The sequence below is a fragment of the Schistocerca nitens genome, chromosome 8 (genome assembly GCF_023898315.1).
Source record: "Schistocerca nitens isolate TAMUIC-IGC-003100 chromosome 8, iqSchNite1.1, whole genome shotgun sequence".
Taxonomy (NCBI): Eukaryota; Metazoa; Arthropoda; class Insecta; order Orthoptera; family Acrididae; genus Schistocerca; species Schistocerca nitens.
Window position 1 is genome coordinate 59499863 of NC_064621.1, and position 72089 is coordinate 59571951.

Here is a 72089-nt window from a genome sequence, read left to right on the forward strand (position 1 = left end):
GGCTGGCTTTCCCAAAGCTATCAGTAGCTCTAAAGGAATGTGGTGTACTCCTGGGGCCTTGTTTCGACTTTAGTCTTTCTGTGGTTTGTCTTGTTCTGTGGTTTCTCTTCGTCATCTGCAGAACTAGTTGGTATATAAACTTGTACTACTGTGGTAGGCGTGGGATTTTTGTCTATCTTGGCTACAACAATGCGTTCACTATGCTGTTCGTAGTAGCTTACCCATGCTCCTTTTTTTTTATTCATTATTAAACATACTCCTGCATTACCCCTATTTTATTTTGTATCTATTTATTTATTTATTTAGCATCCATGTCATTGTACAAACGATATTGAACTTGTCATACATAGAAATTAACAATATAGAATATACAAAATGAAATTGTCTACAATTGGATTTGTCATACACAGAAATTAAAATATAGAATGTACAAAAGTTGGAGCATGTATTATTTTTTGTTTTGTGAAGTTTAAGTTTAGTGAATGTAGTACATTTAAAAAATAGTTATTAATATAGTTTGCCATTTCCTTCTCTTCTATATTGCAGTTTTCACTGCTTTTGAGTATTATTTCTTCCTCTTCTCCCAAGGTAGTAGTTTCATTCCTCACAATGTCCCATATAGTTTGTGGTTTGTTGTCTGAGTTACTGATTAAATTGTCATTATATAGCAACTTTGCCTTTGCTATTGCCATTCGGTATATTTTTCTGTATGTTTTTACATATTCTACAAACTGTGGATCTGAGCAAGTTTTAATTTCTTGGTTCAGTATTTTCATAGTTACACTGGAAATCCTAATGCCTGTGGTTATCCAAGGTTTGTGTGCTTTTTGTTCTGAAGACTTGGACCTCACTAACTTTTTAGGGAAACACATTTCAAATTGTGACATGAATATAGAAGAAAACGTATTATATGCATCATTTGCACTTGATTCTGATCAGATAAACCAAGGTCAGTGTTATTTACCTCCACCTCATTGGAATCGGTTTGAGAATATATTATCTATGAGGGTCTGTGATGTGTGTGTTATTCAGGTAAGATCCATTACATGGGGTAACATGTTAAAACTCTGTAAAATATTCAGAAATTTATCTTTAACCGTATTATTGCACATAAGATTTATGTTAAAATCCCTACAAGGAAGCACAGTAGCTTTTTCATTGTACCCAATGTTTAACATAATTTCTAGTTTTGAAAAACCTTTATCTACATCCCCATATGGTGACCTGTACACAATCATTACCATCATTTTCCTTTGCTTACCATACAACTCAACAGCAGCTGCTTCAAACTGCTTTTCTACAGTTAACTTTTCAATATAACATATCCTTTTGAATTATATCCCTGTTTTTGTATAAATACAGACACCATCACTTCTGGCATTTTCCCTACAGTAAGAGCTAGCTAGTCTAAAAGGGTGTATAATGATGTTGTTTAATTCATATTCCCTATACCAATGGTCCGAAAGACACAAGCTCTCAATGTTAAACTCATCTAAAGCAACCTCTAGTTCAAGGTATTTATTTTTTAGAGACTGAATATTTAGATTCATAACTTGAAAAGAATTTGATGGGAGCCTAGATTTAGTTACACTTGTTGTTGTTGTGGTGGTCTTCAGTCCTGAGACTGGTTTGATGCAGCTCTCCATGCTACTCTATCCTGTGCAAGCTCCTTCATCTCCCAGTACCTACTGCAGCCTACATCCTTCTGAATCTGCTTAGTGTATTCATCTCTTGGTCTCCCTCTATGATTGTTGCCCTCCACGCTGCCCTCCAATACTAAATTGGTGATCCCTCGATGCCTCAGAACATGTCCTACCAACCGATCCCTTCTTCAGTCAAGTTGTGCCACAAGCTCCTCTTCTCCCCAATTCTACTCAATACCTCCTCAAGGGTAGATCACATAAGTAATGAGGAGGTTTGAAGAAGATTAGATGGGTAGATCACATAACTAATGAGGAGTTACAGTCTGTTTCATCGAACTGCTCATAGAGAAGTTGGTTGTCTGCACATTTGTTGAAAGTTCTATTCTGCAACTTTTCCTGTTCTGGGGTAGAAAAAATCCTGGTTCACTCTTGAAGGTCGTTTTGGTCTTAAGCTCATTTTTCCATTCTTCGGTGTGTCAGTTGTCACTATAGGCTGCACTGATCTTGTTTTTCCATTATTCTTGCAACCACTTGGACTAGTGGAGTGTTCCCCTGAATTATTGATCTTGCTTTCAGACTTCTGTGTGCTTGTTCCAGCAGGAGTGAGCTGTACTGCATTTGTTATTACATTGGTTCTTGATGCTGTTGGAGTTCATAATTTGTTTTGGACTAGTCCTTTAGGCACAGCTTTCATAGTTAGAGCAGGTGCCGTGGTTGTTACCTTCGTATCTATACACATATTAGAGTACTGCGTAGGGTCTTCTGCTTCCATTTATAATATAATAGGATCATCATCTTTCATAACCCCGTATTCACCTGCCACCGAACTCCACTAATTCCCACTATATCTAACATTAACCTATTCATTTCCCTTTTTAACTTTTCTAACCTACCTGCCCAATTAAGGGATCTGACATTCCACACTCCGATCTGTAGAATGCCAGTTTTGTGTCTCCTGATAAAAATTTCCTCCTGAATAGTCCCCGCCCGGAGATCCGAATGGGGGACTATTTTACCTCCAGAATACTTTAACCAAGATGATGTCCATCATTTAACCATACAGTAATGCTGGATGCCCTTGGGAAAAATTACGGCTCTAGTTTCACCTTGCTTTCAGCTGTTCACAGTTCCAGTACAGCAAGGTCGTTTTGGTTAATGTTACAAGGGCAGATCAGTCAATCATCCAGACTGTTGCCCCTGCAACTACAATAGGGCTGCTGCCCCTCTTTAGGAACCACACGTTTGACTGGCCTCTCAACAGATAACCCTCTGTTGTGGCTGCACCTACAGTACAGTTATCTGTGTCACTGAGGCGCACAAGCCTCGCCACCAACGGCAAGGTCCATGGTTCATGGAAGGGAGGCTTTCCACTCTATATTCATGAAGATGCACAGCTTATTCTTTTTTCTCATGGTACAACCATAGTAATCACACCCAACAAACAAGAATTAACTGAGGAAATTGTAAATAATGTCTTTCAGAAAATTATTAGGCCCTATGTAGTTGAATGTAGGTTGAAGCAGATTACTAGCTTAAAGAAAAAAGACAAGTTGGGATCAAACCAGAACAAGAAAAGAAGAATTCTGCTTATAGGTAGCAGTCATAGGAGGGGTGTGGCCAAAAGTTTCAGGAGAAATTAGGGACAGAGTACCAGGTCACAAGTTTTGTGAAACCAAGTGCTAGCCTTAGCTAGCCTTAGTGACAGAAAACTTAGGTCAGCTATGCAAGGACTTTGAGAAGGAAGATCAGGTAATTATAGTTGGGGGAATGGGAAACCGCCTGGCTATGAATCCAAAATATAGTATTAGGAGTGACCTGGATAAAATAGGAGCAGAAACTGGGCACACGAATGTGGGGTTTGTGGAGGTTTTTCAGTACCATGATCAGCCCTGGGTAAACACTTCAGTAAGGCATGTTAACACTGAGCTGAACGGGATGCTCCAGACACCGGCAAAGTCTCACATGAGTGTTGTTCCAGTTGATGCTATTGGTAGGTGGGGTTACACTACACATGGCCTGCACCTTAATAGGAAGGGGAAAGATAAGTTAGCTTCTCTATTAACAGATACTGTAAAGCGGGCCACAGTCACACAAGGGGTGATCCCTGTGGTTACTGGGACCAGGCAGACAGATTTTTTAGGTTAAAGCCAAATTCCAGACAGACAACAACCAAGGAAAATAGAAGAAAAGAAACTTCATGCACAGCAAATAGGGATAAAGCTAATGGTGGTATCAACTTACTTCACCAAAAATAAAGTAGATAAGCTGAAAATGTGTTTAGATGATCTCAAAAATAAGAATGAGATTGATATACTTTGTCTGTCGGAGTACCATGTAACCGTGGGGATGGAAAATGTCAGTATCAATGGGTTATAATTTAGCATCTTACACTTGTAGATCTAGTATGGATAAAGGAGGAGTTGCCATTTTCATAGAATAAGGGTATAAATACAGAACTGTTGAAGTAAGCGAATTTTATGTTGATCAGCACTTTGAAGTTTGTGTATATGAACTTCACTAGATAATGTTGATATTAACAACAGTGTACAGGTCTCCACTAGGAGATTGGGAGCTATTCATAAAAAAGGTTGACTCGCTATTATGCTGTCTGACAGACAATAAGAAGAAGTTATTAATCTGTGGTGATTTCAGTGTTAACTTTCTAAGCAATTCTGCTAGGAAAAGTGAACTAGAAGTGTTGTTAACAACATATAACTTAGAATCAGTGATCAATTTCCCTACACGTATAGGTCAGGACAGTAGTACTCTAATAGATAATGTGTTTGTACAGCAAGAGGATGTAGAACAAACACATTCTTTCCCTGTGGTAAATGGATTATCTGACTATGATGCACAACTGATTAACTTACAAAACCTAACAGGGTGTACACTTCAGAAACCATTAAGTAAAAGTGTGAGGGTGCTCAACCCGGTACCTATAGATCACTTCAGAGAAAGTTTAGGAAATGTAAACTGGGAAGATGTATATAATGAGCCAAGTTCTAATGATAAATGCAGCATATTTTGTGGAGGTTGGAAAATTACCCACTTACTATATCCAAAAACTCATCTAATGAGTAGAAGGAGTTGCCATTAAGAAATTCTGGCATTGTAATTGTGTCAGAGACAGCAAAGCACCTGGAAGAGCAGCTCAACAGAATGGACAGTGTCTTGAAAGGGAGATATAAGATAAACATAAACAAAAGCAAAACAAGGATAATGGAATGTAGTCGAATTAAGTCGGGTGATGCTGAGAGTATTAGATTAGGAAATGAGATGCTTAAAGTAGTAAATGAGTTTTGCTATTTGGGGAGCAAAGTAACTGAGGATGGTTAAAGTAGAGAGGATATAAACTGTAGACTGGCAATGGCATGGAAAGCGTTTCTGAAGAAGAGAAATTTGTTAACATCGAGTATGGATTTAAGTGTCAGGAGGTCTTTTCTGAATGTATTTGTATGAAGTGTAGCCATGTATGGAAGTGAAACATGGACGAGAAATAGTTTAGACAAAAAGAGAATAGAAGCTTTCGAAATGTGGTGCTACAGAAGGATGCTGAAGATTAGATGGGTAGAGCAGTTCAATAATGAGGAGGTACTGAATAGAATTGGGGAGAAGAGAAATTTGTGGCACAACCTGACTAGAAGAAGGGATCAGTTGGTAGGTCATATTCTGAGGCACCAAGGGATCACCAATTTAGTATTGGAGGGCAGCACAGAGGGTAAAAATCGTAGAGGGAGACCAAGAGATGATTACACTAAACAGATTCAGAAGGATGTAGGCTGCAGTAGGTACTGGGAGATGAAGAAGCTTACACAGGATAGAGTAGCATGGAGAGAGCTGCATCAAACCAGTCTCTGGACTGAAGACCACAACAACAACAACAACAACAAGCACAAAAATTTGAGCCAGTACAGAGCCTTACGCTACTGCACACTTAACTGTTCTCTAAAACATTACTCCACAACTAACTTTCCTAGTTGTTGAAAAGCACCCAGTTTTCACAATAAATTTGTATACAATTAGTATAAACAAAAAAATAAATAACATTATGTAACCACATATTTTATGTTTCTCTGTTTTGAGTTTTGTTATAGTCAAGTGGTACAGTCTGTCAGTGTGATTCTTTTTCCTTATGTTATGAAATGTCAGATTCCATTCTTGTATGGTGTATGCCATTAATGCCAAATCCTTGTTTTAGTACAATTTTACTTCAGCAAAACCCACAATATTTGCAAGGGTGCCCAAAACAATGGGGAAAATTTTTCTTGTTAAGCTCTGACAGCATTTCATCTCTAAAGCCATATATGGCTATGGTTGTTGAGAATCCTTGTTCAGAAATCAAAGTGAAAGGTAATTAATAATCGTACCTAGAAAAATGGTCAGGTTTCTTGTTTATATATTTTTTTAAAGTGAGGAGGGTGTGACGTAGGACTGTCATTAGAAGCTATTTGCTAGAACTTTTGGAGGCTGGAACCACTGATAGTGACAGCCAGTGGCATCAGTTTATCCGTACTTGCTTTGCTTCTTATATCTGGAAACTGGATGTAATTTCGTTTCCTGCTGCGCAATTGTATACCTATTTTATCAGCGTTATTTTACAGATGGTAAATCAGACAAATAGATGCTCACGAAGAGGAATTTACGCATTCATCTGGTGCTTGAATCGAATGGGTTCAAACTTTTGTACATTATCGAGCGAAGTGGCGCAATGGTTAGCACTGGGCTCGCATTCGGGAGGGCGAGGTTTAAACCCGCGTCCGGCTGTCCTGACTTAGGCTTTCTGTGATTTCCCTAAGTCGCTTCAGGCAAATGCCGGGATGGTTCATTTGAAAGAGCACAGCCGATTTCCCTGCCTGCCCTTCTCTAATCCGAGTTTGTGCTCCGTCTTTAATGACCTCGTTCCCGACAGGGCGTTAAACACTGATCTCCGCCCCTCCTCTGACTTGTGTATATCGTGCAATAAGTTTGTGCATTGTGCAATAAGAAACTAAGCAGTACCCACAGCCAAGCACTTTTCAATCATTTGCAGGCATAGGCATAGTCTTTTTTTTAATTTTTCTTGAAATTCTTATTATTGTTCGTACTGAATGTTTTGCTGTCTCCCCTTACTGATAACCGATACCGTAGTTTGATCATAACTACGCAAAGCAAGCGGTCGTAAAAATAAACAAGTATTTTTATTCTCTGCTACCGCGTTGTTTTTTGTGGCGTCAGAGAATATCTATAACGATGAGATAAATTTCCGGTATCATAAACATGTATCTGCTCATGGGCTCTTGTAAGTATTTTTGAAAAATTTAGCAGCATAATTAGTCCAACGGACCACCTACACTCACCAGTCTATCTACTACAGCTGTTTGTAAGTAGTTGATAAGCTGTTTAAAAATAATATTAATTATACAGGTAATCACGACGAGAATAATTTCCTTTTTAACAAAAAATTTGGTTACTAATTCGTTATTTCGCTTTAGCTTTGCCATCATTCGGTAAACTTCAATTAACCACAGCTTTTTGTTGATTTCGGTGTCAATCAATGACAAAACAAATACATTGTTCTATAAACTCACCAATTAGTATTTGTATTGTAAAACTGACATACATACGGCTTTAGAACTCCGATCAAGTATAAAAACTTCCAATATCCTTATCGTTTCCTCTTAAAAAAATAATAAACGTTGACTTGTTTCAAAAATAAAGGAAAACGGAATTAAGAGAATAAAAAAATAATGCTGGCGTTGCGTTTTGTGGATATTGTTCATTGACGAATGAGAAATGGGGGACATATCTGGAAATAAATTACTGACAACAGAAATGAACAGAAAAGCGAAAGGGTGGTACATTTCCCTTTCTGCTGAAAGACTCCAGCTTTCTCGCAGGAAGCAAACCGAGGACTTCGTCGGATTATTACGGTAGTTAATGAGACCGTCAGTCAGTAAACAAATCAACATGAAGAGATATCAGGGAAGCTGCTTTCTAATTTTGTTTTTAGTTACAGTGGATGAATTAGGAAACAGCAACAAGAACGAAATGGAAGTGATAAGTTATAATTCCTATCGGAATGAATGTTAAGATACGGTACTAGTTCTCAGATACGAGACGTTTTCGCCAACTGAAAAGAATGACACTACTAAAACCTTCCTCCCGACGTCCTAGTATGCCTCATGAGTAAACAATGAAGTTCGAAATTATTAACTTTACAATCTTCGCTTTTTAACTAGATTACGCATCGTCACTTGTAAGGGGAACTAATGCGAAAAGCTTTTTGTTAGTTCTTAATACATGAACCAACCTGCATTTTTTTTCCACAATGCGTTCGTATAATTGTTTACATTACTTTTCCTAGTAAATTTTTCCTAAATTTTAGTGATACTGTTGTTGGTCCTCCAGTGATGACAGATTGATTACAATTCAATCCTTTTGTTGCGAAACACTTCTTATACAAATTTTTAAATACTCCTGATATCACTGTGACTTAATAGAACGTGTATCAAACTTACATTTTTAAAACCAGTAGCTGGTAGCTGATTACTTTTTGTTGTCTAGCAGGTGCTTTTCTTCTGCTACTGTTTGTTTTCAAAGGTCGTCTGACTCGCTTCGATTTCTCATTTCCCCGGGTGGTAAATCAAAATCGCTTAAAATTTTTACTACTTTGTTTTTCTGAATGTTTCATACAGGTACCTTTTTACTGACAATGTGTGTAAGTCAACACACAGTTTTTCAATGCTGTTCAACGGCTCCGCATTATATATGTTTCTTCTTCTATTCAGCCATAAGATAAAATTCTGACTTTCGTAACACCATTTTGTACACATATCATTGAAACAATAACTTCAGTTCGTGCAGCCATTATATTTTGCAATATAAATTTTTCTTTGTGCAAAGATGCGCAGACAGCCGTATTCTACCGCATTTCATCTCAAATTGCTAGTTCTTTCGCGTATCGTGTAGTTACTGATTACCTACCATTTTAAGTGAATATCAAATGGTATTGTGTAATAACCATATGATTGCATCGTGTATCGACTACGAGCTCCACGGTAGTGTTACAGGATAAATAGAGACCCAGACTGAAAACTATTAATTGAAATCGAGTAACGAATATCTGCAGCACCGAAGGTCATATAGTTAAATAATAACTTTAGACCCCTCAAAACAGTATTCTATTGACGGAAATAGTTTGTTGTTCTGTCAATGCTTGGACCTTTCCTTACAAACGCCTATTTCTCTCTCTCTCTCTCTCTCTCATTTTCTGTCATATATAATTGTTGCTTTCATCCACGAGAAATTAATTCATAGCAAGACATTGTGATGATGAACTGCAAATAACTGTTATAGTGGCAGAAAATGTATACTCCATGGAAATAATCAGGGGCAATAATTTACAGTAGACTTTGAAAATATTATACACGCACAAAAGGAACAATTTCATAAATTGCAGCATAAAACATCCGCGCAAACAAGAGCAGAATTTGTGGCTAGATTGCAACGCCCCGCCTGCAATGACGTCATTGAGCTTACCGCGGCTTTCGATCAATAACATGATTGGCGTAGTTGCCTGGTATCATACGTATCCTGTATTGTCTTCCAACAGTTTCTCTGTCGCAAAAAACCAGACATTTAGTTCTGTAATAATATAGCAAATCAAGATGTTCGTGAGATACAAAATCTTTTACCATCATCTTAACTTTTTGTTCAGTTATTCACATCCAGAATTGTGGAATAATTAATATTAGAACTAACTGCGTTAAAATATTACATACGTAAATATGAATATGTCTAATTTAATGTCTTTTCGAGGGTATTAATCGGAAAATTGTTTTTTTTCTTTTTTTGTCTTTAAATATCTATTGTGTTTTTCATAGGCTAATACGGTCCACAGTCTGAGTTGCCGGACCTACAGATATTATGGATTGACGAAATACTACCACTAACATTAGTATCACGAAAGAAGGTGTTGTGTAAGACGCATTTGGAAATTACGTTACTAATCGTCTCCATTCAGAGCGCCTTTTAAAAATCGTTTCCACAACGTTAAAGAGTATCTCCCCAGAAAGACTATTCGTGTTAATATCCCTAAGAAAGGTACGACAACGAATGATGTAAAGCTTGCATGATACAATTCACGTACGAGTTCTTCGAACGGAAGGCCGGTGCAATCAGTGCGATGTTGCCAGAAACAGCCAGAAATCGTTCTGCGCCGTTGGAAACTGTTGGTAGGGGGAGTGACGTCACACTGCGCGACAACAAAGAAACCCGTTTGGGCAGGTCTCTGGCCTTGTAGCGAACAGCTTACACATTTCCTCTGAGCTTTGAAAACTTTACTTCACACGACTGCTAGGATTCGATTACTTCGTTTATGCAAACGAAAAAGGTTTAGGAGAATACGTGTGACAATAAATTGATTCGCTAGTCTATATTTTGCACTATTTTTTTTAAAGCAACAGTGATTAGTTGTAATGTGTACCGGCGTACTATGTACACTGTCCGGTAATATATTAAACATGAGATTTAACACATACTTACTGTATCGGCGTCATAACTGTCTCATTTGAGCATGGGAACAAGTTGGTCACTGTGGCATCGTGAAGTGTTGTTAATGCGCCTCTGAATTTTGCCCTTTGGGCTTCCCTTAAGACAACGCGCAAGTTTGTGGTGATTGTCCAGTACATTTATCGGTGATGAGAGGACGACCAATCACTGAGCTAGAGGATTCTCACTTATTTGAATAATCTCTCAGAACGTCTAATCAACACCTTTCTAGTAGACGTTATTCGCGTAACTCGTAGAAATCCTGGTTTTTCAGCCCTCCAAAAGTTTGAAACTCACATCAAATAAGATGTGGGTGTCGTAGCTGATGAAGTTTTCCCTGGTCAAGTAAGTGAATTGTATCGTTTAGCAACTTTACCTAAATTTCGTGATCGGACATTATTATTGGTAAGGGCACGCCGTTCGACTGCATACAACACATTTAGAATTCAGCGATGATAACGGATGAGAATTTGGTCACACTATCGAAACTCGTCGTCGTTTTGCTACGTTTGTGTTAGTAGCTTAGAGTCTTGCGCTAGAGAATTGTGTGTTCTTATTTCCTGAGATGGATAAATGAAACCATAAATTAAGGATAACGCAAATGATTTTTTTTCAGTACCGGTGTATTATGCTTTTGCATCTGTATGATTATATGTCCGTCTAAAATGTAAGCAAATTAAAGTTTAACAACAATATAAAGGATGTGCATTAAGAAAAAATTTTAATAAGCTGTTCTGTGAACTAATGAGTTTCTGTATGCAATAATGACCATCATATATTCTCCAGAACAAGTACCGTGTTGACAGTATTTTTACTTTTATTTTTACCAGTTTCGTGAAGTCGGTGATCAGTTTACCTTTGTCTTTGCTAGCTGTGAAATGTTCCGCTTCTGCTATTAGCCAATATTATGAGCAATTTTTGGTGCCAGGATAAAACTTTTCTACTAACACCAACTCCATTCGGAAATTGAATGGGTGATTTTTGCGTTACCTCAACTTGAGTAATATTGTACGACAGCGAAACTTGGTAGATATGCTAATGCGTTAATGCGGAACCGATTTACACTGCAAAAATTCGTTCCAATTTTGGCTACCAGGTGCAAATCTGGCACTGTACAGCATCTCGTCGGCGTCTCCAGTGCTCGTAATGAACAGACTGTATAAGCTGCAGTTGAAATCAACATTATGCCTTTCTCACTCGTTTAATATTTTCTGTCCACGCCCCTTTCCTAATACATTACACATGGAAACATTTCTACACAGTTTCCTTACATTCACACCACCTGATTTACACCTAGTGACCAAAATTGGAACTATTTTTTCCAGCTAAATCGGTTGCTCGTCAACGCATTAGAATATCTACAAAGTTTCGCTGTCATGTGATAATTACAGCATACACTGTACCTCTGTGAGTAGCTGCACTTTTTAAATTATAACCATCCATTATATTACTAACAAGGGAACCTCCCCATCGCACCCCCCTCAGATTTAGTTATAAGTTGGCACAGTGGATAGGCCTTGAAAAACTGAACACAGATCAATTGAGAAAACAAGAAGTTGTGTGGAACTGTGAAAAAAATAAGCAAAATATACAAACTGAGTAGTTCATAGGCGTGAGCAGCTGCGGAACGACAGGTCCTTAGTTCAAATCTTCCATCGAGTGAAAAGTTTACTTTTTTATTTTCAGTTTATGTGACAAACTCTTATGTTTTCATAACTTTTTTGGGAGTGATTATCACAACCACAAGAAAACCTAAATCGGGCAAGGTAGAAGAATCTTTTTACCCATTCGGCAAGTGTGCAAGTTAGGTGGGTCGACAACATATTCCTGTCATGTGACGCACATGCCGTCACCAGTGTCGTATAGAATATATCAGATGTGTTTTCATGTGGAGGAATCGGTTGACCTATGACCTAGCGATCAAATGTTTTCGGTTCCCATTGGAGAGGCACGTCCTTTCGTCTACTAATCGCACGGATTTGCGATGCGGTCGCAAAACACACACTAAACTTATTACAGTGAACAGAGACGTCAATGAACGAACGGACAGATAATAACTATGCAAAAATAAATAAAGTAAAATTTACACTCGAGGGAAGACTTCAACCAAGGACCTCTTGTTCTGCAGCTGCTCACGCTACCACGGAACCACGGCGCTCCTGAGCTCACATCGTCCATGATGTTGCCTATGTCGCCCATGGACTACTCAGTTTGTATATTTTGCTTATTTTTTCACAGTTCCACACAACTTCTTCCTTTTGTCTCAATTGATCTGTGTTCAGTTTATCAAGGCCTATCTACTGTGCCAACTTATAACTAAATCTGAGGGGGGTGCGATGGGGAGGTTCCCTTGTAAGTGGCTAACACGGTGCAAAGTGCACAAACCTAGTTGTATGTGGCCTGTTTAACGGCTTCCGGGGATAACAACTATTTGATTTCCATATTTCATGTAATTACTCACTGAATTAAAAATTAAAATGCTGTCACAATCTACTCATTAAGAGGTATAATCTTCCAGAATGATCGGGCACACAGTTTTAATCTGCCAGGAAGTTTCAGGTATAATCTTGTGTTGAAGGTAACACCCAAATACAGTATTACAGCCAGAACCTGTGCATATGTCTTGAGAATGCATAATTCGCGGCCTGCAACTTACCCTGACATATTCATCCAGTATTTTAGAATGACAGCAAAGAGTGACTTCCAACCAGCTTTATACATAGTTTCAAACCTTAAGGAACTTTATCTCGCTGGCGCCCGCCACAAAATGATGAAATGAAAAAAGGCAATCGCATGCTACATTTACGGTATTCATGCAGCAAAACTTCAGCATCAGACATAAAGTTTTAATTTATTACTTCTGTAATACTAAATCTATTCCCAACACATTTTGCAGTCAATATCCACATATGCTAAAGAATGTACCTTCAGAATGTTGTCATTGTAGGACACATATTGTAGTTGCAAGAGATACGATGATATGAATACTGAGATGCATGAAAAAGTAGCTTTCGCATAAAATGGAGTCCAAATTACCCAGCCTATACTCGTTCAGTGTACAATAATGAGAGAATTTGGCGACTTCCAACAAAAGGTTCAAGTCTTTTTTAAATTTTCTCTTGTTTAACTGCTTCTCATAAAAAATGTAACGTATTCACTCCTTTGTAAAGCATTCAGACGTTTGAAACTGCGTTATAAGTGGGAACTGTGAGGGGGTTTCTGACTTATATTACAAAGAAGTACTGGAAAGGAAGCTAGTCAGCAAGGGGTTTTACCCTACATACTGGTGCTTCGTCCCTACTCTTACATAAACTTTTAAACTACGGACTAGTCAGTGTCTAGACATACTGAAATTACTTTGAATAAGATATTCCATATGAAAACTGTAAGAATTGGCTTGTATGTAATGTAGTCTCCTTAGTCGTCATCATCATTGTCATCAAGGATTACTCATTTGGTCTGTTCCACCTCTAAACTGTTCACGCAATCTCTTCAGCGAATGTACGACGTTCCTCTTGCCAGTTGGCTTTAGTTAGTCTATCATTACGCATACGTTGGACATTGGCTTTCCAGTTCAGTCGGTATTTTTCGGTTATATTTGTTATAGGTCCAACACGTACTTATTGTCTAATATGATATATCTTTTATGATCGAGCATGTAATGTCCTGCTCCAAAGCAGAGGAACTTCGCATCTGATGATTCGATTCGCCGTAATTGATCAGATGTTAGGGTGCAGCAGTAGCAAAGGTAACACTATTACTTTGTAGAGTTTAATGTATGTTTCTTTCCCCACGTTATGTTTATGTGCGTTATATAGTTCGACAGAAGTGACTAAATCTCACCAATTTTAGTTCCACATCATTTTACTTGGGAAATTTAAAATTACACCCCAAATATTTAAACTCTTTTCCTTGCTCAATTATATGTCCACGTATAACAATTTTGGCCCTGATGAGTTCCAATCCTTGAAATGCCATTACTTTGGTATTATCTGTCGATATTCATTTCGTATTTAGTGGTAATTTGTTTCAACATGTGTACTGATATTTGAACCTTTTCTTCAGAGTCTCTATTATAATATGATCATCAGCAAACAGTATCGTCATAAAACTAAAATTATCATTTTGCAATATATAATTTTAATAAAATCAATCAATATTTACGAAAGATATCGTCAATGTAATCATTAAGAAGGGTGGGGGATTGTGGACAACCTTGTCAGACTGCTTGATGGACATCGGCAGATTCTGACCCATTTCTTACAGTACGGATCCTTATTTTATTATCTTTGTATAATGGCTGAATTTCTGTAATCGTATATGCTGGAACTACCAGTTCGGTGTCCGCCTGCTTAGCTGAGCAGTAATGTGCTTGCCTACCGTGCAGTCAAATAATCGTGTGACATTGTTGAGAAGTTCAGCCGCCAATTGCATGCCCCAGTTCAAAAGACGCCACATTGTGCGACTTGCGTGTTGATGATGAAGAGATCAAGATGAGAATGGGTGTTGCGTTGTCGTCATCCTGATCTCTTCATCATCAACACGCAAGTCGCACAATGTGGCGTCTTTTGAACTGGGACATGCAACTGGCGGCTGAAGTTCTCAACAATGCCATACGATTATTTGACTTAATTTCCCAATTCCACAAGTGATTCCCATGGCATTTCTTGTTTTACCTTGCCAAAAGCCTTTTCTTAGTCGATTAAACACAGTAACTTGGCAAAAGCATATTTTACCTCTAACATACTTACTTAGACTATTGGTACTAATCTCTTGTTTGTAATTTCAGCATATAATTTGTAGCAGGAATTTAGTATATTTATTTTTCGGTAATTTGCGCGTTGTGACTTATTGACTCTCGTGCAAATAGGATATACCAAAGCTTCATTACATTCGTCCGCTCAACCTGCAACCATCATAAAACTAAATCTATGCTTTAATTGATCAGATGCATATTTAATCAGGTCCATGTTTATATTATTAGTGCAAGACGATTTTTTTTATCACATTTGGTAGCTCTTTCATTGCTTCAGATCTACAGAGTCGTTGATATTTGTGTTTATTTCTGGTTCATCTTCATTATCAGTCCATAGATTTTTGAAGTATTTTAACCATTCCTTTTCGGTTATTACATTTAACTGTAAAGCATCTCGTTTTTGTTTATTAAAGTGCATCATAATTGGTGTGCTTTGTTCCGTCTTCCATGAATGTCATGTTCTATTTCACTCACATATCGGTCCCAACTTTCCCGTTTATTTTCCGTAGTATATTGGTTATACCCTTAGCTAAGCTTACTCTGTAATTTTACTTTAACTCAATGTTTTTCTGTTAACTTTATACTGTTGTAGCTATTGTTTCTTGTATTCTCAATGTTGCCTAAAGCCAAAACAAATAAATACTAAATGGCCCCTCTAAACGGCTTCCAGGGGTAACAAAGTTTTAATTTACAGTATTTCGTATAACTAAAAATTTAAAATGCTATCATAATCTAGTCATTAAGATGGATAATATTTTAATCTAGTCATTAAGATGGATAATATTTCGCCAGAGGTTTAACATAATACGTTAAGCATTAAAGATAGAAATAGTGTTCACGGCTTGAGACAGCGGCAAGTGGCTCTTACACATTAAATAATATTGTCAAACCGTCAATGAATTGACCGTCTGAGGATGCGTATTGACATATTGCCAATACTAGAATTATTAACGGCCCAAAAATGTTTTCACATCAATATTGTTAATACATACAGAGAGTATGAGGTCGAGAATTGACGGTCTGGCAATAGTTTCTATTCAGATGTTCAAAAAGAGCTCCATGAACCAACCACTCAGAGTGTTACTGTGCTCATTTTATGTTTTCAGATCGCCTTTGTGCATATCATTGCTCAGATTCAGTTTTTCAAATATTCTTTTAACACAAAACAATTTTAATAGTACGATACAGGGTAGTCGATGTATCTACCATTTCAGGTGGTCAGTGGAGGATTCTTTATGGTATTACTTTCTTTATTAATTTCAAAAAGTCTATTAGTTTACTGAATTACAGAGCAGAATAGAAAAAAGCTTGTAGACCTACTTGAAAAAGTACGTCATACATACAGGGTGCACAGGAACAGTCTGAGAAGTTTGTAAGGGTGTTGCAGGGGACGTTGTGCCGAGAAATAACTGTTAATAAAAAAAATCAGTGAGTTGCGCTGTTTCCGTGTAAATTAGGATTGAGGTTAGCCTATCAGCTCGCTGCGGCAATCCCATGTCCGATTTCTGTACCACTTTCTTGTTCCGTTTGAGGAAAAAAATGAAGAACACGTTTGGCGACACCTTCTGTGGCCGGTTGCTTGAATTTGCGCACGCAACGGCCCAATTGGCTAAATGTAGTGCTAATTAACTCGGGAACAACTCAACGTATCGAATTTTTTCTTAACAATTATTTCTCAACACAACCTGCCCCGCAACACTCTTACAAGCTTTCCAGATTGTTTCCGACCATACTGTATGCAGTGACAAGTTTCAGATTGTTTCCGACCACCCTATATGCAATGCTTGCAAGAAGTCTGCGAAATACATGTCACACTCGCAACATTAATACTAAACGTAAAAGAAATTGTTACGTTAGCGGAATCTATCATTTCAGGACAGGTATATCACGTCACAGGTTTCAATAACAATTCTGCTAACCGTGTTTGTTGATATTACAGCATTACATGTATACTTCAAGCATTCGAATTGCGTGCCTGTCGCCATAAATCTTCAAGTCACTCCTAATCTCTCGTCGACTGAGATTGCCTCCCCCTTTGACGTATTTTGTTTCTCTGCTTTATATATATAACTTGTAAGGTACAGGTTTCATCCAAAAGAATTTATGAAATCTTTCAGATCCATGTTTATGATTTCATGTTCAAATGTGTGTGAAATCTTATGGGACTTAACTGCTAAGGTCATCAGTCCCTAAGCTTACACACTACTTAACCTAAATTAACCTAAGGACAAACACACACACCCATGCCCGAGGGAGGACTCGAACCTCCGCCGGGACCAGCCGCACAGTCTATGACTGCAGCGCCCCAGACCGCTCGGCTAATCCCGCGCGGCTTATGATTTTAATCAGTAAGTTAACATACGACAAGTCACCCTTGTTTCAGTCGTTCTCAGACCAATTTCCTCTTTTAAGTTGTTTTCTGTCGGCTACTAACTATAGCTGATATAACTGCAACAAGCTTTTTTGGGTGTTCGTCATCTTAACTTGGTAAAATCGCGTTCCCAACTGACAATATAGTTGATGATATGAGTGTCGCTTCAATATACTGAAGATTTGACAAACTAGTGTTGTTAATATATTAAACGTCTGCAGACCCGTAAGCTCACGGCACACAAATTACCCGACTATGAGGGCTATTCGGAAAGTATGGTATGATCGGTCGCGAAACGGAAACAATAGTGAAAAATCAAGTTTTATTTGCAACAGTTAGCTACATCTTCCAGCTACTTCTCTACATATTGCCGCTCTGACTTACGTCGTAGCATTTTACCACCTTTTCAAAACCCTCTTCACAGATGGAAGCCTCCTGTGGTTTCCAACAATTTTCTACAGCGGACTGTTGCTCTTTGTGTCAGAATGTTGTCTTCATAACCAGCGGTTCATCTGAGCAGAGATGAAAATCAGAGGGAGCCAAGTCTGGGCTGTACGATGGGTGATCAAACACTTCCTATTGAAAAGCTGCAGGATCGTCCTCATTGCCCTTGCAGTGTGCGGCCGAGAACTGTCACGAAGAAGGAACTGCATGGCAGTTAAGTTACATGGGGTTGCATGAAATCAGGCGAAATTTCTCGGCAGCTACCCATACTCGGCGGGAGACACTATTTTCTAGACGTCTTTATGCTCTCACTGTGCGCTCAGAATTGAGAAGAGCGATGTAAGGTATCTGCGGACATACTTGAGACACAGCCCAACACATCTGTGTAAATGAAATGAAATGAAGTGTTGAGTGGCTAGGGCCTCCCGTCGGGTAGACCTGTTGCCTGGTGCAAGTCTTTTTAGTTGACGCCACTTTGACGACTGGCGCGTCGATGGGGATATCTATGACGATGATGATGAAGAAGACAACACAACATCCAGTCCCTGAGTGGAGAAAATCTCTGACCCAACCGGGCATTCCGTCGCGCTGACCACTCAGCTATCGAGGTGGACTCACACATCTGTGTGAAGCTCCATTGGATTTCCACTGCGGTTTCCATTTCACGACCGATCGTTCCTTACTTTCCGAATAGACCTCGTACATTCATCCAAATTTGAGAATGACAGCACTTAGCGAGTTCCAACAAACTTAACACACAATTTCAAACCTTTTCGAAACTTTTCTCGCTGACAACCCTTACAAAATAATGAAAGGTAAAAAGTCCATCATCTACAGCATTTTTGTTGTTCATACAGTAAGACTTCAGCATTGGGCTTGACGTTTTAATTGATCGCTTCTTTACTACTAACTATTCGTAACATACTTTACAGACAGTATCTACATACACCACTAAATGTCCCAGCAAAATTACATCATTCTACGACACAGAGTTCAGGAGATGCGGGTAAAACTGGCTTTCTAAAAACGGAGCGCAAATTACCTAGACTATACTCATTCAGTGAATAATCAGAAACTAATAAAACCAACATAATTAGCGTTTGCCCTCAGTCATAATAGTTTTGCATGCTTAACGTCAAACATTTTAACACACGAACTCATTTGTAAAATAATCATATAATTTCTGAATCAATCGCTTTACGCTGATGCTGATTTTCTTCGTATTCGTGAAATACATCCAATAGCCGTGAGAAGCGATGCCATGGTAGCAAAGAATTTTGTAGATACTATTTCTGCTGGGATGCCTCAAACGCTCTCACTCGAGGATCTTTCGTGGAAGTTATTCCTGGCCTGCGTTGGCACGCTGTCCTTCCGCGCTCGTAAGCTGTCTGAATAAATTAGGGCGGTTCCAAAACTGGCTCAATCCAAGGAAGCTTCACTGTTTCACGCGAATGTTGAAGCACATAACTGGCGGATACCTATAGGTTTATGTTATGCTACTCGTAGCCGCAAGTACGCGTAAATGCGTGGTTCCAATATCTAGAGACTCACTAGAATTCTAGCGACATTCGTATAGAGTAGGCCTGCAATCCCTTAAATTGCCGATCCTGGACAAAGACTTCGAAAGCCCCGGACATTCGGCTGATACCGGATTACACTTGGGTAATAAGTCATGAATAGCGGTATGCACATGTACAGATGGCGGTAATCTGGTAATAAAGGTATAAAAGGGCAGAGCATAGGGAGAGGGGAAGGGCCTGTCATCTGTATTCAGGTGATTTATCTGAGAAGTTTTCCCACGTGATTATCATCGCACGACGGGAATTCACGCGGAGTGGTTGTTGGAGCATGGGACATTCCATTTCGGTAATCGTTAGGGAATTCAATATTCCGAGATACACAGTCGTAAGAGTGTGCCGGGAACAAAAATGGTTCAAATGGCTCTGAGCACTATGCGACTTAACTTCTAAGGTCATCAGTCCCCTAGAACTTAGAACTACTTAAACCTAACTAACCTAAGGACATCACACACATCCATGACCGAGGCAGGATTCGAACCTGCGACCGTAGCGGTCACGCGGTTCCAAACTGTAGCGCCTAGAACCGCACGGCAACCCCGGCCGGCTGCCGGGAACACCAAATTTCATTCATTACCTCTGACCACGGGCAAAGGATTGGCCGATGGCCTCCACTTAACGACCGAGAGCAGCGGCGTTTGCGTGGAGTTGTCACTGGCTACAGACAAGCAACACTGCGTGAAATAACCGCAGAAATAAATGTGGGACGTAAGACGAACGTATTCGTTAGAACAGAGCGACGAAATCTGGCGTTAATGGGCTATGGCAGCAGACGTCCGGCGCGAGTGCCTTTGCTAACAGCACGACATTGCCTGTAGCGCCTCTCCTGGGCTCGTAACCATAGTGGTTGGACTCTAGACGACTGGAAATCCATGACCTGGTTAGATGAATCCCGATTTCAGTTGGTAAGAGCTGATGGTAAGGTTCGAGTGTGGTCCAGACTCCACGAAGACGTGGGCCCAAGTTGTCAACCAGGCAAGCGGGTGGTGGCTCCAGAATAGTGTTTACGTGGAATGGACTGGTTCCTGTGGTCCAGCTGAACCGATCGTTGGCTGGAAATGGTTATGTTTGGCTACTTGGAGACAATTTACAGCCATTCACGGTCTTTATTTTCCCAAACAACGATGCGCCGGGTCAGTGGGCCACAATTGTTTCCAATTGGTTTGAAGAACGCTCTAGACAGTTCGCCACCCGGATCGCCCGACGTGAAACTCATCGAACATTTGCGGAACATAATCGACAGTTCAGATCGCGCACAAACTCCTGCACAGGCAAAACTTTCGCAGTTATGGTTGGGTATAGCGGCAGCATGGTTCACTATTTCTACAGTGGCCTTCCAACGACTTGTTGAGCCCACGACACGTCGAGCTGCTGCACTACGCTGGGAAAAGGGAGGTCCGACAGTATTTTAGTAGGTATCCCATGACTTTTGTCACCTCAACGTATTTGTTTCGTTCAAAAAGTAATTTCAAACCCAATCGAAAATTCTTTTAACACCTTAACTTAAAAATAACTTAAACAGGACTTCTGAATTTAATTTGTTATGGAGTAAGTGGTGGAAGGAGTATATAGAGGGTCAATACAAGGGCGATGTTCTTGAGGACAATATTATATAAATGGAAGAGAATGTAGATGAAAATGAAATAGGAGATATGATACTGCGTGAAGAGTTTGACAGAGCAGTAAAAGACCTAAGGCCCCGGGAGTAGACAACATTTCATTAGAACTACTGACAGCCTTGGGAGAGCCAGGTCTAACAAAACTCTACCATCTGGTGAGCAACATGTATGAGACAGGCGAAACACCCTCAGACTTCAAGAAGAATATAATAATTCCAATCGCAAAGAAAGCAGGTGTTGACAGATTTGAAAATTATCGAACTACCAGTTTAATAAGCCACGGCTGCAAAATACTAACACGAATTCTTTACAGACGAATGGAAAAACTGGTAGAAGCTGACCTCGGGGAAGATTAGTTTGAATTCCGTAGAAATGTTGGAGCACATGATGCAGTACTGACCCTACGACTTATCTTAGAAAATAGATTAAGGAAAGGCAAACCTACGCTTCTGGCATTTTTAGACTTAGAGAAAGCTTTGACAATTTTGGCTGTAATTCTTTCAAATTCTGAAGGTGGCAGGGGTAAAATACAGGGAGCGAAAGGCTATTTACAAATTGTACAGAAAACAGATGGCAGTTATGAGAGTCCAGGGGCATGTAAGGGAAGCAGTGCTTGGAAAGGGAGTGAAAGAGGGTTGTAGCCTCTCCCCGATGTTATTCAATCTGTATATTGAGCAAGCAGTAAAGGAAACAAAAGAAAAATTCGGAGTTGGAATTAAAATCCATGGAGAAGAAATAAAAACTTTTTTGAGGTTCGCCGATGACATTGTAATTCTGTCAGAGACAGCAAAGGATCTGGAAGAGCAGCTGAACGGAAGGGACAGTGTCTTGAAAGGAAGATATAAGATGAACATCAACAAAAGCAAAACGAGGATAATGGAATGTAGTCGAATTAAATCGGGTGATGCTGCGGGAATTAGATTAGGAAATGAGACGTTTGGGGAGCAAAATAACTGAGGATGGTCGATGTAGAGAGGATATAAAATGTAGACTGGCAATGGCAAGGAAAGCATTTTTGAAGAAGAGAAGTTTGTTAACATTGAGTATAGCTTTAAGTATCAGGAAGTCGTTTCTGAAAGTATTTGTATGCAGTGTGGCCACGTATGGAAATGAAACGTGGGCGATAAATAGTGTAGACAAGAAGAGAATAGAAGCTTTCGAAATGTGGTGCTACACAAGAATGTTGAAGATTAGATCGGTAGATCACATAACTAATGAGGAGGTATTGAATAGAATTGGAGAGTAGAGAAATTTGTGGCACAACTTGACTAGAAGAAGGGATCGGTTGGTAGGGCATATTCTGAGGCATCAAGGGATCACCCATTTAGTTCAAAAATGGTTCAAATGGCTCTCAGCACTATGGGACTTAACATCTATGGTCATCAGTCCCCTAGAACTTAGAACTACTTAAACCTAACTAACCTAAGGACAGCACACAACACCCAGCCATCACGAGGCAGAGAAAATCCGTGACCCCGCCGGGAATCGAACCCGGGAACCCGGGCGTGGGAAGCGAGAACGCTACCGCACGACCACGAGATGCGGGCACCCATTTAGTATTGGAGGGTAAAAATCGTAGAGGGAGGCCAAGAGATGAATACACTAAACAGATTCAGAAAGATGTAGGTTGCAGTAGGTACTGGGAGATGAAGAACCTTGCACAGGATGGAGTAGCATGGAGAGCTGCATCTGACCAGTCTCTGGACTGAAGACCACAACAACAACAACATGGAGTAAGTGGTACTCATTGTTATTTTTCGCATATATACTTAGTACCTAATATTAGGCTTTGTGTAGGAAAGCTGAATTCTCATGATAGAGACATGTTTGTCGCGGTATTTATTTTGTGTCGTCGCGTAAGCTGAGAACCCGAGTCCGCACACATAATGTATTTGCAAATGGTAAAAGTACCAACACGGCCTTTTGCGGCAGTGGACGTTAATCATCTTTTAAACTGCACAAGAATTTCGTTAACGGCAAACGTAAACATAAACACCACTCACGGATTAGTCCCTTAGGCCTGTTCCGAGTACTGCCTACAAGACAGTACGTGGAGCGAGCTATGGTTGCGGGACATGTGATCAGCACGTCGCCAATCTCTCTGGCCGTTATTGCCAGTAAATAAATCCTGATCTCACTGCTTCTACTGTCCTCCCAAGTTCGGAAAACATTTGATGAGATACCAGCCGGAGATCGAATCAGGGTCCTTCTGCCTCGAAGACAGCGAAGCTTTATTTTTTTTTTTCGTCGCACATCTGTATGTTTTTATTACCATTAATGTTTATTGAAACAAAAGCTCTGTGTGCAAGTATATGAGAAACTCTAATATGACAAAACATCAACTGCAAACAACATGTGCTGAACCTTTTACGTATATCCCAAAATTAAACAAAATCCCATAGATTATTTCATAAACATTGCTGTATTCCAACTGTATTTGAATTATACAAGGCCACGCGGAGTGGCCGTGCGGTTTGAGGCGCCACTACACTGATTGCGCGGCCCCTCCCGTCGGAGGTTCGAATCCTCACTCGGGTATGGGTATGTGTGTGTTGTTCTTAGCATAAGTTAGTTTAAGTAGTGTGTAAGTCTAGGGATCGATGACTTCAGCAGTTAGGTCCCTTGGGAATTCACACACATCTGAACATTTGAATTACACAGGATGTTCGGGAGTCTCCGTTACAAACTTGTAGAGGGGAGTGAATACGTAATATTTTGAACACCATTTCCGTACTACGACGGTTTGTGTTCAGATGTGTAACGCGTCCACGTGTGGTTCCACTCAAGCTAACTGGTCCTGCATACTTGATCTTCCTGCAAAACGTATTGGACTCGTTCTTGGAAGCTGCGCCATTGAATGTCCGTCATGAAATGTGGTTCCAGCTTTATGTTGCACTACCTCACTTCTCACGTGCCATTCCGAGACATGACAACAGGCGATATGGTCAAAGATGGATGGGCCGAAGTGGTCCAACCGCGTAGCCGCCGCAATCGCCGGATTTTACTCATATGGATTACTTCTTGTGGTGTCGAAAACAAAGTTTAATTCACGAGACTCCAGTATAGGGAGAGGAAGATCTGCTGGCACGAGTTCTGGTGGCTGCACTAGACACTGGAGAGACACCAGGTAGTGTGGAGAGAGTGTGCTAGAACATGCTTCGTAGGTACAATGTCTGTAACAACGTTGGTGCTCACCACATCGAGCCGCTGTTGTAATACGTCAGTACTGTTCTGAACCTAAGGAATGCTTGGTTCTTCCGTGTTATGGAATAATGTAAACACGTATGTTTAAGTGTTAATGTAAACCAATGCGCTTAAATGATAAATGGATGTTTCGTTGTGTTTCCTTTCGGTTTGTTACCAAATAATTATACTACGTCACGCCTAATACATTTCCTCAAGCAGAAGTGGATGAGCTAAGCTTCAGAACTCAAACCGTCGTAGAACGGAAACGGTAGGTTTTCAGACATGGGTTCCTATTCAGAATATTATGTACTCATTACCCTGTACAAGTCCTTTCAATTTGTAACGGGAATTTCCGAACATCGAACATTCTGTGGAACTATCTAATCTTGCATTGAGAGTGAAAAGTATTTCAGGAATGTTTTATCAAAAATGGCTCTGAGCACTATGGGACTTAACATCTGTGGTCATCAGTCCCCTAGAACTTAGAACTACTTAAACCTAACTAACCTAAGGACATCACACAACACCCAGCCATCACGAGGCAGAGAAAATCCCTGACCCCGCCGGGAATCGAACCCGGGAACCCGGGCGTGGGAAGCGAGAACGCTACCGTACGACCACGAGATGCGGGCAATGTTTTATCAGAAAAAATCTGTGGCTCTAAACTTAATTATTTAGCTACAGAGGCGATCCCATTAACAACTTTAATTTGAAATTTTCTGCTCACGATGAAGCGGTTAGGGGGTGGCGCATTGAATTTTTGCATAGGAAAGGGGTGGGACGGGGGGGGGGGGGTGGAAGGCTGCGGGTACGGGCATGTACGTTAATTTAATTTCCTAAATATTGGTACGCTAATATGTGGTAGGGGAAATCAATATGTGTTTCTGTTATCAGTTACAGCAAGCTCCCGATTATCCAAGTGCGGATTATCCAGTTCCGGATTATCCAAGGATAATCTGATGATTTAAGAAATAATTGAAACGAATATTTTCATTTGGAATACATTGTCAAGCATGTGGGTCACGTTTTATCAATTTATCACACACACCAACGTACTGAAATGCGTTCACCTGTTTAATAGAGTGCTTAGGACAAAATTAATCTGCCTATACTTGTTTTGATCCCACAAGAATTCATTTTCATCCCGAATATGACAAACGTCGTTCAGGAAAAATGTGAATGGAAAACAGAAACAGAAAAATATAGACGATTCTTTCCCGAAGGTGAAACGAAAACAAATGACACGAAATACAGTTTGCTTTGAGTATAATTTTGCAAATAAGTTGTCAGTTTCCAGTGAGCAACGCGAGCAGTGGGCTTTCAAATGTGATGTAAAGCATGTTTCGTTAATACAATAAATCGCCATATTCGGCAAACAAACATTTGTATTTACTGATTATCCGTGGCTTTTGGTTGTCTGTGCAGTCTCGGGTCAGCATAATCGGTAACTTACTACAGTTTTAAAATGTAACGTAAATAACTTAAGAGAGGCATATAAATAGGAAAATGCTTTTAAATACATTTTTCTAACAAGTAATAGCTTAACTTCCACAAGTCGCTGAAATGTCAGCAGTCGTTCTATCTTGGAGTAACTATGCGCACACGAAATGGATGGTTGGAAATTCCGCGGACAGACTCTGCAGGAGGCGCGGCAGCGCCGAAACGTCAATACTGAAGCTGTAGAAGTTAACGTGTGAGTTGTGCTACATTGTGCTTGTATTCGGTGGAGCACGCTGAAAATGTGAGATGTCTAGTCAGTGACAAGTTCATTTTGCAAGCATTTTCTCAAAATGATATAGATGTAGAAAAAACATTTTCGAATAAAGTTATGAACCCTTCCAGTTTAAGTGTTCACTTTGAAGAATTACATTCTAACAAGTTGGATAAGCATATTCAGTTTTTCAAGCAGTAAAATCGTAATAGGAAACGCAACACTGGAAGCAAGTTAACCAAAAATCTTGTCTCAGTGCTGGCAAAGATCTTGCTTTCTATAAAAATCTTATTATCAATATCGAAATGTGGGAAATCACATTCTATAGGGGAAACATGTATTACATACAGTTAAAGATGTTAGGAGAGAAAGAGTTAGAAAATATCAAATTGTACAAAAATATTTTCATTGTTATAAAATATCAGAAAATCCCCCTACCCCGCCCCCACCTCCGATTCTTTAAAGAATCAAACCCTCATGAATACAGCCGCTCAAAAGTCTGAGAGCAAGTGTGAGGAGGTTCCGCGCACTGATGGTACCGTTCAGACTTAATTCTTGCATTCCGGTAGTCGAGGATCTCAACGATTTTTGTCTGTTATCAACATTGACACTGGTAAGATATACGGATTTCAAGACTTTCCAGAATGTTTTAATTTCTAGTTTAATGGAAGGTTAGAAACAACAAACAGCGATGGGACACAGCATCTCCGAGGTAGCAATGAAGTGGGAATTTTCCCGTACGACTATTCCACAAGTGTACTGTGAATATCAGGAATCCGGTAAAACATCAAATCTACGACATCCCTGCGGCCGAAAAAAGAACCTGCAAGAACGGTACCAACGACGACTGAAGAGAATCGTTCAACGTGACAGAGGTGCAACCCTTCCGCAAACTGCTGCTGATTTCAATGCTGGGCCGTCAACAAGACGTGATAGCGTGCGAGCCATTCAACGAAACATCATCGATGTGGGTTTTCGGAGCCTAAAGCCCAGTCATGTACCTTTGATGACTGTACCCTTGATGACTGCACGACACAAAACTGTACGTCTCGCCTGAGCCTGCCAACACCAACATTTGACTGTTAATGACTCGAAACATGTTGCCTGGTCGGACGAGTCTCGTTTCATATTGCATCGAGTGGATGGACTTGTACGGGTATGGAGACAACCTCGCCGGCCGCTGGTGGCCGAGCGGTTCTGGCGCTACAGTCTGGAACCGCGCGACCGCTACGGTCGCAGGTTCGAATCCTGCCTCGGGCATGGATGTGTGTGTTGTCCTTAGGTTAGTTAGGTTTAAGTAGTTCTAAGTTCTAGGGGACTTATGACCTCAGCAGTTGAGTCCCATAGTGCTCAGAGCCATTTGAACCATTTTTTTGAGACAACCTCGTGAATCCATGGACCCTGCACGTCAGCAGGGGACTGTTCAAGCTGGTGGAGGCTCTGTAATGGTGCGGGGCTTGTGCAGTTGGAGTGATATGTGACCCCTGATACGTGTAGATACGACTTTGATAGGTAACATGCACGTAAGCATCCTGTCTGATCACCTGCATCGTTTCACGTCCATTGTGCATTCCGATGGACTTGGGCAACTCCAGCAGGACAATGCGACACCCTACATGTCGAGAATTGCCACAGATCGGCTACAGGAACTCCAGGAACACACTTCTGAGTTAAAACACTTCCGCTGGCCACCAAATTCCCCAGACATGAACATTATTGAGCATATCTTGGATGCCTTGTAACGTGCTGCTCAGAAGAGATCTCCACCCCTTCGTACTCTTATGGATTCATTGTGTCATTTCCTTCCAGGACTACTTTAGACACTAGTCGAGTCCATGCCACGTCGTGTTGTGGCACTTCTGCGTGATTGCGAGGGCCCTACACGACATTGGGCAAGTATACCAGTTTCTTCGGCTCTTCAGTGTATGACATAAGTATCAACTTGATAGGTATATCCGTCCTAAGAAAAACATACGGACGGACGTACACACAGTCTGATAACAAATGACAATTTTTTGTGTGTGATATAATTACAAATTAACAATTTTCGGAGGTTTTTGCTTTGATTGTAGTGTGAAAACGTACTTCTTCCAAATTTCATGCTTCTTGGTCAACGGCAAGTACCATGTAGGTCGTGATGAATGTGTGTGTGTGCGGATATGAAAATATTTTACATAAGCAGTCGAATCTTTTGATTGCGTTGACTTAAAATATGCTTCACTTTTTTACATCACCATGGCACCAAGGGACTGTAGATCTTAATATGTGGCATGAATTTGGACAGACTGATGGAGAACAAATAATCCTATATGAGTTTCATTTTTACCGGTTGAGGTACGGAATCCTAAAAATGAGTTAGTGTGTTAACTATTTGACGTTAAGCATGTAAGCGCGAAGAAGCTCGGAAAAGCTTTGAAATTATGTGTAAAGTTTGTTGGAAGTCACTATGTGTTCTCACTATCAAACACTGGATGAAGATACTGTGGGTAATTTGCGTTCCATGCACTCAACATTTATACCTCCTGATCTATGTCATACAATGATTAATTTTGCACATACATACAGTGGTACATGTGGATACTGTCTGCAAAATACGTTACAATAGAGTTACTAGTAAAGATGTAACAAATTAAAACGTCATGACTGATGCTAAAGTTTTACTACACTGAAGAGCCAACGAAACTGTTACACTTGCCTAATATCGTGTAAATCCTTAATAGTACGAGGGGGTGGAGATCTCTTCTGAACAGGACGTTCCAAGAATCGCAGATACGCTCAGTAATGTTCATGTCTGGGGAGTTTAGTGGCCAGCGGAAATGTCCCTGGAGCCACCCTGTAGCAATTTTGGACGTGTGGAGTGTCGTATTGTCCTGCTGGGATTTCCAAAGTCAGTCGGAATGCACAATGGACATGAATGGATGCAGGTGATCAGACAAGGTGCTTACGTACGTGTCACCTGTCAGAGTCGTATCTAGACGTATCAGGATGTCTCATATCATCCCAACTGCACACTCCCCACACTACTGCAGAGCCTCCAGCAGCTTGAACAGTCCCCTGCTGACATGCAGGGTCCATGGATTCATGAGGTTGTCTCCGTAACCACAGACGTCCATCCGCTCGATACAATTTGAAACGAGACTCGTCCGACCAGGCAACATGTATCCACTCATCAACAGTCCAATGTCGGTGTTGACAGGTCGAGGCGAGCTGTAAAGGATTGTGTCGTGCAGTCAGCAAGGATGCACAAGTGGGCCTTCGGATCCGAAAGCTCATATCGATGATGTTTCGTCGAATGGTTCGCGCGCTGATACTTGATGGCGCAGCATTGAAATCAGTAGCAATTTGTGGAATGGTTGCACTTCTGTCACGTTGAAAGATTCTATACAGTCGTCGTTGGTCCCGTTCTTGCAGGATCTTTTTCTGGCCGCAGCAATGTCGGAGATTTGATGTTTTACCGGATTCTTGATATTCACGGTATGCTCGTCAAATGGTCGTTAGGGTAAATCCCCACTTCATTGCTGCCTCGGAGATGCTGCGTCCCATTGCTCGGGCGCCGACCATAACACCACGTTCAGACTCACTTAAATCTTGATAGCCTGCCATTGTAGCAGCAGTAACCGATCTAACAACTGCGCCAGACACTTATATAGGCATTGTTGACCGCAGCGCCATATTCTGCCTGTTTACATAGCTCTGGATTTGAGTTTGCATGACTATACCCAGTTTCGCTGGCGCTTCAGTGTACATCAACAGCAACAATGTAGTAAGCGGTAACGTTTTTCCTTTCATTATTTTATGTGTGGAATCAGTAACGAGAATCACTCGCAAAGGTTTGAAATTATGTGTAAAGTTTGTTAGAAGTCGCTAAGTGCTATCATTATCAAATACTGGATTAATAAATGCTGCGTAATTTTCGCGCCGTGATTCTGCTTGCTCAAGACATATACACTGGTCTTACTATGTGAAATCTTTTAACATATTATTATACCTTTAAATAAGTAGATCGTGACAGTATTATAAATTTTTGAATTCAGTGAATAATAGAAGCTTTCGAAATGTGGTGCTACAGAAGAATACTGAAGATTAGAAGGGTAGATCACATAACTAATGAGGAGGTACTGAATAGGATTGGGGAGAAGAGAAGTTTGTGGCACAAATTGACCAGAAGAAGGGATCGGTTGGTAGGACATGTTCTGAGGCATCAAGGGATCACCAATTTAGTATTGGAGGGCAGCGTGGAGTGTAAAAATCGTAGGGGGAGACCAAGAGATGCATATGCATATGCATACACTAAGCAGATTCAGAAGGATGTAGGTTGCAGTAGGTACTGGGAGATGAAGAAGCTTGCACAGGATAGAGTAGCATGGAGAGCTGCATCAAACCAGTCTCAGGACTGAAGACCACAACAACAACATTGAATATCAAATAGTCGTTGCCCCTGGAACCGTTACATAGGCAACCTGCAGCTAGAACTGTGCACTATAAGCCGTGTTAGCCGTTTAATTTATAATTAAATATAATTAATAATTTAACACTGAAAAAGCAAAATTAAAAAAAATTTCATTGAAATTAAAGAAATATTGTTTGGATATAATCAAATGTAAACTTACAGTTATGTATCAATTGTAATAGTAGTTTTCGTATATTTCGTAAATTTTATCGTAGTTTAAACTGTATACGAAGATGTGACGAAGCAATGACGGGTAGCTGGTCGAGATGTGGAAAGATTTTTTTGGCGGGGGGGGGGGGGGGGTGTATACTGCTGGCCGCCATTTTAAGGGAAGAAGGGGGCGTTGTGTTGAAAAAAGTTGAGACCCACTGCTCAACATGATAGCCCCAGTCACATAATTGTCATCTCGTTTTTTTTAATAGCAAAACCATCAAAACGAGTAATCATTTAATGTATTTTAATACCATTACTTTATTTCTTTCAGCTTGCAAAACTACCTATCTATTTTTTAATATCATCAGGCTGATAACAGCTTAAATACGGCTGCAAACAACACCCCGCCATCTCTCACCCCTCTTTCCATTTGAAGGAAATTAAAGATCAATCAAGAAAATAAATATGAACTGCTGCTGAATCACGTAATGTAACCGCATCATGGGATGGCCTCCATGTTGTTCGTATGTGAGTTACAGGTTGAACAGCTTTGCACGCTGCTTTGACTCTTTTAACCGTTGGGTGCTGCGTGGTCTGATAAAGCGCATGCCATAGCAGTGGCTTCCGTTTCTCAGAAATTACAAACTCTTCAGCCACAATAGTTATGCGGATACTGTCGCTGGCGTGCTGAAAGAAAACATATATGGCATTTCTGTATCTGCATATATACGCCGCAAGCCATTTGTACAGTGCGTGGTTAGCGGTTTCCTGCCCAGTCCCATTCAGGCTTTGAGCGAGGAAACCGTGACTGTCTCACAGCCTCTGAATCCACATTTTTCTCTCATATGTCTTGTTTGCTAAAAAGATATTCGATGGCGCAAGCAAAATAGCCGAGCAGTCTTCTTCGAATACAGGTTCCTTAAATTTATGCAGTAGGTGTTCGCCATAACTACGTCGCCTTTCTTCTAAGAATTTCTATTTAAGTTCGAGCATCTACACTATTCTTTCATATGGGCTATACCAGCGTATTACAATCCCATCGTGCCTGTGGATTTGTTTGATGTCTGACTCCAAACGCTGTAACAGTACTTTACAGTAGGCTTTGATGTAAAATGACCTTTTGGAAAGCGATCATATGATGCACATATTTTTTATTTAATTGTCTTGATCGCTAAGTTTTTTGATCAGAATTACCAGTTTCGGCTATGCCATATCCGTCTTCAGAAACAACAGCAGAAGTAAACGAAGAAAGCATTACATTCTACTACCTTAAGAGGTAAAAAAAAGACATTATGATATTAACATGATATACCTCTCATTCTGCTGCGCTGCAGAGAGTCATAACCCTGTAAAAATAAAACAAGCGAAAGTTGCCATGCATGCTTCAACCTATGTATATATACAGGGTGGCCCATTGATAGTGACCGGGCCAAATATCTCACGAAATTAGCATCAAACTAAAAAACTACAAAGAACAAAACTCGTTTAGCTTGAAGGGGGAAACCAGATGGCGCTATGGCTGGCTCTGAGCACTATGGGACTCAACTGCTGAGGTCATTAGTCCCCTAGAACTTAGAACTAGTTAAACCTAACTAACCTAAGGACATCACACACATCCATGCCCGAGGCAGTATTCGAACCTGCGACCGCAGCAGTCCCGCGGTTCCAGACTGCAGCGTCTAGAACCGCACGGCCACCGCGGCCGGCACTGTCATACGTCAAACGGATATCAACTGCGTTCGAACCCCATTTTTTATTACATATTCGTGTAGTACGTAAAGAAATAAGAATGTTTTAGTTGGACCACTTTTTTCGCTTTGTGATAGATTTCGCTTTAATAGTCACAAACGTATAAGTACGTGGTATCACGTAACATTCAGCCAGTGCGGACGGTATTTGCTTCGTGATACATCACCCGTGTTTAAATGGACCGTTTACCAATTGTGGAAAAGGTCGATATCGTGTTGATGTATGGCTATTGTGATCAAAATGCCCAACGGGCGTGTGCTATGTATGCTGCTCGATATCCTGGACGACATCATCCAAGTGTCCGGACCGTTCGCCGGATAGTTACGTTATTTAAGGAAACAGGAAGTGTTCAGCCACATGTGAAACGTCAACCACGACCTAAAAAAATGATGATGCCCAAGTACGTGTTTTTGCTGCTGTCGCGGCTAAACCGCACATCAGTAGCAGACAAATTGCGCCAGAATCGGGAATCTCAAAAACGTCGGTGTTGAGAATGCTACATCAACATTGATTGCACCCGTACCATATTTCTATGCACCAGGAATTGCATGGCGACGACTTTGAACGTCGTGTACAGTTCTGCCACTGGGCACAAGAGAAATTACGGGACGATGACAGATTTTTTTGAACGCGTTCTATTTAGCGTCGAAGCGTCATTCACCAACAGCGGTAACGTAAACCGGCATAATATGCACTATTGAGCAGCGGAAAATCCACGATGGCTGCGACAAGTGCGACATTAGCGACCTTGGCGGGTTAATGTATGGTGCAGCATTATGGGAGGAAGGATAATTGGCCCCCATTTTATCGATGGCAATCTAAATGGTGCAATGTATGCTGATTTCCTACGTAATGTTACTACAAGATGTTTCACTGCCTGACAGAATGGCGATGTAGTTCCAACATGATGGATGTCCGGCACATAGCTCACGTGCGGTTGGAGCGGTATTGAATAGCATATTTCATGAGAGATGGATTGGTCGTCGAAGCACCATACCATGGCCCGCACGTTCACCCGATCTGACGTTCCCGGATTTCTTTCTGTGGGGAAAGTTGAAGGATATTTGCTATCGTGATCCACCGACAACGCCTGACAACATGCGTCAGCGCATTGTCAATGCATGTGCGAACATTACGGAAGGCGAACTACTCGCTGTTGAGAGGAATGTCGTTACACGTATTGCCAAATGCATTGAGGTTGACGGACATAATTTTGAGCATTTATTGCACTGATGTGGTATTTACAGGTAATCACGCTGTAACCCGCACGGTTCTAGGCGCTTCAGTCTGGAACCGCGTGACCGCTGCGGTCGCAGGTTCGAATCTTGACTCGGGCATGGATGTGTGTGATGTCCTTAGGTTAGTTAGGTTTAAGTAGTTCTAAGTTCTAGGGGACTAATGACCACAGATGTTAAGTCCCATAGTGCTCAGAGCCATTTGAACCACGCTGTAACAGCATGCGTTCTCAGAAATGATAAGTTCACAAAGGTACATGTATCACATTGGAATAACCGAAATAAAATATTCAAACGTACCTACGTTCTGTATTTTAATTTAAAAAACCTACATGTGACCAACTGCTCGTCTAAAATTGTGAGCCATATGTTTGTGACTATTACAGCGCCATCTATCACAAAGCCAAAAAAGTGGTCTAACTAAAACATTCATATTTCTTTACGTACTACACGAATATCTCATAAAAAATGGGGGTTCCTATTTCAAAAAACGCAGTTGATATCCGTTTGACCTATGGCAGCGCCATCTAGCAAGCCAACCATACCGCCATCTGGTTTCCCCCTTCAAGCTAGACAAGTTTCGGGCTTTGTAGTTTTTTTGTTTGACGCTTATTTCGTGAGGTATTTGGTCCGGTCACGATCAATGGACCAACCTGTAGACACAAACGAACTAGGGACATTAGCTGCCAGTGGGCACTGGTTTAAAACAACGGGGAAAGTTAAAAATTTAGTCTCCTGCTTACCAGGCAGACGTGCTGACTACTACATGCTGGACTCCGACCACAGTCTTGTCGTGCCGGATCTGACCAGTGCCGAAGACGATGCTGAGACACACAAACTGGGACAAATATAACTATCTGGTGGGAGAGCACATGGAGGAAATTCCCCCACTACAGACGAAGGGACACGTGGACGAAGCTGTTGAACAATTCACTGGCGTCCTCCACGCCTCTGCTCGTGCAGTTAGCGCAGGATCATCACCAATCCTGACGCCAGAGATCTGCCCTCTGACATCAGGGACCTCACAGTCGCCAAACGCAGGAGGCGTAGGCTGTGACAACGCTGTCGCGACCCAGCCGACCACCGCCGGTTGCGGAGTCTAGAGGACCAAGTGAAATAACGATTACAATGGCACAGGAGCCGCTGCTGGGAGGAGAAACTCATCTTCGCCAAAACAGACTTATCCAGACGTACAACTGAAAAATAACCCGGCAGCCGAAAGCTCCCACCAGAGAAAACAAGCCACCCCACGGCGAAACAGTCTTGCGTACGATGAGCAAGAAAAGGCGAATGTAATGGCAAAATCATTGGAGTCACAATTCCGAACTCACGTCATCCATGATGGCGAGAGCGATAGGTAGGAGAGAATAGTTATCGGACGAGTGACTCAGATAAGAAACAAGCGTCTAAGGACAATATTCGTGCCCATTAACGAGTCGACAATATATGTACCCATCACGCGTAAGGATAACCACAAGGCTCCTGGTCCCGACCGAAACCACATCCTATTCCTAAAACACCTTCGCCCTCTCGCCGTCATATTTCCCCTCAACATGGAAGACTGCGAAGGTCATTAGCCTACCCAAACCTGACAAAAATCTGCTCCTCCCCGAAAGCTAAAGGCCCATTTCCCTCCTAACTGGGCTCACTAAAATCCTAGAATTAATAATACTTTCACCCCTCCGTCAATTCGTGATTGAAAACAGTTTGGGTTCCGGGTTGAGCATTCCTGTATCCAGCAATCCCCCCGCTTGGTTGAACACTTTTGTCTGGCCAGTGCAAGCAACAGGAACAGTTCCTGGACATACAGAAAGCATTTGACCTCGTTTGGCACGATGGCCTAATTTATAATCTAGATCCGATACAGTGCCCAGTACACATAATGTGGATCATTGACTCCTTCCTTACAGGGCGACACTTCATAAGGAACGGAGACAAGTCCAGCCAGACGGGGCAGATTGCGGCAAGAGTCCCACAAGGCTCGGTTTTAGGTCCCGTCGTTTATACCCTATACACGAATGACATTCCTAAGGAGATCGGCGGAAAGATTGCTCTGTAAGCAGATGATACTGCCAAATACAAAAGTAGTCACAGCCTCTCCATATACACCGCCACCTACAACAACACCTGGACAAGATTACACAGTGGTGTGATTGCTGGAAGATAAAGATCGACCTCACAAAGTGCCAGGCGATTAATTTCACCCCAAAAATCAAGCTCCCTGATCGTCAACTCACATTGACGGCAGAGAATTGACCTGGAGAAACTCAATAATTTACCTGTACCTTGAAACAAATAGACACCTAACATGGAACAAACAACTCATCACTGCAGCAAACAAAGGCTGTGCACTTTTATGTAGGTTGTGTCCACCCCTAGAAGATCACGGATTAACCGTTAAGTGTAAACTCCTCCTCTGACACCAGCTCATACCTCCGGTCATATTGTATGGCTCGGAAGTGTGGTCTATGGCGTCAGACACAGCTCTAACACGGCTGCAACGTTTCCGGGACAAAGTTTTCCGTGTCATCTCAGGCGCTCGCAGATACGTCCCCAACACACACATAAGAGATATTTTAGGCCAACCCACCATTTACACACTTACTCAGGACAAATCCACAAAATTTTGCGAAACAAGACAAACGTCGCCCCACATTCTCAATCAGAATTTAAGACACGAACCACCAGAAGCTCCTTACAAATGCCCAAAATTAATCCCTACACGCTATTTTAGGGACCAATAACGCACACAAAACACCAAACTCAATCTTACACACTGCAACCACACGCACAACCCCAGTCCCTCAAGTTCTGAAGTCAGACGGGCACAGCCCAGTGGTGTTTTATACACAACCATAGACTTCTTCGACCACTACGACATCCGGAGACAGTAGTCATCACAACTGCACGGACTATCGTAGCACGCAACCCATCAGACTCAAAGTGTCAACTTATCCACACACTACTGATGTTGTGTGTGTGAAATCTTATGGGACTTAACTGCTAAGGTCATCAGTCCCTAAGCTTACACACTACTTAACCTAAATTATCCTAAGGACAAACACACACATCCATGCCTGAGGGAGGACAGCCACACAGTCATGGCTGCAGCGCCTTAGACCGCTCGGCTAATCCCGCGCGGCCTACTGATGTAGTGCCTCGCGCCCATTATCCTCATTAATCGCGGCAATTCGCGACTCCCATAAGAGTTCGAGCTTGGTATGCATCTGCAGTGGAGGGATCCTTGGCCGTCCTCAAGTTAGTTATATGTAAAACTTCTGGCAGATTAAAACTGTGTGCCTGACCGAGACTAGAGTTCGAGTCTCGGTCTGGCACACAGTTTTAATCTGCCAGGAAGTTTCATATCAGCACACACTCCGCTGCAGAGGAAAATGTCATTCTGGAAAGATCCCCCAGGCTGTGGCTAAGCCATGTCTCCGCAATATCCTTTCTTTCAGGATTGCTAGTTCTGCAAGGTTCGCAGGAGAGCTTCTGTAAAGTTTGGAAGGTAGGAGACGAGGTACTGGCAGAAGTAAAGCTGTGAGGACGGGGCGTGAGTCGTGCTTGGGTAGCTCAGTTGGTAGAGCACTTGCCCGCGAAAGGCAAAGATCCCGAGTTCGGGTCTCGGTCCGGCACACAGTTTTAATCTGCCAGGAAGTTTCATATCAGCGCACACTCCGCTGCAGAGTGAAAATCTCATTCTAGTTATATGTATGTTGTGTCTGTTCTTTCGGACATTACATGTACCAATACACTGACGAAAAATAATCGCACGACCATCAAGGACCTGTGCGTCATAAACGTAAGTTGGTACGCATGTTTCTACTTCTGAAATAAGATGTCAGTTCAAATTTAGCTGCAGTCGCATAAGAGTGGGTAGCGCCAATATGAGGATGAAGTCGGGTTTGCTTCAAATACACGCTGTAACGGTCATAAGCGTTAGTTATCCTTTAGACTGGGCATCGTGAGCTGTTCAAGAATTCCTTGAAGGCGGCAAAGACTCCATTATCAACAAGTAACCGAGTTTGAACGACGTCGTGTAACAGGGCTACATGAAGTTGGTTGTTTCTTGTGCGACATTGCAGAAAGACTTGGCAGGAATGTAGCCACTGTACACGAATTGTGGCAGCTATGGTCACGAGAATGTACGGTCGCAAGAAAACCTGGCTCCGGACGGCCACGTGGCACTACCGAGACGGAAGACCTTGCAAGATCCACTCTCTTCTAAACTGATACTGTTATTACTCAGCTTAACCGCGAATCCGTAGAGGGTGGTATATGTGACGTACAGTATAACTGGTCAGCATTTACACCCGGAATTGGCGAGTCGGACCTTCCTTGATCCGCCTTGGTGGGTCATGTCGTCGGATTTCCTCGTACCTGTGCGCGGTGCAGCTCTCGTAAATGTCGACCCGTGCAGTTTCTTCATTGGCGCATTGGATGTCTCTGTCGGTGGAAGCTAATTATCTGAAACTGCTGTCGACCAATTTGGGGTATCTATTTACTCGAAATTAACATTCAGAATGCCGTAATATAACTTTTATTCCTATTAGATCAATAATGAACACTCATGTCACAAACTACTTGTAACCGAGAGCATGGGTACCATCGAACAAGACTGGAAGAGCTCTTAACGCCGACTGCCGACTTTGGCGCTCAGTCCGTATCTCTTACTAGTTTCGTCACAGTTCGTGGATTTCCGATCAAGTTCGTACTTACTAAGATATGCATTTGTTAATGAACGGGTGTGAATTTTAACGAGGCAAAATTATGACAAATAGTTTTAAACATCCAGAGGCTCCCCCTAGTATTCATGTTGTCACAAATGACTTGAATTATTAAATATAAATAAACAAAATCGGTGACTTTGGCGCCAAGATGGCGGTACTTCCCGTCATGTATATTTCCCAGGCTGACGCTTGTTGCTACGGTCCAGCGCACTACGCGCAACATATGGTCGCTTCGTCACCAAGCCAGTCAGCGTGGGAAATGCTCTCCGACTCATGGCGGACTACGGACTACAGCACTTCCTAACTATCGTGAACACATCAATAAGAGACAATAATTTATTAAAACTGGTAAAATGTCTTCCTCACGTAAGAGTCACCTTAGAACCTTAAGGCTCTTCCGCATCGTACTGCATCTGCAGCAGCAATATGAGCAGCAGCTGGCACAACAGTGACACAACAAACTGTCAGAAATACGTTACTTCAAGGACAACTCCGCGCCAGACGCCCTGTAGCGTGCATCCAACTGTCAAACTACCGCTATAAGGGACTTCAGTGGTGTCAAGCGAGAACTCATTGGAGGACTGGATGGAGGTCTACTACGTTTTCCGATGGAAGCTGGTTCTGCCTCATTGCCAGTGATGGGGCCGTGTGTTTGTTAGATGGAGGCCATTTGAGGGCCTGCAACCAACCTGTCGGAGTGCTGGACGCACTGGACCTGCACCTCGAGTTATTGTCTGAGGTGTGATTCCGCATGACAACTGGAGGACTCTCCCATGCAGCCTGACGGCAAATTTGTACGTCAATCTGGTGATTCGATCTGTTGCGCTGCCAGTCATGAAGAGCATAACATGGGTGTTTTCCAACAGGACAACACTCACCCACGTATCGCTTTTGGAAGCCGACATGCTCTACAGAGTGTCATGTTGCCTTTGCCTGCTCGATCACCAGATCTGTCTCCAATCGGGCACATGTGGGACATCATCGGACGACAACTCCAGCGTCATCCTCAAACAGCATTGACAGTAAGTGCAACAGGCATGGAGCTCCATCCCATAAAATTACATGTACAATTCAATGTATGCACGTTTGGGTGCTTGCATTCAACATTCTGGCGGCTACAGCGGACATTAATGTACCAGCGTTTCACATTTGTAATGAGCTATCTCGCGCTTACATTAACCTGTGGTCTTGTAATGTTAATCAGTTAAATACGTTACGTAGACAAATGTATTCCTGTAATTTCATTACACTACATTTATTATTTTTTGATGTTGCGGTTTTTTTCCACATCAGTGTAGGATGTAAATACTATCCTGGAGGTCCTTGATGCACACATAAAGTTCAAATAATTGTGCAATTCCTAAATGTCCTAACCAGAATGAAAATTGTAATATGAAAAACAGGTTAATATACAAGTCCTCGAAGTTTGTTCTATCTTCTTCCTTCATAAATACCAGTTTTAGAGTCATGACAACGTACTCGATTTTAGCATAATTTCTGTAGTCAAATTTTATTTTTCAATATTTTGCTGATCAGCTGAACACTGTCAGAATTCTATAGATTTTTTATATCGTCAAATATTTTTAAAAAATTGCTTATTTACATACAACTGAGAATATTTTTAAGAATTCAACATCTAAATTAACCTTCTTTTAATTGCTTTTACTATTGTCAGTACTTTTTGCGTGCATCATGTATCAAGGGTATTCAAACCTGGAGGCATCGTAGTTAAAAAAAATATTACTAGTATGTTTTGTTTTTTACAAACAGTACTGCTTTCTTCTTTTACTTCTACTGTAGGTTCTGTAGATGGCTATTGGATAGCCGAAACCGGTAATTCTGGTCAAAAAACTTTGCCATCAAGACACTTAAGTTTAAAAAAATCAGTACTCTAGAACTGGTCGCATTAGCGTCTTGTATGCGATATCCCAGAACTCTTCCAACAAGTCTTCCATTCGCCTCTCCTAACTATTATTTTACATGGTCATTCCATTTCACATCACTTCTTAGTATTACCCTCAAACACTTATACGATCTGACATGCTCACAATGGTCACCACAAATCTTGTTATCAGATGATTCCAGGTACTTTCCCCTCGTTATACGCCTTATCTTGAATTTACCCATGTTTAAAGAGAGCCGCCATTTATTGTAGTGGTAAAGCCGTCATCAATTCGAAGATTGGTATGGACGTTCTCGAGGATTCCGAAACACAGTGCAGGCTTTCAACATCAACAAACGTTGATAGAGGTGAAAGAAGTGATAAGTGATAGATACGAGGGTGGTTTGATAAGTCTGACAAATTTCCATGAAAGAATTTAACATTTTTGTTGCTTCTTCATGGCTAATAAGCTTGATTATTCCAAGGATCGTGTAAAGAATTTCAGTAATGTACAGCGTACAGTTAATTGTTGACTAAGATTGAAAATGGAGCAAACCGAGTTTCGTGCTACTGTTAATAAACATTTTCAATTGAGGGGTTGGACTGGTGCAGCAATCAAAGTAGAAATGAATTAAGTGTACGCGGACTCTCCACCGTCATTGAAGACCATTTACTTTTGGATTAATGTATTTAAACGTGATCGGAGAGCACCAAACACGAAGAGCGCTCCGGCCGGCCGACTGAGGTTACCACAAATGAAAACATTGACAAAATCCATAATATGGCAATGCAAGACCCCGAATAGACATTCGTCAGATTGCTGCGACTATAGGCATCCCAACTGATAGAGTACGTAATGTCCTGCACGGAGGATTGGCTATGAAGAAGCTGTGAGGGAGGTGGGTGCCAAAATTTCTCACAGTCGACCAAAAGCCCATCTGGCATAACACTTCATCACAATCCAGAATGAGATTTTCACTCTGCAGCGGAGTATGCGCTGATATGAAACTTCCTGGCAGATTAAAACTGTGTGCCCGACCGAGACTCGAACTCGGGACCATTGCCTTTTGCGGGCAAGTGCTCTACCAACTGAGCTACCGAAGCACGACTCACGCCCGGTACTCACAGCTTTACTTCTGCCAGTATCTCGTCTCCTACCTTCCAAACTTTACAGAAGCTCTCCTGCGAACCTTGCAGAACTAGCAATCCTGAAAGAAAGGATATTGCGGAGACACGGCTTAGCCACAGCCTGGGGGATGTTTCCAGAATGAGATTTTCACTCTGCAGCGGAGTGTGCGCTGATATGAAACTTCCTGGCAGATTAAAACTGTGTGCCCGACCGAGACTCGAACTCGGGACCTTTGCCTTTCGCAGGCAAGTCTCGGTGGCTTGCTGGAAAGTAGATTTTCATCAGATGAGGAAGTGATAGTCGCAGTCAACGAGTATTTCGCAGAGTTTGACGTAACCTAATTTTCTGGTGGGATGAAAAAAGCTGGAGGATGGCTTGACCAAGTGTACGTCTATCAAAGGAGACCTTTCGATTTTTAATCCGACACTTTACCACTGAGCCACCAAGTGGAAATTTTGTGCTGAGTCTTTATGTATTTCCTTACGACAGTCCAACGATGATATTTTCCTGTATACTACAACATCGTCAACGAATAACCAGACAGTACTGCTGATTCTATCTGAAGAATCATTTCTGTCTATTGACAACATCAGAGATCCTATTATTCTTCCTTGAAGCACATTCACTGTAGAACATTCGCTGTCTAGAGCAACGTGCATGATTATGTTAGCCAAATATTCATCGAACCATTGCTCTATTTGCAGAGATGCTCCGTAGGATCCGGTCTTGGTTAATAGACGATGATGTTATGTAGTGTCATCGCCCTTCGAGAAATCTAGGACCTGTTCCGGATGACTTGCTCTGCAACCTGTACTGCAGTAGTTGTACAAGCCACAGTATTGCTGGCAGCATTTTTGTTAGCGCCAGAACCAATAGTATGTTGTGTGATTGCTTTTTGGCGGCATTGGATACTGTATAGGGTCTATACCTAAGTCTATACACTCCTTAAACCATTGTGAAGTGCGTGGCAAAAGGTTATTAGCACTGTACTACATGTTATCGTTTTTTCCCCGTTCCAGTTGCGCATGGGGCGCGGAAAAGAGTGACTGCCTAATTGCGTCTGAGCGTGGTTCATGCTGGTGTGATACGTAGAGTGTATTTCTGTTTTCCTTACTTAATACTGATTCTGGAAACTTTGTAAGTAGGCTTTCGCGGAATTTTTGGTATCTGTTCAAAAGCGTCTACCTATTCAGATTTGTCACAGTTTCCATGACGCTCTCCTATGCGTCAAACAAACCTTTGACCGTTCGTATCGCCCTTCGCTGAATACGTTCAACAGCTCCTCTTATTCCTATTTGGTATGAGTAGCAGAGACTTTCGCAATATCCTGAGATGGGACGCACATGTGTTTTGTAATCATTCACCTTCAGAGACAACTTCGTGAGCAGTTCATTCCATATCGCTACAAATTGTTACACTTATTGCACTCATAGTATGCCAGTTTTGTACGTGTGAAATGCACTGTTTTACATTTCTCTGCATTCGAAGAAAACAATCAGTCCTTACACCAGTTCGAAATCGTATCGAAGACTCTCCAGAGAGTGCTTCACAATAGATAATTATATCGTGTTCAAGATGCCAAGTTAGAGATGTCAAATGAAAAAGCACGAGTTGGATTTCGCCTGACAGATATTTTCGAAATCCATGCTAGTTGGCTTGGAGGAGTTCATTATATTCGAGATACCTCAACAAGTTTCAACTCAGAATATGTTCTAGAATTTTAATGCAGATGGACGACTATATACTGTTATTTATCGTATGGCGTACGTTGTAATACATATACGTTCATATAACAATAAAGTCATGGGATGTCATGGACATATGATGTACGCCCCGCAGTTATTTATGGAGGGCGCTGCCACTCCTGCCACGACCATTGCGTATTCGATTTAATGTTGTCCACACTTTGCGTGATTGGTTGAAACGCAGAGCATTCTCTGTGATCGTGAAACTTTGACGTTGTGGCAGTGCCTTTGCGAGGTGCCGGGGCTAGCAGTGTATTTATCACTAAATTCTACTAGAATCCACATATGTAAATCATGCTCTAAGCCCCCCCTATTCTAACTCCAACTTTTGCTGTTGCACAAGGATAAAAAAAATACGCGAACTGACTCTAATCAACCCTGCCAGTGGAGTAGAAGAGAGTTTGGCACCTGCAATAATTTAATTTGATAAATAAGTTAAATAAACAAAGGTTTCATTAGCATAGTGAGGAATGATAGGGTTGCTCTATCGATTAACAGAATGAAAGTTCTGTCCAAAATAACAATATGATTTATTAAGACTAAACACAGAATAGTAAAAGAAACACAGGAAATATAATACATCAAATTGGCTCAAATTTGGAGATTCATACAAACACTGTAAAGGTGAAGTTGTCCCTAAACTAGATCATGAGGATTAAGACGAGGTGGTATGTGGAGCCAATTCCTTGTCACTCAAATCTCAAGAGAGTCACACAGCTAATCCAACAGTAATTGCTGCTACTCAAGACAGAACAAAGTTAGAATAAGACGAACAGGCGCGCTCTGCTGAGCTCTGATTATCACCTAGGAAAATTCCTATCTGCCGGTGCTGCGGACATACATTACCAAAACTGTCTTCTTGACTGCCAGATCACGATCTGGCGTACCGCAGGCGAGGGCTGGTTGCTTCGACGTCCTCGACCGAAAGGCGACTGCCGACTGCCTAGAGCACCCGTACAGGCCGAACACACAACATTCCCGCCCCCACGACAGTGGCCGTGGTTACGTTCCAATCAGCAACTCGAAAACCGGCGGAAATTCCACTCCATTGCCGGGGCACTACCATTCCACCAATGGAGATTCTTGGCGCCAATTTCTGTGCTGATTTTGCTCCGTCACGGAGCTATGCCCTGAGCAAGCCAATCACAGTCCTATTTTGCAGAAAGCGCGGGAATTTTCCCGCCACAGCTGCCTGGGTACATAAGTCATTCCCACGCCTCGCTGGTAGCCCGCCAGAAAGTGTTTTCGCTAAGCTTCTGCGAAGCAACGGAACCTCCAGCCCAGCCGCCACTTCCGGCTCCAAACGGGCGCGTCTCCTGACAATGCCGGCGTCCGGAAAGCATTCACTCGACCCCCCACGCCTGTCGGCCTACCCTTTCAAAGTCAGAAGAGCCCGCCTGTCACTGGACCACCCGGGTGATGAGAGACGCTGCATGGGAAGTCCGCGTGTGAAGGAATAGCAGCCCTCCACCGCATGCAAATAGAGAGGAGAGTCGTAAGATAGAAATATGAGAGGAGGCTCATGCCACCTCTCATAGCCCCTATGCCATTTTAGATTGTAATTGGTGAGCGGTTGGCTCACTTAGGAGCAAGGTAGTGAGTCAATCGCCCAAGAACAATCTCGCAACTGGTGTTGTCACTCGTTCCCGATACTTGCACGTCTGCTGAGTGTCCTGATCTATCTTGCACTGTGATGTGCTACCTCTGTATCACAGTGGAAGTGGCATTCAGCATTCACTCTTCTAAGTGGGCTGCAATTATTGGAACTATTACTCGCTGTTTCTGCGTGTGCATTGTTCGTTCCGCACGCTGTCACTGGGCTAGAGCACGGCGGGCTTTTCCTCGGAGACACAATCCTGTGTACTCCATCATTGGTATCCGAACGCGCAGTACTCGTGTGCCCGTTTCGCTCTAGTTTTGCTATTCGACTCTCTACTTCTTTCATTCGTTTCGTGATGTTCGTAACTGCGATACTACCTTGGGTTTTTAAGAACGCTAGGGATTTTGAGTGGGCTTGTGTCGCACGTCGCAAGTGCCCTGCGAGTTGAGAAGTTACTTTTGCGACTTTCATTGCCCCTGTTGCTGCCGTTTTGGCCAGGCCTGCTACTTTTTGTGCTACCAGTGACATTTGTTTTGCTTCTCCACATTCTTTCTTTATTGTTTGTAATTCCCCACGAATTTCCCCTATATGGGAAATTATTGCCTCAGTGTCCTTCTTACGCTGTTCGTCAGCTTCTTCCTTCTCCTTCTTACGTTGTTTCTCCTCTTCTTCCTTCTCCTTCTTACGCTGTTCGTCAGCTTCTTCCTTCTCCTTCTTACGTTGTTTCTCCTCTTCTTCCTTCTCCCTCTTACGCTGTTCGTCAGCTTCTTCCTTCTCTTTCTTACGTTGTTTCTCCTCTTCTTCCTTCTCCCTCTTACGCTGTTCGTCAGCTTCTTCCTTCTCCTTCTTACGCTGTTCGTCAGCTTCTTCTTTCATTGATCGTAGGAAGCTCAGTATTGGGTTTACGTCATCTTTTTCATCCTCTTCAAACGTGGGAGATGTAACTCTGGACACCTGGGCACTAGAGCTCTGACGTGACCGAGCTGGCCCCTGTCTGCTCTCGCTCGTTTGATTATGAACTTCTGCTGCCGTCTCGATCTGTGTGCCTGTCTCTGTTTCATCCTCTACCTCACTATCATAATCACGGTCACGACGTTGCTCTAAGATCGCGTCAAAATCACCTTCCTCATCAATGACCCTGTCGTCCTGTCCTGCTAAAAATGTGCCCATCTCATCTCCGAACCTATTCCCGTCAGTAAACTGCCCCTTATCCATTATGCTATTCTCTTTTGTTTTAGTTTCGCTCGCTAATAGTCGTGCCTTACTTCTCGTGATCATTCATAAAAAAACAAACTTATCTAAAATTCACAATAAAAATCATCTACTCCCAATATTTTTCCACATAGACATAAAATTTCAACAACGCCGTTCCAACGCTGTAACTACAAACACAATTTGATGTGGTACAGAAACCGCACCCAGATCCGACAAAGTGCGATGTGGTACGGACCCCACATCAACGAAACACAAAAAACAATGAACAAAAAAATATATACACTGAAAACAAAAACTGTAATCATGCGCTGCTACTTAAAACTAAATGCGGAACTACCAGAAAAAACAAGTTGGGTATTAATCATTAAAAAAAAGTAGAGAAAAAAAATTGAATGTTCCTACTAAGAATCCTGTTTGCTTATCAGAGATTCACAGGAAAGATCCGAGGCCAAGGGTCGCCATTTTATGCGAGGTGCCGGGGCTAGCACTGTATTTATCACTAAATTCTACTAGAATCCACATATGTAAATCATGCTCTAAGCCCCCCCTATTCTAACTCCAACTTTTGCTGTTGCACAAGGATAAAAAAAATACGCGAACTGACTCTAATCAACCCTGCCAGTGGAGTAGAAGAGAGTTTGGCACCTGCAATAATTTAATTTGATAAATAAGTTAAATAAACAAAGGTTTCATTAGCATAGTGAGGAATGATAGGGTTGCTCTATCGATTAACAGAATGAAAGTTCTGTCCAAAATAACAATATGATTTATTAAGACTAAACACAGAATAGTAAAAGAAACACAGGAAATATAATACATCAAATTGGCTCAAATTTGGAGATTCATACAAACACTGTAAAGGTGAAGTTGTCCCTAAACTAGATCGTGAGGATTAAGACGAGGTGGTATGTGGAGCCAATTCCTTGTCACTCAAATCTCAAGAGAGTCACACAGCTAATCCAACAGTAATTGCTGCTACTCAAGACAGAACAAAGTTAGAAAAAGACGAACAGGCGCGCTCTGCTGAGCTCTGATTATCACCTAGGAAAATTCCTATCTGCCGGTGCTGCGGACATACATTACCAAAACTGTCTTCTTGACTGCCAGAACACGATCTGGCGTACCGCAGGCGAGGGCTGGTTGCTTCGACGTCCTCGACCGAAAGGCGACTGCCGACTGCCTAGAGCACCCGTACAGGCCGAACACACAACATTCCCGCCCCCACGACAGTGGCCGTGGTTACATTCCAATCAGCAACTCGAAAACCGGCGGAAATTCCACTCCATTGCCGGGGCACTACCATTCCACCAATGGAGATTCTTGGCGCCAATTTCTGTGCTGATTTTGCTCCGTCACGGAGCTATGCCCTGAGCAAGCCAATCACAGTCCTATTTTGCAGAAAGCGCGGGAATTTTCCCGCCACAGCTGCCTGGGTACATAAGTCATTCCCACGCCTCGCTGGTAGCCCGCCAGAAAGTGTTTTCGCTAAGCTTCTGCGAAGCAACGGAACCTCCAGCCCAGCCGCCACTTCCGGCTCCAAACGGGCGCGTCTCCTGACAATGCCGGCGTCCGGAAAGCATTCACTCGACCCCCCACGCCTGTCGGCCTACCCTTTCAAAGTCAGAAGAGCCCGCCTGTCACTGGACCACCCAGGTGACGAGAGACACTGCATGGGAAGTCCGCGTGTGAAGGAATAGCAGCCCTCCACCGCATGCAAATAGAGAGGAGAGTCGTAAGATAGAAATATGAGAGGGGGCTCATGCCACCTCTCACCTTTGCCAGTGCTCTTTCGACATTAGAAACATCGATTTTTACGTTCATCGGTTCTTTAGCAGTTACTACTACTGGTATTCTTGGTTTCAGTCTTCTGCGGTCAAGGTCAGCCATGTCATTACGTGTGAGTAACTGAGGGCTTCTCGCGGTTCTAGGCGCTCAGGCGACTACGGTCGCAGGTTCGAATCCTGCCTCGGGCATGGATGTGTGTGATGTCCTTAGGTTAGTTAGGTTTAAGTAGTTCTAAGTTCTAGGGGACTGATGACCACAGATGTTAAGTCCCGTAGTGCTCAGAGCCATTTGAACTGAGGGATACTGTTAATTTTATGGGCTTTCTAAGAAGAGCCGCACGACGTGTCTCCATTGGTGGTAAACACTAATCAGCCAGAACATTATGACCAGGTACCTAATAGCCGATACGTCCGTCTTTGGCACGGACAACAGCGGCGATGCGTCGTGGCTCGGAAGCAACGAGACCTTGACAGGTCGCTGGATGGAGTTGGCGTCACATCTGCACACACAAGTCACCTAATTCCCGTAAATTCCGGGGAGGAGTACGATGAGCTCTGAAGCCATGTTCAATCACGTCCCAGATGTGTTCGATCAGGTTCAGATCTGGTTTATTGGGGGGGCCGGTACATCAATTGGAACTCGCCACTTTTCTGGAGACTTTTCTGGAGACTAGAAATCTACTCTGCAGGAATCAGCATGGGTTTCGAAAAAGACGATCGTGTGAAACCCAGCTCGCGCTATTCGTCCACGAGACTCAGAGGGCCATAGACACGGGTTCCCAGGTAGATGCCGTGTTTCTTGACTTCCGCAAGGCGTTCGATACAGTTCCCCACAGTCGTTTAATGAACAAAGTAAGAGCATATGGACTAGCAGACCAATTGTGTGATTGGATTGAAGAGTTCCTAGATAACAGAATGCAGCATGTCATTCTCAATGGAGAGAAGTCTTGCGAAGTAAGAGTGATTTCAGGTGTGCTGCAGTGGAGTGTTGTGGAACAGTTGCTATTCACAATATACATAAATGACCTTGTGGATGACATCGGAAGTTCACTGCGGCGTTTTGCGGATGTTGCTGTGGAAAAGTGCCACTCCCATCGGGAACATGATCGTCATGAAGGGGTGTACGTGGTCTGCAACCAGTGTACGATAATACTCTTTGGTCGTCATGGTGCCTTGCACGAGCTCCACTGGACCCATGGACGCCCGCGTGAATGCTTCCCAGAGCGTAATGAAGCTGCCCGCAGCTTGTCTCTGACCCACAGTACAGGTGTCAAGGAGCTGTTCCTGTGAAAGACGACAGATCCGCGTCCTCCCATCGGCATTATGAAGACGGTATCGGGATTCATCAGACACTGAAACGCTCTGCCACTGCGCCAACGTCAAGCGCCGATAGTCATCTGCCCATTAAAAGCCGTAGTTGCCGATGTCGTGTTGTATTGGCACATGCATGGGTCGTCGGCTGCGGAGTATGCTGTGTGTTCAGACACACTTGTACCTTGCCCAGCATTAAAGTATGATGTTAGTTCCGCCACATTTTGCCGCCTGGCCTGTTTCACCAGTCTGCCCAACCTACAACGTCCGGCATCTGTAATGAGGGGTGGCCATCCAACCCAACGACTGGACGTGGCTTCACCTTGGTTTCGCCACGTGTTGAAGGCAGTCAGTACAGCACTTCTCGAACATCCGACAGGTCGTGCAGTTCTCAAAATGTTCGTGCTGAGCTTCTGGACCATCACAGTCTCCCTTCGGTCGAACTCAGATAGATCGCACGACTTCCACATTCTATACACGGACAGCACGCTCACTGATACTGTGCACCGTGCGTATATAAGGAAGAAGACACAGACAACCTACTTATACAGGCTGCACGTGAAAAATTAGGCGTTGAAGTGACTAAGGCAGACATTGACAGGAGCCATCGGGTGGGACGAAAACTACCAGGTCTACCAAACCCCGTCCAATAATAGTTAAATTTGTAAAATTTGTCTCATACCGAAAAAGGGCAGAGATCTTTACCCAGAAGAAGAGGTTAGCAAGGACAGGGCTTACAATAAGAGAAGATTTGACACACGAACGGCTAAAGATTTTAAACAGTGCCAGATCCCATTTCGGTCTTCAGAATGTGTGGACTCAGGATGGCAGAGTAATCATTAAGACAGCAGCTGGTAAGAAGACAGTCACAAACATGACAGAACTGACTACTATTAAGTGAAGCTACTCGAGCCAAAAGTGCAAATTTAACACCATTTGCAGACTGTTCATCCCTATATTCATATATACTGTCTTGTAATTGTATTATCTTTCTAATTATGTCCATATTTGTACCTTAAACTAATTGTTTTTGTAATTGTGTTAACTTTGTATTATTTTTTGTACCTGTAGCTCTAACGTTTACTTCATTTTAGTTACTGCTAATACTATTTTTATGTGCTCATTTTATTCTCTTCCATCCTGTAATAGTACCATTGCAATTATTCGTCTCTCCTTTAGTTCATTAATCACCCATCTCTTCCGTTTAAGTGGCCGTGCAGTTCTAGGCGCTACAGTCTGGAGGCGAGCGACCGCTACGGTCGCAGGTTCTAATCCTGCCTCGGGCATGGATGTGTGTGATGTCCTTAGGTTAGTTAGGTTTAATTAGTTCTAAGTTCTAGACGACTGATGACCTCAGAAGTTAAGTCACATAGTGCTCAGAGCCATTTGAACCATCTTCGGTTTAAATTGTTCATAGCAAAAATCACTAACAGTATCACTTTAGTAAATTTCAATTTAACTCTAGCTTCCTGCGATAATCTATTAGTTATTAAGCTTACTTCTCTCTGCTGGCAGCATCGGCCTTTAAAATCACTCCCTTTTTCCTTATTTCCACACTAAGCTGTTTCAAATACACTAACTACATTTCACCTCCTACGACAGAGGATACACAGTGACACACAGCCGTCACTGTTTTGGTCATATTGTCCTTGCACCGAATACCACTACTACATTTTCTATACCCCTGCACTCAGGAAATCTCTTGCGATCGCCTTCTTTCGGCACTCGTGGAGTCACAAACAGGGCGCGCAAAATCTCGGACACCCCTGCGTTATGTCACTTCGAGGAAGCAGCAGCCAGTGCCCCTCGCAGCAGGTGGTGGCCAACAAAGGGACAAACCAGTCTGCCACCCTACTCCAGGCTGCCCAGCGGAACGCGTCAGAGCTTTTAGTGGCGCACTGCAACATCCAGTCTTTACCTGCACATTACGAAGAACTTAGCCTCCTCTTCAACCAACTAAACTACCTCGTAATCCTCTTATCTGAAACGTGGTTAAAACCACACATATCCTCTGCATCTGTTCATCTCCCAGAGTACAAATTTCTTAGAGCAGACAGATCAAAAAAAGCGAGGTGGCGGGGTCGGCGCGTATATACGAACAGATCTCAATGCGAAAGTCTTATGTGCGTCAAACCCCGTTGAAGAAAAAGAGGCTGAATTCTTGTTCACTGAAATAAATATACAAAGTCGGAAGTTCTTGACTGGTGTCGTGTACAAGCCGCCAAAAATAAGCTCAATGAGTTCCTTTCAGTCGAAATTACATGCACTTCAGTGTCAATACGAACATGTCATCGTAATGGGTGACTTGAACATAGACCTGCTAAGAGACACTCCCTCCGCAATAAACCTAAGAAGATTGTTTAGTTGCAATAGCATGAACATTCTTCCATTACAACTTACACACCAACGGCGCACAGTCATACTCTTATAGACGTAATCGCAACGAAACAGCCTGAGAAAGTAAAAGATGTTGGTCAAACTTCGGCCCTAGGCCTCTCAGGACATGATGCAATATTCCTGGCCTACTCTGTGCAGCCACCAAGGATCAAATCGCGTTACATAACTTGTAGGAACATAAAATGTATTGACCTCGACGCTCTAACAGCCGATTGCTCAGAAATCTCGTGGCATCAAATAATCAGAGAACCTACAATCGATGGCAAAATTAATGAAGTTGGTGATAAACCCACTGCCCTCTATGACAAACATGCACCTGTACGCACAATCCGTGTAAGAAAATCTCCTGCTCCATGGCTGACTGCTGAATTACGTCAAATGATGCGTAATAGGGATGCTCCCCATAGGCGTTTCAAGGCAGATCGGAAACCCGAGCGTTTCGAAGATTATAGAAAGCTACGGAACAGAGTGAAACAATGCTAAAATCAGGCACGCTCGCTCCCTTGTATGCAGCGATCTGACGCCCACAACTCTATGGAAGAATCTCCGTAGCTTGGGGGTCGGAAAGGCAAAATCGGAAACTGCGTTTCATGTCTCAGCTAACGAATTAAATGAATTCTTCTCTGCACCTCTGAATACCCACACGGCTAATAATTACCGTCCACAAGAATCCCCTAACTGGATAACTAACAAAGATACGTTTCATCTAAAACACGTAACAATAAATACGGCAAGAAAAGCAATAATGAGAATCTCTTCTGATGCGATAGGCAATGACAGTATCAGTATAACCATGATTAAGAATGTTGCCGATATCTTAGTACATGTCTTAACTGAAATATTTAATTTTTCCCGCGTGAACGGAATATACCCCACTGCATGGAAAATAATCATAATTCGACCCACCCCTAAGATCGAAAACCCGCAACTGCCTAGTGATTACCGACCTATTAGCATACTGCCTGCTGTTTCCAAAGCACTTGATCAAATCACTGAACACCTGCATGAATTCAGCCTACATGACAAATTTCAATCCGGTTTCCGTAAACATCACACCACAACCACTGCTCTAATTAAAGTAACTAATGACCTGACATATGCCATCGACAGCCGATAGGCTTCAATATTGACGCTACTAAATTTCAGCAAAGCTTTTGACACTGTTAACTTTGACATATTGTTCAGAAAAATGCAACAGCTTAATTTCTCAGATAGTGCAATGAGATGGTTTGAAAGCTACTTAAAAGACAGACAGCAATGTGTTGTCTGCGTAAATGAAAAATCGTCCTGGAAACAGGTCTCCTCGGGAGTGCCACAAGAATCTTAGGACCACTTTTGTTTTCTTTATATATCAACGATATTTCGTCGGCTCTGACCTGTAAATATCATTTCTATGCCGACGATCTCCAGCTCTACCTGAGCGCCAGACCTGAAGATATAAATACTACAACCGCTCAGATGAATGATGATCTGTCTTCAGTAGTGACATGGGCGAAAAACCTGGGGCTTAAACTATATGCAAAAAAGACGCAAGTAATCTTAATAGCCCATCAGAAATTAATAAGTTCAGATTTCCGCGAACGGCTACCTCCTATTCTGCTCGACGGTACTCCAGTACCATATCAGAAAACAGTTGAGAACTTGGGTGTAACTTTGGATGAGCATCTCAACTGGGCGGAGAACACAGTCGTAGTGAGCCGGAAGACGTCCGCTTGTCTCTATGCTCTCGAAAAGTTTCGGACCGTATTTCCACAGGACTTCAAACGCCAGCTCGTGCAAGCACTCGTTCTACCGAACCTCCACTATTGTGATGTAATTCAACAAGGCATGAGTAGTGAAAAACAAAAGACGGTTAGAAGTAACCACGAATGCCTGTGTGCGTTACACCTACAACATTCGCTGATATGATCATGTTAGTGCTTCATACTCCCAGCTAGGGTGGCTGCGGCCGGACAAATTGCGTGACTACCACACTCAATGTCTACTTCGCCGACTCCTCGTCGCGCAAGCACCCCAGTACCTTGCTTCAGAGATTAAACACCTTTCATGCCATCATAATCGAAACACGAGGTCACCCTTATTTGGTATCCTAACTGTGCCTGCTTTTGCAAACTCCTTGTCAGTTGCCGCTGTCCGCCTCTGGAACAGACTATCCCTTACCCTGCGCAAAATTCAATCCCCTGCTGCTTTTAAGAAGAAGTTGATACATTTCTTACTATCATCCTCATAACGTTTACCACAAAATTAATGTACAAGGTCAATCCTCTCCTCTGCCAAATAGCAAAGCTAGTGTCTCCTATCTTGCTCCTTTATCTTCTTCCTCTGCATCTATCTCTATTAGCCACGCAATCTTCTTTTCCTTTATATTTCCTTAATTATGTTTCATCATGTCTCTGTTCTTCTCCTCCCTTCACCATCAGTCTCCCTCATACTCCCTGCTACTAGCACTCCTATCTAAAATCTGTCTCTTTCATAATGTCTAATTATAACAGTACTTATCTTCTACGAATATAAACTCTATATGTATGTATTTTTCCAGGTGTGCCTTTGTAATTGTTTATTTCACTTTTTGTACTAGATGTAGTTTAACATGCCTACTAAAACATATGAATGTAAAATAAGTAGAATGCCTGGTTAGATGTAAAAGAGGGCCTGATGGCCCTAATCTTGCCAGGTTAAATAAATAAATAAATATTATCTGACTAGCAGTCATTCCTCCCCAGGTGACGCTGCCATCGCCTGGGCAGGTTTATATCGATAGTACGTACATGACCGAGCGAGATGGCGCAGTGGTTAGCACACTGGACTCGTATTCGGGAGGACGACGGTTCAATACTGTATCTGGCCATCCTGATTTAGGTTTTCCGTGATTTCCCTAAATCACTCCAGGCAAATGCCAGGATAGTTCCTTTCAAAGGGCACAGCCGACTTCCTTCCCTGTCCTTCCCCAATCCGATGACCTCGCTGTCTGGTCTCCTCCTCCAAACAACCCAAAAAACCCTAAGTTCGTAGATGGTCATAATGTTCTGGCTGATTAGTGTATGACTCAATTTGATGGCTGAGTTTCCCTTCAAAGTTGAGGTTAAGCTCTCTTCTTTCTGAGTGGTCTCAAAGGTCTCCTGTTTTATTTGGGTCCGACTGCAGTCTCTGTGGAAGTAGTACTCACCAGGCCTATGTCGGAGTTCAATGTATCTTCGGTGGCATCGAATGATTGCTGAGAGCGATTTTGGGGCCTGTGGCAGCCCGTTGTTGACTATTTTGGTTGTTTTATTGATCATTTCTGCTAACCTTCTTGTAGACAGGTGTGAGATAAACTTTCTTCTACCCAATGGACGAAGTTTTCTTTTCAGTTGATGTATGGTATATAATGGTAAAATGGGAACTGCCTCTCCCGCAAATTTTTTATCAAATCTGACACGAATGCCTTCCGGCCCTGGTGCCTTGTGTAATTTTAGCGATCTAATATATTTTCTTTGCAGTGGTGCGAGAATGAAACTGGGGCAGTATATTTGTATTTTCTTTGTAAAAGAACATTTCAAAACTGAGTTAAGCATTTCTGTTTTTGCTTTGTTACCCTCAATTTTAGTTTCTGTTTCATCCATGAGTGCACAGTAGATTTGGCGCTACTGCCATGACCACAATTTGTTTGTGTTTTCCTGAGAGATGATGCTGTGACATACTACTACGGTAGTCATTCTAATTAGCCATGTACATTTTCTCAATATTGTAACATATAACATACTAATGTACAGTGCTATAAATGGAAGTAACGGGGCTAATACAACGAAGGGCTGGTCCCGGCGGAGGTTCGAGTCCTCCCTCAGGCATGGGTGTGTGTGTTTGTCCTTAGGATAATTTAGGTTAAGTAGTGTGTAAGCTTAGGGACTGATGACCTTAGCAGTTAAGTCCCATAAGATTTCACACACATCTGAACATTTTTGAACACAACGAAGCTCATGAAACACCTTCTTTTTGTTTTTTGGTCATAGTTGTCATCTTACGCTTTAACTGAAGACTCTGTAGGGTATAAGTAAATCATATGGAACATGATGGGGACATGATGGGGTGCGGGTGTCCTTCGCATGTGAATACTTTCCGCATTGTATTTGAGTTCCCTGCTGTACTATTGAACATGTTGTTGTTGTTGTCGTTGTTGTTGTGGTCTTCAGTCCTATGACTGGTTTGATGCAGCTCTCCATGCTATTCTATCCTGTGCAAGCTTCTTGATCTCCCAGTACCTACTGCAGCCTACATCCTTCTGAACCTGCTTAGTGTATTCATCTCTTGGTCTCCCTCTACGATTTTTTTCCCTCCACCCTGCCCTCCAATACTAAATTGGTGATCCCTTGATGTCTCAGAACATGTCCTACCGACCGATCCCTTCTTCTAGTCAAGTTATGCCACAAGCTCCTCTTCTCCCCAATTCTATTATATACCTCCACATTAGTTATGTGATCTACCCTTCTAATCTTCAGCATTCTTTTGTAGCACCATATTTCGAAAGCTTCTATTCTCTTCTTGTCTAAACTATTTATTGTCCACGTTTCACTTCCATACATGGCTACACTCCATACAAATACTTTCAGAAACGACTTCCTGACACTTAAATCTATACTCGATGTTAACAAATTTCTCTTCTTCAGAAACGCTTTCCTTGCCATTGCCAGTCTACATTTTATATCCTCTCTACTTCGACCATCATCAGTTATTTTGCTCCCCAAATAGCAAATCTCCTTTACTACTTTAAGTGTCTGATTTCCTAATCTAATTCCCTCATCATCACCCGACTTAATTCGACTACATTCCATTATCCTCGTTTTGCTTTTGTTGTTGTTCATCTTATACCCTCCTTTCAAGACACTGTCCATTCGGTTCAACTGCTCTTTCAAGTCCCTTGCTATCTCTGACAGAATTAAAATGTCATCAGCGAACCTCAAAGTTTTTATTTCTTCTCCGTGGATTTTAATACCTACTCCGAACTTTTCTTTTGTTTCCTTTATTGCTTGCTCAATACACAGATTGAATAACATCGGGCAGAGGCTACAACCCTGTCTCACTCCCTTCCCAACCACTGCTTCCCTTTCATTCCCCTCGACTCTTATAACTGCCATCTGCTTTCTGTACAAATTGTAAATAGCCGTCCGCAGCTCGTGGTCGTGCGGTAGCGTTCTCGCTTCCCACGCCCGGGTTCCCGGGTTCGATTCCCGGCGGGGTCGGGGATTTTCTCTGCCTCGTGATGACTGGGTGTTCTGTGCTGTCCTTAGGTTAGTTAGGTTTAAGTAGTTCTAAGTTCTAGGGGACTGATGACCATAGATGTTAAGTCCCATAGTGCTCAGAGCCATTTGAACCATTTGTAAATAGCCTTTCGCTCCCTGTATTTTACCCCTGCCACCTTCAGAATTTGGGAGGCGTAAAAAAGCTGTTCTCTTGTGCTGTGGTGTCTTGTGGTAACTGCCTTCACTGACTTCTTCAATGTGCAGTGTGTTCCAAAATGATCCTTGCAACCGTTTTGTAGGGGGTATTTCAGAAACAATGATTACAACAAAGGATAACTTAAATTGGAATAATCACGCAAAAAAAAATGTTGTGGGGAAAGCGAACCATAGATTGTGATATATTTGCAGAACACTAAGAAGCCGGCCGGAGTGGCCGAGCGGTTCTAGGCGCTTCAGCTTGGAACCGCGTGACCCCTACGGTCGCAGGTTCGAATCCTGCCTCGGGCATGGATGTGTGTATTGTCCTTAGGTTAGTTAGGTTTAAGTAGTTCTAAGTTCTAGGGGAATGATGACCTCGAAGTTAAGTCCCATAGTGCTCAGAGCCATTTGAACCATTTGAACACTAAGAAAATGCAACAGGTCTAGCAAAGAGGCTCCCTACACTACGTGTGTCTGTCTCTTCTGGAGATCAGCTGCGCAGTGTGGGATCCGTATTAGGAGTTCCCTCCACGTCCAGCCTAGCTTGCCTTCATTAACGTGCGCAGCGGTTGCTCTGATGCGACTTCGCAATTTCTGCAGGTCCCGCACCTGGGTCTGGTGAACAGAATCCTTCACAAAGCTCCCCCCCCCCCCCCAAAAAAAAAAAAAATAAAATAAAATAAAAAAATAAATAAAAAATCTAATGGGTTATCTCTGGAGACCTGAGGGTTCAGGAAATGGGTTCTTTTCTGCCAATCCAGCGACCTGGAATTGTGTCATCCAGAGCGTTCCTAACGATCGAGGTCCAGTGAGGATGGTCATAATCCTGCTGCTGTAGCATGATGTCAGGTTGATGTGAGATACAAACTGTTTCAACATTTCCAGGCACACAATCGAAGTTATTGATGCCTCTGCAAAGAAAAACGGTCCCACAACGCGGTCGTGAAGCAGACCACACCACAGTACCTATGCCAGAGGTGGGGTTCTCAGAGCTCCATATCGTCACATGGTGCCGGTTTACCTTCCCGGACACATGAAAGTAAGCTTCGTACGTGAACATCTCCTTTTCAAGATAGTTTGGTTCATCATCGATGCGACCCGAATCTCAGTTACAAATACTTTGCACTTAGGCCTGTTATCAAGTTTAAGCTCATGCAGCTTGTAGGCACAAAGTTTTCAGTCTATTATGTACCACCCCATGCACCATCGTTAGTGGTAGTTGAAGTTTTAGAGAGGCTTGGTGGATTGATTTTGTTGAGCTCCAGATAACTGTCTGTTGCATCCGTTCTACATCTGCATCACTCGTGCTCTGGAGTCTAGGAAGGAGGAGGCAGATTAGTGTTTAACATCCCGTCGACAACGAGGAGCACAAGCTCGTATTAGGGAAGGATGGTGAAGGAAAGTGGCCGTGCCCTTTCGAAGGAACCACCCGACATCTGCCTTACACGATTTAGGAAAATCACGGAAAAGCTAAATAAGTTTGAACCGTCGTCTTCCCGAATACGAGTTCTTCAGTTTGAACCGTCGTCTTCCCGAATGCGAGTTCAGTGTGCTAACCACTGCACTACCCCGTTCGATGGCGCCCAGGACTCGTCCACTTCATGACAGTTCTATATTCTCTGAGCCCCGTGTAACACTGTCTGATGGTGGACGTGATGGTGGTGTGCTTCTGTAACGTGTCCGGAAATTCCGCCGGGGCTGGGTGTCGGATTTAGTTGTGGGACCGTTTTTATTTGCAGAGGCATCAATAACTTCGATTGTGTGCCTGGAAATGTTGAAATAGTTTGTATCTCACATCAACCTGACATTATGCTGCACCAGCAGAAGATGAAAACAAACTGCAAAACGATTTACAAAAAATATCTGAATGGTGCGAAAAGTGGCAGTTGACACTAAATAACGAAAAGTGTGTGGTCATCCACATGAGTACTAAAAGGAACTCAAACTTCGGTTACACGATAAATCAGTCTAATCTAAAAGCCGTAAATTCAACTAAATACCTACGTATTACAAATACGAACAACTTAAATTGGAAAGAACACATAGAAAATGTTGTGGGGAAGGCTGCGTTTTATTCACAGGACACTTAGAAAATGTAACAGACCTACTTAGGAGACTGCCTACACTGCGCTGTGTGGGATTCTTACCAGGTAGGACTGACGGAGTACATCGAAAAAGTTCAAAGAAAGGCAACGCGTTTTGTATTATCGCGAAATATGGGAGAGAGTGTCACAGAAATGATACAGGACTTGGGCTGGAAATCATTAAAAGAAAGGCGTTTTTCGTTGCGACGGAATCTTCTCACGAAATTCCAATCACCAACTTTCTCCTCCAATTGCGAAAATATTTTGTTGACATAAGGGAAATCAGAGCTCGTGCGGAAAGATATAGGTGTTCATTCTTTTCGCGCGCTGTACGAGATTGGAATAATAGAGAATTCTGAAGGTGGTTCGATGAACCCTCTGCCAGGCACTTAAATGTGATTTGCAGAGTATCCGTGTAGATGTAGATATAAACTGCGGTGGGGTGGCAGTTTTCCTAAAAAAAATAAAAATAGAAAAACTCTGAGCTATGTGTGAATATAATGCTGCAAACCTTTACTTTTTTCTCATCCCGATTTCTGAAATACACGTGATCAAAGCTGAAAAGATTATTTTGGAACATCACGTGTTGTTGCGGTAAACAAACACCCAGTTGCGGCCTTCCTGGGTAACCAACAATAACGAAACGCAACGCTTCCTGAAACTTTATTAGTTTAACAGATGAGGAAGTGCGGTTTAACAAATTTGGGAGAAACTACTATGGAATCGACTTTAAAATAACGTTATTTATGTTCTGCAATGTGTTGGCATAGGTATTAATACTTAAATTAAAACATGCACAAAATAATTTCAAACTCGATTCTAAATCTGATGAGCCGTACCTGGAAATCTATGAAGCCAAACAACGCTTCAGAAAAAGCTGAGTTTAGCTATTGTTGATTAGGAAAGAAGAATACGGCTGGGAATTTGGTATCTTTAACAGTACGCCGAAGAAGCCAATAGCCAGGAAAAAAAAAACTGTGTTTCGCACTTCTTAATTGGGCGCTTGCTTTATATCAGATGGTTTTAATAGTGAATTTCCGGTTGTTCAGCTGAGTTTATTACACATCAACTCGGTTGAACAGCTATAAGTTTATTATTAACCCTCTGCCCTCGAGGTGGATTGGAAGGTCGTTAACAAGGTCAGGTTGAATCCCACCCGGGTAGTACGTACCACGGAGCAGGCGACGACTCCAACACTGTGAGCTTGACAGGCTAGAAGGATACAGCAGCTGGAGATAAGACCTGAGCTACATCGCACATGCACACTTAAGTGTTCCCAACTTCAACTGGACTCAAAACCAGACAACTCAAAAATGTATTATTGTTATTATAATACTGTTATTGTTATTATTATATCACTGTTATTGTTATTACACTACTGACCATTAAAATTGCTACACCACGAGGATGACGTGCTACAGACGCGAAATTTAACCGACAGGAAGAAGATGCAGTGATATGCAAATGAGTAGCTTTTCAGAGCATTCACACTAGGTTGGCGCCGGTGGCGACACCTACAACGTGCTGACATGGGGAAAGTTTCCAACCGATTTCTCATACAAAAACAGCAGTTGGCTGGTGAAACATTGTTGTGATGCCTCGTGTAAGGAGGAGAAATGCGTACCATCACGTTTCCGACTTTGATAAAGGTCGGATTGTAGCCTATCGCGATTGCGGTTTATCGTATCGCGACATTGCTGCTCGCGTTGGTCGAGATCCAATGACTGTTAGCAGGATATGGAATCGGTGGGTTCAGGAGGGTAATACGGAACGCCGTGCTGGATCCAAATGGCATCGTACCACTAGCAGTCGAGATGACAGGCATCTTATCCGCATGGCTGTAACGGATCGTGCAGCCACGTCTCGATCACCGAGTCAACAGATGGGGGCGTTTGCAAGACAACAACCATACGCACGAACAGTTCGACGACGTTTGCAGCAGCATAGACTATCAGCTCGGAGACCCTGGCTGCGGTTACCCTTGACCCTTGACGCTGCATCACAGACAGGAGCGCCTGCGATGGTGTACTCAACGACGAACCTGGGTCCACGAATGGCAAAACGTCATTTTTTCGGATGAATCCAGGTTCTGTTTACAGCATCATGATGGTCGCATCCGTGTTTGGCGACATCGCGGTGAACGCACATTGGAAGCGTGTATTCGTCATCGCCATACTGATGTATCACCCGGCGTGATGGTATGGGGTGCTATTGGTTACACGTCTCAGTCACCTCTTGTTCGCATTAACGGCACTTTGAACAGTGGATGTTACATTTCAGATGTGTTACGACCCGTGGCTCTGCCCTTCATTCGATCCCTGCGAAACCCTACATTTCAGCAGGATAATGCACGACGGCATGTTGCAGGTCTTGTACGAGCCTTTCTGGATACAGAAAATGTTCGACTGCTGCCCTGGCCAGCACATTCTCCTGATCTCTCACCAATTGAAAACGTCTGGTCAATGGTGGCCGACTGGCTCGTCACAATACGCCAGTCACTACTCTTGATGAACTGTGGTATCGTGTTGAAGTTGCATGGGCAGCTGTACCTGTACACGCCATCCAATCTCTGACTCAATGCCCAGGCGTATCAAGGCCGTTATTACGGGCAGATGTGGTTGTTCTGGGTACTGATTTCTCAGGATTGCGTGAAAATGTAACCACATGTCAGTTCTAGTATATTTGTCCAATGAATACCAATTGTAATCTGCACTACTTCTTGGTGTAGCAATTTTAATGGCCAGTAGTGTATTATTCACAACACATACATATATTAGCTGCAACAACAGGAAGCATGAATGATGGCACTGCTAGCACATGTTGAATAATTTTCAGCAAATTATGTGCTTTGCATCGCATAAAAAATGTCATCCATTTGTTTGAAATGTTTGAGTCTGACAAGTCCTTAATGAATGGCAAGACATCATTCAGTGCACATATTTCAGAAAATAGTTCGTCACCATTTGTATTTATGTTGAAATAATCTATAAGTTTCATTTTGTTCTCCATTTTAAGGAGCTCTTCAAGATTTAATTGACAGCTAAGCTTGAAAAATGAATCTTCACTGAAGTCAAACCATTTTTCTAGACCTGCTGAACTTCTCTGACAAATTTTGCTTTTTCATATTGCGGACATTTTTTCAGTTCTTGTGAGATCTTGAATCAGACGAAATTATTTCATTGTCTATTAATTTGTTTCTATATGCAACTTCAGTAACACAGAATATATTTCAGTTATCTACATATAATCAATTTCCACGTATTTTATGACTGTATTAAATAAATGCATAACACTGTGGACACAATAAATGTAAATCTCTGGGAACGTTACTTCATCATCCACTTCACTATCGTTTTCATGGGCTACGAATATCCAAATAAGTTTTGCAGTAGTGTCTTCACCCTTGAGCAATCTACCTACAGCAGAAAAAAAAGAGTCCAAAGTGTGTAGGAACATGCCACAATAGTGTGAAGAGCTCTGACTGCAAGAAGTAAAAAAAGTTCCACTCACTCACCTTCCTCGTGCTTGAAGAAAACTAATTAAAAACCTTAACCACTAACAGTTCAACATTGTATGACAGTAGTTTCAGTCCATATTTCACAGTATTGTGCAGTGTATGCATGTGACAATGTCTTGCAATAAGATGAGGTGGTTCACTCCTTTTTTTTTTTCCCCAACTCCACGGAAGCAGATGGGTTTTATCCACAATTGACGAAACAGTTGTCCTCACCATAAGCAACTACAGTAGTTGCAATCCTTAAAGACCAATTTTAATGTGCACTCTTTAAGCTTCTTGGCTATAGAAATTTGTGTTTCGTCGGCGTCTTCGTAAAAATCTATAACAGCTGAAGTGTTTCCAATTTCTTGATCGAAGTACTGGATAGCAACTGGAAATAGTGTCATGTTTCCTTCATTTGTAACATTACATGCAATCGAGAATGGAGTTCTACCAACTTTTTCAGAATTTCTTGCAGAGAATGTGGAGCCAATGCATTCTCTACTACAGCTTCAGCTTTAGTCCGTCTATACTGAATTCTGGATGATAGTTTCGAGTCTTGAGACAAAATGTGAGATTTCCGCTCTCTTGTAGCTGGAATGATGTTTCACTCTATGATACGGCAATATTAGTTTCGTTGCTGACACTTCCTCTTCATTTCCGCTGGCACGAAATTCCTTTGAACAGTGGAGTTTTTTAATACATCCCACACCTTATCAGTATGAATCTTGATACTGGAATCATGCATTACCGCATTCACAGAGCCGTATTTCACTGTAAAACTTACACGGCATGTTTTACAATGTCCGATTTCTTATAGCCATTTGTCGTTGAAATGACACTCATGGCTGTCTTTTTTAGCCTGCTGCATCTGAGAAGCTCCTATAATACGATGTTATGTACGTACACTTATCACTCAGTCACTACAATGCCGTTCTTAAGCACTTCAATTTTAAATGAAACGCATGCCGGGTGCGGCTCACCTCACACAGCTACAGCAAAATACTTCTCTACATCATTCTTCTGCGCGCAACAATGGGTGTACTTGGCCGCTTCATTTGTTCCATAGCGGTATTCCTATCAACATTTGTAGGTCTTTGTTGTAAACACCGATAATAAAATGAAAATGGGACAATGTCACAGCTTGTTTCCTTCGTTGTTTTTTCGCTATGTAATATAACTGTGCAGAAGAACAAATTGACATAAACGGTTACTGTAACTCTGCTTTATTATCCACGTGGAAATAATATGTAGCTGTCATAACAAAATACAAGCTATTATTGGCCTCTCTGTCGTAGTTCGTTTTTGTTGGAGCGGTCTTCAAAAGGCCTGAGGACAGTAGATACCGCGGTCTACTAAAAGTACAGTGCCTCTTTGATCTCTGTGCCAGGGCTTGTCGAACAAATGAACCCGCCAACTTACATTAGAATACAAAAAAAAATGGCTCTGAGCACTATGGGACTCAACATCTTAGGTCATAAGTCCCCTAGAACTTAGAACTACTTAAACCTAACTAACCTAAGGACATCACACACACCCATGCCCGAGGCAGGATTCTAACCTGCGACCGTAGCAGTCCCGCGGTTCCGGACTGCAGCGCCAGAACCGCACGGCCACCGCGGCCGGCTAGAATACATTGTAACTCGTTGCAAGAAGTCCACAATGCTCGCAACTTGTGACACAATCTGATGCAAAGCGTTGAAACCAAAGAACAATCAAACTGAGAAGTTTAACTGACTCCATTTTCAGTATTTCGCTTCTGTAAATAAATAAATAAAAAATTAATTAGTAAATATGTATTTAGCCTAATTCAAGAGGGCGCGATAACCGGACTCTTAACGTAAGGTCGGGACTTTCGACCGGACACCACACTTTTAATTAAAAAACCGGACTGACGTTCTAAAACCGAACAGTTGGCAACCCTGTGCGCGCTAAGACAAATGGGGCGGGCGGATGGTTTTCCATCTCACCTTGAGGTCTGGGGCATAATTAACCACGCCGAGAAAACCTGAGAGAATAGAGATGGCATTACTTTCGTCATAAATTCAAACTGTGACAAATTAAACCCGACTTTCCTAGGCAGGAGCCTGGAAGTATGTCTTATCTCTCCCCCCCCCCTCCCCCCCCTATCCCCCTCCCCTGAACACCCGGCAGCTCAGTATTAATCAGTCACGTCGAGAAAACCTGAAAGACCAAAGATGACGTTATTTTCGCCATATATCCAAACTTTCATAAGGAAGGCAACTAGTTTGTTACTGTTATCCAAGAACCATTGTTGCTGACGTTTGGACAAATCGAATGAGGTACATTCCCTAGTAAGAGATACCTTCTATTGTTTGTACCAGCTAGAGGCTCTAATTGCAGAAATCCTAATCATTTCGTACTGTCATGTTCCTAATCTGGTCAGGCTAAATAAGCGATAAATAAATAATCTTTGCTGCAAAGTTTGTATCAGCTACAATTATCCTTAGCGTTGCAATTACCAAAAACTTTAAACCAGAATGAGTCAAAAGCGGAATGCGTTTTTTAAACCCAACACAGTATGCTCCTTAGAATGAGTTGTCATACAGAGAAAGTGGGATAGCAAACTTATCGCGCAAAGGAGCGCGTGCAAGAAGATGTATGTTCGTATGAGTATGTGTGTGTGTGTGTGTGTGTGTGTGTGTGTCAAAGAGCAAAGAGGGTTCAAAAAATGGTTCAAATGGCCCTGAGCACTATGGGACTTAACTCCTGTGATCATCAGTCCCCTAGAACTTAGAACTACTTACATCTAACTAACTTAAGGACATCACACACATCCATGCCCGAGGCAGGATTCGAACCTGCAACCGTAGCGGTCACGCGGTTCCAGACTGTTGCGCCTAGAACCGCACGGCCACTCCGGCCGGCAGAAAAGAGGGGAGGGAGAGGTAACGAAAAAGAGTTAGTTGGGAGAGCAGAAATAGACGGCAAATAATCAGAATAAATTCAAAGTGCAGTACAGTTATCAGTTGACCCGCTTTTTAGAAAGAAAGGAAACGCCCGAAGTTGGTTTGCAATAGAAGTGATGCTGTTGCCTATGGCCTCATTTAAGCCCCCCTCCCTCCTTTCCGAGTGCAACTGACAAGCACGAGTGTAAAATGCTCTGTCTGACGGTGACTCACTCCTAAGATTAATTTTAAATTGCAGTCGTATTTGCGACGAAGGGTGGTCGCATGTAATGTAGAAGTAGCACGACACGTGTGGATCATAAACATCTGCAGAGACGCACTTTTGTCTGGTGAAGTTTACGTCCGGTTTTCCCGCCAGGAACTGTAGGAAAGAGTAAACAAGTGTGGCTGCTTCTGACCTCATTACGTATGGCTATTTATCTACAGCTACTCTTAACAGTTGTTCGAGTAGCATGCCGAAAAAAATGGATAGGTAAACCAACTAACAGGCTGTGCTAGAAGTCAAGTCTTCTGATGGAAAGAAGTCAGATTAACAGGGCTATGAATGACCCGTTACGGCATCACCCTTTGACACATGGTCAGTAGACTAGGTCAGAGAGCCAAAGCAATGTCAGAACGCCCAGTATCTCGTCAGATGCTGGTGCTCCAGTTTCTTTGTGCGATATCTTGAGTGAGTGTTAGTCGTAAATAAGGGAAAATCAGCCGAGTTTATGTTCTGAATGTATTCATACGCAAATTGCTAACAACGAATTTTCGCGTTGCTCATACTTATCAGCCGTAATGAATGATACAACCGACGAGGTATCAAATCCCAGTTACCTCTGTGTCTCTCTCTCGCTCTCACTCCACCTCTTTGTGTATGTGTGTGAAAGGTTTCCTCGAATAATAACAAACATTGTCGTTGAAACTTCCTGGCAGATTAAAACTGTGTGCCCGACCGAGACTCGAACTCGGGACCTTTGCCTTTCGCGGGCAAGTGCTCTACCATCTGAGCTACCGAAGCACGACTCACGCCCGGTCCTCACAGCTTTACTTCTGCAAGTATCTCGTCTCCTACCTTCCAAACTTTACAGCTGTGAGGACCGGGCGTGAGTCGTACTTCGGTAGCTCAGATGGTAGAGCACTTGCCCGCGAAAGGCAAAGGTCCCGAGTTCGAGTCTCGGTCGGGCACACAGTTTTAATCTGCCAGGAGGTTTCATATCAGCGCACACTCCGCTGCAGAGTGAAAATCTCATTCTGGAAACATTGTCGTTATCTCGACGGTGCTTATGTGATGTTGTAAAAAAGAACGAGCCATACTACAAATGCGTGCTCAAAGAAGGCACGACCAATTTCGTATATGGGGTATAGAAAATTATCTGCTACCAGTAACAATAAAAGGTTATTTATTTTCACACGACCGGTTTCGGGCTTGCGCCCATCTTCAGGTGTTTATACATTCATGTACATGTTTGTACTTTTGGAGATCACTGTGTAAATACAAAAAAAATTTTTTGCTGGTGACTATACAGATAAAAGTGGGACAATTGTAAGTGGTAAGGCAGCATTTGACGAAAATATATCTGTACTTAGATGGAGCACCATTATTACAGCTGTGCTGTGGTGATAATTTTGCCACTTAGTTACACACTTATGGTCATTTTCACTTCCATATTTCAGTTTTACTAAGTATAGTTTTGGAACAGGACATTCGCTGGGAATGCTTGAAGGAACACATAGGGGGAAAAAAATTGAATTACATTTTCAGTGGTGTAGTATCTGCTGTTACATTAGGAACTTTTTCTTTATTTAAGGAAAAGGAAATGACTCCGTAGCTGAGAAGTCAGTGCGGCTTCTGACAATGCGGAGGACCCGAGTTCGATTCCCTGTACTGCTAGAGATTTTTCCTTGGTTGGATGAATGGAACACTGTCACGTGAGGCTAGCTGTAGCGCAGTTCCAAGGTCAAGAAGCCCGTCGACGACCGGGAAAGCGGTGTGCTGACCACATGCCCGTCCTTACCGCCTTTGATGACGTCATTGGCAGAGGATTGGTACTGCGGTCAGTCGGGATCGATTGGCCCGTCTACAGCAAGGACGTGGAACCTTAGGCGTACTTGCGTGTCGAAGTGAGCGTACATTTTGTAAGACTTTCTCGGCGTTGGTCACCTCAAATAAAACTTGTGTATGATTTTAAAAATACGTGTCGAACATCAGGGACCATTAAACGAGGGTAATGTACTTATTCAACGTCTGCCATCACTTTCCTAACAAGCAATAAGTATTCAACAAGCGAATTTTATACTTTATTGCAGTGCCTCTTTTGTTAAGAACAACGATGCATGCATGTCCTTAACAACACAGGCACTGCAACGTCGTATTCATCCGCCGACACCAGGCAGCGACTTTCCATTGTGTCCACGCCTGTACGGGAATTACATAACGTTTCTACGAATACAGGTTGTGACGCAGAAATGACGACATATGCAGATAGTCAAAGCGGTTAAGGCGACCGCTCGTGTAAAGCGGGTAATTGGGGTTCGAGTCCCAGTCGCGCACAATTTTTCATCGCCGTCATTCCATTATAGAGTCGATGGTTGTTCGTATTCACAACTGCGAATACATTTCATCTGAAGCGAAGTTTATTCGTCGCCAAACTGCCAGTGAATTTTTTTACTCAGATAATGACAATAGTTGCCTTCCATCGTAATACATTAATAACAACATGGTTTTTAAAATTAAAATTGCTCTTGGGCCATCTGGAAAATTTTAGGTAAGGCTGATCTACAAGCATAGCTGCATTTTCGAGCTGCTAGTTTCTTCTATATTCCGGCCTCCCCCTAAACGTCTTGCTTTAGCAGTCACAAAAGGGGTGTGTATTCGTATCTCATGGTTGGTGTTGTAGCGAGTACTTTGAGCATTTTGTCACTGGTTGAACTCTGGGTTGGTCGAGACTTGGGGCACCCGGGCGGACGCGGAACAAAGGAGAGGAGTGCGGCGCCATTTTCTTTACTGCTAAAGGCGCTAGCCGAACGTCACATCGGAATATCAGTTGGGAAGCGCTCAGTATTTATACAAATGTACGATAATAATATACTCGTTTCCGTTATGCAGTAGCGACTGTTGCAGAAACTAGCATTGTTTTGTTTGAATTAAACGTAAACAACTTTCTTTACTCACAAGCTGTTTTCAGCTTTTTTTTTTAACACAGTGGTTAGTTCTCTACACTCGGAAAATTTATTTCGGTGAAAATTGGTGATAGTTAAAACACACGAGTAAGGCGAAATGCTGTATAAAAACAGGTAGTTTTAAGTTGAACGCATTTGCATCGTTCCAATTACTGTCTGTTTAAAATAGCTGTATGTAAGAAAACAGCATGTTTATATATTTCCATTCAGGTTCGTTTATACTGTCCTTTTGACGTATGTCCGTTTTCTTTTTATACATTCTGTATATTATACTCGAAGGTATTCATCGAAGAACCTTCTGGTAGAGCAGATGAAGATTGTCAAAATACGTTTATATCTCTATCTTAATTAACTGTTTAGTTCGCGTGACGTAAGAAGTCAACACTGCTAATCAGTGACAGATATCCAGGTCTTAACTCGAACGTCACAAAGCGAGGGTTTATTTTATCGCCTTAGCGCGTACGACAAACTTCAATCGCCCGAGAAGTGATACATTGCAAAACTAACAAAATACGGTATGAAATAAAACCTAAACTATGTTTTTAAGCAGGAAAGAGAAGAGGAAAGTCAGAAATATGAAGTATGCGTCAAGAGTTCGAAACGCAGTAAGCAATGAAAGGAGCAGATTTTGCAAAAATAGCAGACAAAGACGAATATTGAGTGGAAAAAACGTAAAAAATCAGCAGTAGATAATGTATTTATCGAAATATGGGTGGGAGCGGGGCTGTCATAAGGTGAAGAAATCATTCTCGTCGACCACACAAAGACGGAAACGACCTCCAGCTTGAGGTGCAGTACAGTATTTTGGGATAAAGGCCGTCGGGGCAGACCGCCTGTAGCCGCCACGACCGTCGATGTGGCAACGCCGCGACCCGTCCTGCAGCCAGGCGCTGAGCACGTGACGTGCTGCTGCAGCGCGATCGAAAGCGCGCGGGGCCGCGGACCCGCAGCTGGAGAAACCTGCCCAGCCAACTGCAGCCGCACAACAGCCATGTTACATGCGGCTGCCACGGTCCACTTGACTATTCTTTTCTCTAAAGCCCAGAGTACTAAAGGGGGAGGGGAGTGGGAAATGTTACATCATTAATAATCCATCGTATTTTCCTACAGATAGTCCAATTTTATACAAAGGAAGTCGTAATTTATAGATTATGCACTAGTTAATTACAATTATTAGACTACCAACGGTACGTTACATACAAAAAAGTTCAAAATGTCATGTTTTATGCACTACAATGACTGACTAGAGGAAGGGATCGGTTAGTATGGCATATTATGAGGCATCAAGCAATCACCAATTTAGTATTGGAGGGCAGCGTGGAGAGTAAAAATCGTAGAGGGAGACCAAGAGATGAATACAGTAAACAGATTCAGAAGGATGTAGGGTGCAATAGTTCCTCAGAGATGAAGATGCTTGCACAGGATAGAGTAGCATGGAGAGCTGCATCAAACCAGTCTCTGGACTGAAGACCGCAACAATAATAACAACGACAATTGTACTGTTCAAAATGTTATTAGAAAAGAAGTAATTTCGCATCGTACCTAACGAGCAGACAAACCGTATGGTTCGAAGGACCTGTAGCATGCGAAGTGTGGAAGGTCCGCTGTTGTTTTCTATCTACATAAATGACCTTTTCGATAGGGTGGATAGCAATGTGCGGCTGTTTGCTGATGATGCTGTGGTGTACGGGAAGGTGTCGTTGAGTGACTGTAGGAGGATACAAGATGACTTGGACAGGATTTGTGATTGGTGTAAAGGAATGGCAGCTAACTCTAAATATAGATAAATGTAAATTAATGCAGATGAATAGGAAAAAGAATCCTGTAATGTTTGAATACTCCATTAGTAGTGTAGCGCTTGACACAGACACGCCGATTAAATATTTGGGCGTAACATTGCAGAGCGATATGAAGTGGGACAAGCATGTAATGGCAGTTGTGGGGAAGGCGGACAGTCGTCTTCGGTTCATTGGTAGAATTTTGGGAAGATGTGGTTCATCTGTAAAGGAGACCGCTTATAAAACACAAATACGTCCTATTATTGAGTACTGCTCGAGCGTTTGGGATCCTTACCAGGTCGGATTGAGGGAGGACATAGAAGCAATTCAGAGGCGGGCTGCTAGATTTGTTACTGGTAGGTTTGATCATCACTCGAGTGTTACGGAAATGGCTTCAGGAGCTCGGGTGGGAGTCTCTAGAGGAAAGGACGCGTTCTTTTCGTGAATCGCTACTGAGGAAATTTAGAGAACCAGCATTTGAGGCTGACTGCAGTACAACTTTACTGCCGCCAACTTACATTTCGCGGAAAGACCACAAAAATAAGATAAGAGAGATTAGGGCTCGTACAGAGGCATATAGGCAGTCATTTTTCCCTTGTTCTGTTTGGGAGTGTAACAGGGAGAGAAGATGCTAGTTGTGGTACGAGGTACCCTCCGCCACGCACCGTATGGTGGATTGCGGAGTATGTATGTAGATGTAGATGTAGAAGTGAAGATGCAACACAGCTGTACAACAAGGATCGATATTAGGGCCTCCGTTACGTCAAATTTGTTCCGTAGGTGAAAGACTCCAACAAGCAGATGTTATGTTCGATGAGGCCAAGAAGTAGTTTAATGCAATTAGATGAAAATAAATGAAAACAAAACACAGGGAATGACATGCTGCCTGAATGTTGGAGTGTTAAACTTCCAGTTTTGCGCCGACTAGTCAATTAAAGAGCACACTCTACATCTGTGAGCCACATTTTAACGGGTCCGCTAGCCTATAAGGAAAGTAAAACGCATTGTAACAGAATATTACCTACTAACTATCTACTATCCCTTATTTCACAACCACTTCAGCTATGGACTGCTGCTATGGAAACCCTCGGTAGATTGCAGAAATGTGCTGCTGCTTCAGAAGAAAGCAAAATCACTTACATAAAAAATGTGGGCCATTGTAAATCATATTTGCTAAACCAGCAGTTATGACTGTTTAAAATGGTTCAAATGGCTCTGAGCACTATGGGACTCAACTGCTGAGGTTATTAGTCCCCTAGAACTTAGAACTACTTAAACCTAACTAACCTAAAGACATCACAAACATCCATGCCCGAGGCAGGATTCGAACCTGCGACCGTAGCGGTCTTGCGGTTCCAGACTGCAGCGCCTTTAACCGCACGGCCACTTCGGCCGGCGTTATGACTGTTTATATCCACTATGTACTCAACTGTCTCATTCGCCTGAAGCAGAACCACAATACTTATGGCGAAAGACATCAAATTCACCACGATAACGCCCATAAACAGGACAGTCTCCAGGTCAAGCTGTCGACTGACAGACTCAAGATACCTTCCCAATGCTGACCATGTAAATGTTACTGCACTGCCCAGTACTTAATCCAGCTCAGAGTTATTGTACAATCCTTACATTTTGATTTTAATATTATGTCTTTCCTAGCGTTGTATTGTTATCATACATTAATGTAATCTTGACGCGGTCCGTACAGTCTTAACGAGTCAATGACGCAATCGACAGTCACTCGCATCCTCGTTTAGCGGTATTCAAGTCACGGTCCGCCCATCACGATTTAAGGTGGTTTTCTTGAAATATTGTCACGAGAATGAAGACTAAGAATGAGGCTATTTTTCCTTAGCCTTGTCCATGTAAGCTATACTCATTCTGTAAAGTGTTAGACTTCAACAACGTGTTAAACGCTGTCCGTTTTTCAATGAGTGGGTGGTATGACACACCCGCTTCACGTTTCATCCGCTTGGCTAGTTTTGCGTCATACCGGATACTCTTTC